Here is a 72089-nt window from a genome sequence, read left to right as displayed (position 1 = left end):
AACAGAACCAGCATTCAATGCAGTGCGCATCACATGGACAAGACTGACGGATGCTGTGGACACATACCATTACTGACCAAGCTGTTCTTCAATCAAAATCTTTCTGTTTAAAATAGCTTTTAATATCTAGCGGCATTGTGACATTTCATTTTTTTATGTCTTAACTTTTAGATGTATATTTTAGTGCTGTTTTATTGCTTTTATTGTTATCATTTTATTGTATATTTTACTGCTGTCCCTGTTTAAATTTAATGTATTGTTTTGAAGTGAGTCTCTTATTTTTACTGTTCAGCACCCTTTGGGCTGTTGTAAAGGGCTATATTAATAAACTCTGATTGAACTTTGATCTAAAGAAGCTGCTGCACAAACAGTTTTTTTTTTTTTTTTTTTTTTTTTTTTTTTTAAAGAGGCAGAATATGTCCTAAACCTCCTTATAGTTTATTTTGGGAGTGTGGATAAGAAAAAATAAACAACATAAACATGTGAGGATTTATAGCCTAAATGCTGTTCTGTTCTGCTGCAAACACACACACTTATTGTTGAATCTAAAAAAGGTTTATGTGTCTCCCTACGGGTGCTGGAGACCTTTAGAGCCCGGACACGATTAGTTGTTTTTAAATTGAAATGTCCCACATTATAATGCCTCTCCCCGGGTATGTAGCTTTTATTTGTTGTCAGGAGGGGAACTTAAGGGGCAAATGTCAGCTGATGAAAGCTATAGTGTACAAGTAATGCACTCTGTGTGTGCGTGCATATATAAATATATTAGGAAAAGATAATTAACGGATGAATTAAAATATAGATTTCAAGGAAAATCAATGTAATATGAATAGAATAACTAGGTTTAAGTGAACAAATTTAGAGGGTAAATAAATCATACCTGATTACAGTTTGGTTATTACAAAAATAAATACAACATTTTGAGGGTAATCCAACATCAAAAGTCCATTTAAGCAACACAAATGTGTTATTTATGCATACGTGCAAAACTGTATTACTGAATTTTGATGTTGCTCTTCCATTACGTAACATTGCTTATTGACAATTAATTTACCACTGAGGGGCCTGGAGGAAAAAGTTATATCTGATTATTTAAATTCATGACATAAAAATTATGTAAAATCCTGCAAGGATGTAAAACCAACAGGAGCAAAGAATGGTGCTACAGCAAGCTAATGTAGCACTACATCAATAGCTTTACCTAAAGTCAGCTGGTTTTTCAGTTCAGCAGAAAATAAAGTATTTGTTTACTGCTGGATTATGTTGCTGTATTAGATGATAATGTACATCATTTATCAGAAATTTAACATTAGCAGGGCTAAAGTTTGCCAAGTCATCGACACTAGGGGATGTCTTTCCTCAAAAGTTGGCTCTTACATTTTCACATATGACAGAAAATAGTTTATTTTATGGTCAAACTAGTGGCTAAACCTCCATATAACTCTCACATAAATAGTAAATAAAAGTTTATGTATTGTTATTAAAAACCACATAGGCTTTTGTTCTGTTAGAATATTACATCATATAATCTCGAACTATTCCTAAAATGTGTCCTCAGACCACTAAAATGATTTCAGTGCTATTTAAAGAGTAGTACAGCCACTGTCATCCAAGAAAAGACCTGTCATACTCAATTTAAACTCCAGTACTGAAAGATAAAATAAAAATTGCATCACGACAATCATCTATGGGCCTCTATAACTCTTCCAACCCACATCTCATACTTTGCGACATCTGGTTTGGGACTTGGGAATGAAAAACCCATTACTCTCATGTTGTATTCCCACCCCCATAGACATCCTAACAACCTTTACACCGGTTTAAAGCTCTGTGGTTTCTAGTAAACAAAAAAAAATTATGTTTAAAACCCGGTGCTACACAACAAATTACTGAGTGGATCCTTGAGGCATAACAAACAAGTAAAGGGAATCATCTTCTCCAGAAGAATAACATTTGCAAAACAATTGTTGAAAGTATTGCAAATCTAGCTCTGTGTACATCCACAACACAAGCTTGCAGTCTTCTTTTTGGGGGTCAAAAGTAAAAGAGTTCATGATGAGGATAGTGGCAGCCAACGAATGACAACTAAGCAAACACTTTCTCTTATTACTGGTGATGCACTTCTGCTGCTGCGTATAAATGTCAAGTCTCACAGGGTCCCGAGTCGCTGGCATCATTTAAACTCACAGAGAATATAATCCACTTAATAAGTGCCCGATTGAATGTGTCAAATGTTACCTTTCACGCTGCAGAATTCTACTGAGGCATGAGTCAATCATGAGACATGTGGACAGGAGCTAAATATAGAGGAGATTTGCACATCATCTCCAAGAACCACCGACGAGGTCTGATGTCAGCAAAATCCTCTTTAAGGAAAGGAACATAGTGTCGATGTCACTGTTAATCTCAGCAAGTTCTTCACTTTTTAAACTGTGAAGGTGCTTAAAGACAAAGAAAACTGTTGCTTTTGGTTCAATCCCCCCCAACAAAACTTTCTTTCAAAGGTATTTTTCCTCATTTCTGCAAACAAATTCCTCACAAGGATTACTTTTTGTCTCATCGTGCAAAATTGAAGCCAAAGTTTGCCATCGTTTGCAACCTGTTCAGCAGGGTTTGGGTGATTACTACACAACACAACACAACACAAGCAGGAGGACTCACAAGCAAAATGTCTCTGTGCCGAATCCAATTGGGATTCATTAACAAGCTGTCAACCTGCAGTTCCAGTCAAGAAGCAAGCAGGACAAAAATCAGGCAAGGACAAGGTCAGAAACAACCGGAGGAGGCTGAACGTGAAGACGAAAGACTGCACAGAGAATCTGGCAAATCAGGAGACACAATGGGTTTATACTGGATGGCTAATAAGGGAATGAACAGCAGGTGTGTAAGTGGGCGGAGTTATTAAGCGGCAGGAATACACAGGTAACTGCTCTACAGGTGGCAGACACTGAGTTAGAAAAGACAATGAATCCTGTGACGTGACAGGAGCAACAACCCATTTTCACCTAAAATTTAGCACCATTTACTATTAAGCCAACTATTTTTAATTAAAAGTCCACATAAAGAAATAAAAAAATATGTCTTCTGAGTTTGTCATAGCACAGAAAACTGTGTCAGGAAAATTTAAATGTTCGAGAAACACACCAAATATTGGAAATTATGTTTTGAAAGAAGGAAGAAACAGTATCCTGAAGGCTGAATGACAGTTTTGACAACATCCCAATGAACTGCACAAACTGTGCAAACAGTCTTGAGTTTGTTTAAACCAAACCAAAAATATTAGATGTAAAAATTCAAATATGCATGAAATATTTTCACCTCTTTGTAGACTGAGTTACCTACAATAATAAACTAAGTACTCAAGGCAACTTACGCTGATGTTTGCGAAACAGTTGGATGAAGACCGTAGAGGAAAACAGTCAGTTTTGTTTGCTTAACCATCAATCCATTGTTCATGAATTCCAGTTGTCTGACTTTGTGCTGCTTGTTAACAAATGGTCACTGCAGAGGTGGGTGTTACTGGTGTTTCACAGCTCTCTAGCAATACAAAATTAATCCAACTATTCTCATTATTCTTTGGAAATTTTAAACTGAAGAACAACTTTTGCAAATTCTTTCCTCCAGGGAAGATACATTTGCACAGCAAACCAGCAAACTGTAAGCTGTAGTAGGTGTAATAACTTGTAAATGACCCACTGATGGTAATGTGCTTTAGTTTTTCATCATAGAAATGATTAAAAAAAAAGGTTTACTAGTTTAACGGCTGCACGATTTAGCACTACATAGTTCAGTCTTCTTACATTTTCAGCAATTATGTCTTGATGTGTTCAGAAACAAATCTATAAATTTACTTAAGATATACAGTCGTGAGCAAAAGTTTACATACGCTCGTAAAGACTATGTATATTATTGTGCTGTTCAGTTTCCAATGACTCCCTCAACTCTTTTTCTCCTATGATGGAATGATTGTTTTTGTAAAAAAAAAAAAAAAAAAAAGCATGTATTTTCATAGATTTATTATAGGTTCTCTGGAAATATGACAAATTCTGCTGGGTCAAAAATATATATACAGCAACTTGAATTATCAGTTTTGTTGATACAGGAAGTTGCGTTAATCAAATTTTCTTAGGTTCATGGCCTCTTACCGTCTCCTGTTTGATCCCAATTGACTACAGCTGCTGACTCCTCTGAGTCAGTTTAAATAGAACCCATTAGATCCACTCATTAGACTCAAACACTACAGTAGGAAAGTCTGAGGTGCTCAGCAAAGATCTGGAAAAGCCAATTCTTGACTTGAACAAGGCAGAAAGTCACTTGGAGCCATTTCAAAGCAGCTTCAGATCCTAAAAATCATCTGTTTGTAAGTATAAAGTTCATGGTCCAGTTGTGTTTCTGCCACCATCAGGAAGAAAACACAAACTATCACCTGCTGCTGAGAGACAATTACTCAGGATGGTCAAGATTCAACCAGGAATCAGCAAAAAGGAGGTCTGAATGAATGAGAAGCTGCTGGAACACAGCAACAAATGGAATAATGAAGGAGGAGGATTACCTCCACATTCTTCAGGAACATTAGCAGAAAGTTGATCTTGGACACAGTAGGTTGTTTCAACAAGACAATGAGCCCAAACATATATCAGACGTGGTAAACAGGCTAGAAACCCCTCCTCGATCATCTTAGACAGTACATAATGTTAATTGTCTTTGCAGTCATTAGAAAGTGTTCGGTGTTCTGGCTTTTAAGAGGCTGTGTTTCGACAATATACTTTAATTTCATAAACAGATAGCTTGTTTTTCTGCTGAGTAATTACATCTGAGAACGTTTTTTAAAATGTTCCATGCTTGCATCATTTCTGCTGACCAAAGCCCAACTATCCAATTACCAGAAGCTCCAAAGCGCTAAGAAATACCATCAAGACCAGGATGCATATGCAGCCTTATGAGAAACAAAATACAGTAAATGTTTCAAAACAAACGGGCAAAAAATGATGCTTAATGTCCTTTGTGTGGGTGCCTAAAGATTAATTAAAGAAGGCAAATGTCTTGCTCTTATAATAAAAGTACAAATTTCCTAACTGGGATATAAGAGAGTAAAATAAAATCTGCAAGAAGAGCATTTCAGAAACCCCTCCGGAATTAAAAGAAAGATAATTATCAGAGATTATTACGTCAGCCTGTATAGGTCCATAATCCACCATCACACTCATTAGCTGCTAAAGCGTCATGCATGTTGGCCAGTCCTGCTTCCATTTCTTCTCCAGCGTGATGATGATACTGCTTCTTTTTTTCCCCTCCTTCCTGTCTCTGTTCTCGGTTATGAATTATTCACAGAATGAACTGTGGCTGATGTAAGCTCCATACTTCTGTCATGAATTAAAAATCACATTCAGTGTTCAATTAAACATGAGTGTGCATAAAAAAGAACGACACAGACCGTTTGTGATGTCGCTCTGCAAATAAACTGTGACTGGAAAAGGAGGCAGCCATGACGGAGAAAATAGAACCGGGGCTCAGCGTTTGTGAAGCGTAGATCCTGGTTACATAGATTCTGTGTCTCGCTGGTTATTTTAAGAGTCTTGCGGTGATTTATGTAACACTAAATTATGGCTCTGTTGTGATGAATCTGCCATTTTTGATGATATAACTGATTTAATTTCGTTGGTAACATTGATTTATGTTGATTTTGTTCATGTTTTAATGTATATAATGCAATAATTATGACATTTTAATCATAAATGCTCATTTTCCCCATTTTGTCACTAGAAATCAAAGCTTATATACTGTATCCATCCTATTCATAGATTTCTATCTCAGAAACTTCACATTTTCACTAACTCAATGATTGGTTTTTATAGAGCCGCCTTATAATCCATCCAAAGTTTCTCTTGCAGACAGCCAGACTGAGTTTTTGAGTGAGTAATGTTTATTAACCTTGGATTCTCTTGCCCTTTTCAGAATTAAAACTCTGTCATCACTCCCATGATGAATGATGACATTCACTTTTTGAGCTGAGGATATATGACGAGGCGTGTAATAATTTTTTTCCCCCTGTTTGCTCAGGAAAGAACTTCTGTCTCCTATTAATTCCTCAAGTGCAGACACAAACTGCAGCAACTTTTCCTGGCTTCAGTGTGTCAGAAAAATATACTTTACGTGTCAAACGGATGCTATTCACCCTGATAATGTAGACTTCAGGTTCCTGCTTTCATCATCTTATTGCTATGCAGATCTTATGACTTCAGTCATCTTCAAGGCATATTAATGTCCACAATCATGTTGCAGCTAAATAAGTCAGCAGAAAAACTGTCCTGCATCAGTTTAAATATAATTTTGAATTTTAGCATCCACTGTCGCTCTCTTTTTGATTAAAATGCAGGATTTGGCATAACAAACAACACTGATATGCTTCAAAGATTGACTGACTTGATGCTGGGAACGTTTTTTAAAGAACATCATCCTACTCTATAATAGCAAGAGTCTTGGAACAGTTAAAAAAGAGGACTTTCCTGTTAAAACATTTTTAAAAGCACCAAACATTGGTCGAATGTTTCTACAGATTTTCAACATTCCTTTGGGAGCATCATTCTGGGAACTAAAATAAAATAACAACTTCCAACTGAAAACATTTCCAAAGATTCTATCAAGATTTCAAGGACTTAAGATTTCCTGTTAAGTTTGCTGGTGGTCTCCTACAAAATAAAAGCATCCTGCAGGACATCAACATTTTTATTCTTTGTCAAAATTACCTGCTGACTCTCATTTAAATGGTTTGCAACTAAAGATGCTAATTTAATCTGAGGAATGAAGCTCACCTATAGAGCTGAAGGTTGCATCTCCAACAGTATCCACTAAAACATGATGTTGTTCTTGTATATCACCTGCTAACTGCCTTCCTGCACCGGGCGAATATAAAACACAGACTGATTTTAAGATTCCTCACTTTACTCATAAGGTTCTGCATGTTCAGACCATTACACTGTGAGATCACCAGGAGGCTCCTTAAATCTTCAGACAGAGGTTTTCTCATCGTCCCAAGAACCACATTACAGTCGAGTCTGATTTGTGAATTTGTCTCATGTCAGCCCTAAAATCTAAAACTTCACACAACTGCAACACATTTTCAGTGATATTATGTATTTTATGATTTTAAATATCTTTTACTGTTGCTTTGAGTGAGATTTTCTCACAGGTGCTTTACAAAATACAGTTGTAACAAGCTGGCAGGGAGCGCTCCCACAACAGTAGATCATTTTACGTATCAGCTCGAGTAATTAGATTGTCTTATAGAGGTGATGTTCCATGATGACAAAGGAAGAATGTTCTCAAAATCAACATTTAAAAAATGTTTTCCAGATGTTATCGAACTGCTAAAAGATTTTTATAAAAATGTTTCTGTGAGGTGAAACATTCTTTTTGCAATGTTCTGAGGATGTTTTTGGCATGTTTGTGAGGAGACACGTTCTAGAACCGTCCTCTATAAGACATTCTCACAACGTTCTAAGACAAAAACGGAAGAACGTTCTCAAACCGACATTAAATGTTTTCCAGATGCTATCAAGGCCTTGTTATGATGGTTTTCATGGCACATCCCTGTAATGTGATATGTTACCAAAGATGGAACATTCTGCCTGCACTGTTCTGGGAATGTAAAATTTTATAAGACATTCCTGTATTGTGATAAATTAACAAAGGTGGAACACTCTAGCTGTAATGTTCAGAGGTTTGGGGAATATTCTTGTTCTCTTCTACATTATAGAATGTTCCTCTGTAAAACCTTCTCGCAATGTTCTAGGATAACAAAGGAAAAAGGCCCTCAAACCAATATTCAAAAAATGTTTTCTAGATGTTTCTGAGGCCTCAAATGACAGAACGTTTTCATAAAGAACGTTTTATGATGTTCTTGTATTGTGAAATACTAAAGGTAGAACATTTTGCTTTCTTGTTGAGGGAACACATTTAAAATGTTCTTCCATAAGATATTGCAACAATGACAAAAAAGGAAGGACGTTTTCAATACAACATTCAAAGAACATTTTCAAGATATAATTGAGACCTCAGATGACAGAACTTTTTTTATAAGACGTTCTTGTACTGCAATATAGCAACACGGATGGAACATTTTGATTGCAATGTTTTGATGATATTTTGAGGATGTTGTTGAGGGAACATATCATAGAATCGATAAAACATTCTTATAATGTTCCACAATGCTGCATGATAACAAAGGAACATTTTCAGTGTGACAATCAGTTTTGAGAACGTTAGAGCTTAACAATAACAAACATGTTTGGACAACCTTTAAGAGGAACGTTCTAGTCATTGGCAGCATTTAGCAGAACCTCTCTCTGAAGAACATGAACCTTTACTCAGCTAAAACCCAAAACAGAGTCACTGCCTGACAATTTACTCCAAAGGACCAGCAGGTTTTAATGAGCCCAAGGTAAGAATAAATTGAAGATGGTCTCAGAGAAAAAAAGATTTCACAGTCTCTCTGAACCCACCAGTTAGTTCATCTTATGTTTATTAAAGAAAAACACTCGACAACAAAAGCAATCTGTTATCTCTAATGGGTTTAACATTATCCAAACAGTGCTTTATGCAGAAAACAGGAGCAGAGCTGCTGTGTTTTCAGTCAACGGCCTCTGTGGGCTGTGCGATGTCACCTTGGCCACATCTGGAAGCTGTTTGTTGTGATCTTAACATCTCTGGTGGATTTCTGAAGAGCCGAGTTTGGTTTGTGTGATGATGTTTGTTTACTTTGTGCCTCCAAGGCTTCATCTCACAGCCTCATAAACACCTGAACGCCCCGTTTGAGCTCCACTCTGAAGGTATGTCGTTCTATGACTACATATGTTGTATCTAGCAAACCGGGCTACATTTTCAAAGATATGCATTTTAAGAGACCCACATTTATCACAATTGTTAGCATTCAATTAATCTCACACATCCATTGTGTATTTCAGACTATTGTGAATTCTGTCACAGCAGCTCTATAGGCTGGAAATCAGGTTTTTGACTCAAATTGCAATAAAATTTCATTGTTTTCTCTGTCCTCATGGATTATGTTTAACACATATTAATCATCTGCACACACATATTGTCTTTGAATGTAATGTGAATGTGAAAAAATCCTCTTCATCAGAGTGCAGATTCTGGAGATAGTTTATAGCTGAAGCCTCCTATTGCTTCTTTTTTAGGCACTGAAATGTGTCTGTTTTTTCTAACCATTCAAGTCTTAAAGGCACCACTCATTACACATTTCAACCATTGCAGATCAGTTCCATTCCTGTTTTTGCATGTATTTCTACAAAAACGATCCACTGCCCAGGGATAACAGATGCAAATGAGCTGCTAGCTAACTCTGGTGCAATTAATTTTAATTGTGCGCTGTCCCTGCAAGAATAAACAGATAAACTAAACTAATTCAGTTCAGGTTTACTTACAAAGTGCCAATTCACATTATTCATCTCAAGTGACCATATACTTTACTATATTATGGAGAGAATCCCAACAAGCCTAAAGATTTCCTTTAAGAAAGCTATTTGGAGACAGAAAGAACTCCCCATTAAAACAAAGGAACATTCAGCAGAGCCAGGTTGGGGAAGGGAGGACGTCTGCCTTGACTGGTTAGGATTAGAGTGAAAAGTACCAAGAACAATATAGCAGACAGCAAACAGACCAATAAACATTGGGGAGGTTGGTGTGACCAGTAACTATAGATCAGAAAAATGTAGCTCCAGAGCTTCAGAAATCCAAAAATGTGCTATGCATGGAAAACTATCCGAACTTTACCACTGAAAATCACTAATCTCACAACTAACTTGAAAGCCATTCACAAATGTGGTCTTTCTGTTTTGCTTGAACCATTGAAATCTCAAAATGTAACTCATTATGTATTTCAAACACTGTAGATCCAGTTCCATTCTAGTTTATTGCATGTATTTCTACCAAAACAATCCAATGACCAGATACAACAGATGCAAGAATAAACTTGACTAATTCAGTTCAGGTGTACTTACAAAGTGTCAATTCACAACCCTAACGCATTCTCAGGTCACTATAAACTTCACCATATTATGGAGAGAAACCCAACAAATCCAAAGATTCCCTATTTGAAAGCTCTTTGGTGACAGCAAGAAGAAAAAAAATCCCATTTTGAAGGTAAAAACATCCAGCAGAACCAGGCTCAGAGAGGGAGGACGTCTGCCTCGATTGAAGGTTAAAGGGAAGAGAGAACAGAAAGGCAGAAAGAAAACAGACCAACAATGCATAGAAGAATAAACACTGGAGTCACTGCAGATCAGCAGATCAGAAGATTGCAGCTCCAGACTTTCAGAAACCAAACAAATGCAGTTTGTGTTGAAAATTATAGCAATTTTCCAAATGAAAATCATTAATCTCATATCTAATTTATCAGAAAAAACTGTGGACTATGCAAATAAAAATACTTCAATGCTATTTTTCTTGCTCCTACTAATCTTTGTCTGTGCTACGTCTATAATCTCCTCCTTCAGCTCTGTTGGACTAAAGTTGGGAAACAAGATGCAATAGTTCTCCAAGTAAAATGGAGGAGAGTTTCCAAGTTGGCACTGTTGGAAATGCAGTGACAGAGGTGCAGAAGCTGAACCTGGATATATTTGGATGATGTTCATTTTGTCATTGACTGTCATAGGATAACGTTATTTCTTTTACACCGACAAATCAAAGATAAGATGGTTTTACCTTAGCTGACATGTTTCAGCTGCAACTGCAGTCTTCTTCAGAGCGTCATCTGACGTGTCCTTTTTATCATGTGACCCATCTGACAGATCTGTCAGAATTTGTCAGACACACAAGAACTTACCGATCATCTGAACAACATGGACGACACAGGAAATATACAATTCACGCATGAAGAAGAAATAAAGCGGACCATTTCATTTTTGGACTTAAACATACACCACAGAGAAGACGGCAGCATTAAGATCACAGTTTACAGGAAACCCACACATACAGACCAGAACCTCCTCTGGACATCAGAACATCCCACAGAACACAAACTATCAGCAGTTAGAACACTTTATGAACGGACCAGAACCTCCTCTGGACATCAGAACATTCACAGAACACAAACTATCAGCAGTTAGAACACTTTATGAACAGACCAGCATCATAACAGACGATAAAAACAAACAGGAGGAGGAAAAACACATCAAGAACGCACTCACACTCTGCCAATACCTGATATGGGTCATCAACAAAGGAAAACAACAAGCTAGAAACAAAGTAAACAAACAAAAGGAAACACAAACAAAACGCACACAACAACCGGACAATAAAAACAAAGACACAATCAATCCGTGGGATAACAGAACCCATACAGCGCATAATGAAAAAACACAACATCAACACAGCAGTAAAACCACATACAAAACTCCAGCAGCTATTAGTCCATCCCAAAGACTAAATAGAACCGGACAAGAAATGCAACATCATTCATGAAATTCCGTGCAAATCTTGCGAGAAAACATACATTGGAAAAACAGGCAGTTGAAACATGTCAGCTAAGGTAAAACCATCTTATCTTTGATTTGTCGGTGTAAAAGAAATAACGTTATCCTATGAACCTGGACATTCATAGTTCCAACAGTAAGAAGAAGTTCCACCATTATGACAGTTAGAGGGGTGTTTTTCTCACTTTTTTTGATGCTTTTCCAAACTTTCAATTTTATTTTTTTGATCATGTCCTCATGAGCTTTCCACAGCTCAACAATGACGGTAGTTATGTGATGGTAAAGTTTAATACGAACGAGGAAAGGATGTCTGCAATCGAGCCAACCAGGGTTCAGCTAACTGCATCCAATTACTGTGACAACAATAGAAGACAGAACAGGAAAAAAGTGGCCATTTTTCTGCCTCGTCCGTACCTGTTGTGTAGTTCGACTTGCTTGATTTCGATCACTTTGGACGTTTTGTACAAGAAAACGAATGATCCTCTCCCTGGCGGATCATGCAGCAGCTTAATGGAAGCAGTAAAAACACCTCAAACTACATCTTCAAGTCATTTTCTCACTGAGTGCTGCAGCTCATTATCCATATTTGTCACTCGGTCGCACACAGACACACTCGGAAGCGAATCTTCTCCCTGTCAGCTGTTTGACATGTTTTGCACCAGTGGGATCACTGCTTTTTATTTCCATGGCGACGCTGCACCAAACAACATGTTCCCTGTATATTGCAGTGGCGTTAGGAGAGCGAAGGAGCTGATAAACACTACGTCGCTCCTTCACACGTTTACATGCAGGAGCATCTCGCCGCTTCCCACTCACATGTACATGCGCACACACACTCAGACATGTTTTTAATTGCCTCTAACAGGCGGCATGAACACGCTTCCCTTGCTAGCTGCTGCCTGCGTGGTGTGTGGGGAGCTGCTTAATGATCGGTACAAACAGAGGAGCAACAGCGAGGTGAACAGGGAGCCAAACCTGAGACTTTCTGCATCATGGTGGCGTATTGTACCAGAAGGAGGATGTAAGAATGGAAGGAAAAAAAAGGATAAAAAATGCACATGTATTAGCATTTATTTGTTTGAACACTGGCATGAAAACAACACGCGGGAATCCAGCGGGGAAAGGAGAGGAACTTGTAAAACCAAATGTGTGACCTTATACTGTACGCCTTGTTAGCCTTTCAGCACCCTAATCCCTTTGTAAGGCCGCTAATGATGCTCAATTGTGCAACAGTTTGTCTGTTTTGACTAAAACCTTTCAGAATAAACAGGGAATGATAATGATTTACCTCGACGGGAGCTTCACACGTTGCCAAGGACCACCCGGTGTGCTGTTTGTTGTCCATGACTCACAAAGGCCCCGTTGCCTCTGAAAAATGTGGCATAAGCAGACAAAATGAGCCAAAAACTTTAATTTCTCCAAGAGAAAAAAAGATCTAAACAAGAAAGTTACTCTGGAAATAAAACTGATGGCAGCACAGGGAGCTATTATTTTACTTACATAAGAGTTCATTAACAGGGCAGTTGTTGATTTATCTGTATCAGTTACACCTTTTGTTGTTTCCAGTGTAAACACAATAGAAGCCATCGATTTGTTTCAAACAATTGAACAGCGAATCGCACATTTACATGCTTTTAGACTCAATTGTATGATTTTACAGATTCTTATCGAGCCATCTCATCATGCCTGAAATTATTTGACTGTAAAAGTTTGATCTGTTAGCAAAAGTCTAAATATTTTCTTCCATATTCATTTTTTCCATTCCATAGCAGAATATGTGCAAGAGTTGCACATGTCGATGCTCAAAATAATAAAGCAGGTTAATAATCTAAATATGGAAAATAGAAATGAAAAGACATTTTGTTGCACCATAGCTTTGTTAGAAAACACATGCTACCTACCTGCCCACATGAAGATGAGTTGTGTACAGAGATGGACATGAATCACACAACATTTGGTTTACATTTACATTACATTTTTCTGGTCACTATATTTAGTTTTGCACCTCCAGTGGTTGCAGAGAGAATTCTTAAAGTCAAGTTTATGTGTCTGATTATAGCGAATAGCCTGTTAAAAAGACATTAACCTGTGAGAGTTTCTTCTTTGCAGCAGCCATCTTGTCCTGGAGTTGAAAGAGGAAACAGCTTCCAGAGCAGCTTTTTTATTGGTTGACTGAGTAGATGGGATTTCAGATATGATTGGATGATAGATGTGTCCTGATTGGCCAGTTTAAACTGGAAATACATGCCCTCCTCCCTATATATAAATGCACTGGGAAAGAAGGAAGGAATGGTTTGTTCAGAAGGCAGCACAATGCCACTATTTCACTTTCTTTTTTATTGATTTTGGAGATTCACTGATTGTATAAAATATACACATAAACAACTTCTGATTTTCAAGTACATCTGTTTTCTTGCCAGCATGATGATTTCCCTCCACAAGGCCACCTACAGCCCTCCTTGCAACAAACTTTTTGATAAATGATCACACATGGACAGAATTTTCAACATAAACCCTGGATGTGTCTTCTGTATGTGGGTATTTCTAACAATATCCCAACTTTATGTTGTTGTTAAGTGAACTTTTACCCCTTAAATAAACCACAACATCTATTCTCCTTTGCATATTTGAGCAGTGGTCACCCAAATGCACATCAGCTAATGAAATGAAATTACATGTAAAATCAGAAACCAAAGCATTTCAGCATGAGGTTCTCTTAACTCCCATACTGAACAGAATTACTGAAAATGAGCTCTTTTGGTTTATCAGTGTCCACACCTTGCCATAACTACTGAAAAAATTCTGTTTCTGCTCCATGTCAGCTCTCCTGATCAGGTTCGCTGCCTGTAGAAGCCTTAATTTGGTGTCTCCTCCATATATTTTTTTAACAATGTGAAACTGCAGACCCGCTGGAAAACACTTGAAAAGAATTGGGCCTTCTTTTCAAGTCTGTAAAAACAAAAAGAATGTGGTCTCCTTTTCCCAGACAGTTTATTTTCCTCTATGGAGGACTAAAATAAGAAATGATGTGGAAAATGACCAATCAAAGGGGTAGAAGCGCTTCCTTGTGAGGGTGTCTTTTCACTCGTGGATGCTCGTATCATGTGCACATGTCTGGGGTTTTGTTATGTGCACGAGTCCTGTGACTAATTAAACGCCAAACAGTCGAGGGAAGGAACAATGGCTGAGGACTGAAGTTCTCCTTAATCACGACACACACACACGTTTGTGACTCATTTACTGCTACAGACTGAGACGAGCTGCACTGCAGAAAAACCCTCCACACAGCTGCTCACTGTCTCTTCCCTTTACAAAGCTACAGCATTCATCATTTCTGCAAGCTCCCCTAAACAAGATATGTTTGTCTGAGTCACAAAGTCCTTTAGCTGCAGAAGAATTAAGGTATTTTTATAAAATAGATGCAATCTGAGTCATTCTCAGTGCAATTCACAGTATGTGTAGATGAGTAAGCTCTGGAATGCAGCCCGACTCTATATCGCCAAAGAAGACAGAGATAAAATGTCTTATCAAAATAAGCGGTGTTTATGTGAAAGAATGTCTAGAACTAGATATAAAATGTAATTTTCTTGGGAAAATCCAAGAAAATGTGCTGTTTAATGAGCTGTGTATATGTGCAACTGTTCGTGTCAACATCCAATGTCATTTTAATGTATCATGCTAGTGCAACAGTGGGCTTCATTTAACCCTCTGGCAGTTTATGGTTGCTGCTTTCACATGTTTCCTCACTGTGGCTTCATTTTTCACTGCAATGTGAAGTCCTGAAGTAGATAGAACTTGTTTTCTGTGCAATTTGACACAGTTGCAATGCCATAAATAACAACAAAAGAAAAAAAGTTGAAGATCTTTGATTATTCATTGTACAAAAATTTGAAAAAATAAAATGATCGACCTGCACAACATTTTAGTAAGTGTCTAAAGGGGTTGCCAATAGTGAATTAAGGCAAATTTTACATACTAGAGATATTTAAAATTTTTAATAAGCTCCCATACTTTTGTCTTATGTGCTTTGTGTAAACACAGCCTGCAGTTCAGCCTAGTCCTACCAAAAAGTCCTTGAATTTTTGTCATATGATTCTTGGTTACAGCTATGTCACTAACGATTTACCAGTTGTGGGGTTTTTTGTTTGTTTTTTTACGCAATGTAGTTACAGCTAAAAATTCTATATTTTTGCTGATTTTTAAAAAATGAGACATGTACAATGAGGTGATTTTAATAAAACTTCGGTTTGGTTATTTTCCAGATGGAATTGCACAGATGATTGATTCAAGAACTGTCAAAAAGCCAAAAAATCCCCTAATTCTTTCCCTTTTTTTTACAATTTCTGGCTCTGATAAATGGTTTAATTTTGGCAAATTTGGTCAAGACAACATGCCTTTCAATATTGTTGGTGGGTTTGGGGGCTTGAAAGATAAAAGCTACTGAATTGCAAAATTTTAGAAAGTGGACATCAGTAAAATCCTTTAGATGTTACAGTTGATCAGAAATGGGCTGAAAACTCTCTGAGTCAGGATGGACATTGATGTACATTTTAAAAAATGAATGCCCTCTTAGCTCATTTGTCTGCTACATCTATACTAAGCACTCTCAGTTGTCTGACATACTTTTACATGTTCTCTGCAGCATGTGATCCTCTGGGTATCTACATCTTGGTGATGTTATATTTATGTTAGTTTTGTCTCTGGAAGAAGAGTTGGTTTAAAATCTTTCAGTGGCAATTTGACCCCGTTTGAATGATGAAAATTCAACTGGGGCTCAGAACGCTGTCTGTTTAAATAAATTACTCTGTGGGTTGGAGTTGCTGTGCTGTAATCTTTTCATCATGCTGATTTTGAAGGCCATACATCCACGTCTACATAGAAAGCTTCGCGTGAGCAGCACATTTAGCAGAGCAGCAACCGCACATGCTCAGTCTGCAAGTCTGCACAGGAAACATTCAGTACAGTGTTGAAGGTGCTCAGATCATGATAACTGTAGATGGTAAAATAAAGAAAAACTGACTTGTAATCATGACCCAAAGTGTATTTTCAAGCTTTGTAAGTTTAGCATGCATGACATTGGAGCAGTTATGTTGGTGGTGTAGATTGTGCTGTATTGATTAGCATAGCTTTCACCTTGCAGCTAGAAGATCCGCAGTTTGCTTCCAAGCTTTCCCAGGGATCTTTCTACATGGAGTTTGCATGTACTCCCTGTGCATGCATGGGTTTTCTCTGGCTTCCTCTCATTGTCAACATGCTGAAGTTAACTGGTAACTCTAAATTGTCCGTATAGGTGTGAATGTGAGTGTGATAGTTTGTCTCTATGTGTAGCCCTGTGATGGACTGATCCATCCAGGGTGTCTCCGGCCTTCGCCCTAATAGTACACGTCCATCTGATCCGTTTATCCTGCATGTAAACGTGTCACATCTGAAAATCGCCTGCTTGGTGGGCGGGTCACTAGTGGGCCACGACGTGGTCACATGACAGCGCTTTCAGCTTGAGTCTGGCAGATGCAGATTTAATTAAGAAAATACCATAGCAACATGGCTTAAGTGTTTAACTGGAGGTTTATTTAAAAAAAAAAACAACTTGAACTGGAATAACTTAAAACAAACATGGGTATGTTCCTTTAATAGATATCAGCCACCTGCAAGAATTTTTATGTGTTTAATTAATTTTAAAAGTTTAAATATGATCGTCATTAAAAAACTGAAGTTACTAGATATTTTTAACAGCCTGTCTCTGTAAAATGTGTCTTTAAAATTACAGGATTCCTCTGTGCTGCATTAGTAATGAAAATTAAACCACAAATCTTAAGTAATCAATGTTTATGGCTTTCCAGAGTGATAGATACATAAGTTCTGCTCAGTTAGGTATATTAGAGGAGGAAGAATCTAAGAGCTGTATGGCATCACACTGTTTTTCTTTGTAGATTAGCTTCTACAGCTCCTTCACGCCGACGTGATGTATAACAGCGCTTGGAAAAGCCAGAATACGATCCATTATCGTGACCAGTGACATCTCATTATCAGATCCTCAGCTCATTGGTTGTAGCACAGCGCTAACACCTTCAGCTGCCACACCACTCAATTCCATTTCCACTGGGCCGAACCCCAACTCTGAATCTATTGCCTTCCCCATGCTGTGAGTCATTCTGGTTAATAGCATATGTCGGATAGCGTTAGGTTAATGTTGGTAAACAGCTTTAAATAAGAGCACAAAAACAGGTTTATTGTTTCCCTAAATGACCATGACTCCCACCTTTTCTTGAAGCAGTAAAGGAAGCAGTGCTGAGGCAGTCGGCTGACAGGCGTCGATTCAATAATTGTCTCTGACTGTAGAGGACGAGTTGAGGAGTCAGACAAAAATGTGCTCTTGACAAAAAAAAAAAAAAAAGAAGAAGAAGCTTGAATCTCTGTCTGGGAGCTCTCTCAACTCATCTGCCCACCCTGGAATCTCATAAACCCTGCAAAATCCAAAAGAGGCTCACTTGGCTCTGGTGCTAGTCGGCCAGACAGGAAGTGTGCGTGTGTTATGAGCATGCATGGGAGCCTCTACAATAGCACTTCCTTTAGTGTGGATGCCCAAAAGTTCTGAAGAGGATAAATGGAACGAATTACTGGTACTTCGGCGCTCGTCGTCGCTCTCGCCGGAGCCACGTGGCACGATGACAACCGCTACACACTGATGCTTAACACTTACACAGATCTGGAATTAGCTTCCCCTCCAAGAAACCATCTTCCTGCGAGGATCATCTTCATCCATCAGCTCACACTGATGCTCATGGCTACTCTCTGTTGTGTAGTTAATTGAAAAGTTATGAGAGGACGGGCCCTCTGGCGCAGACGCACAGAAGAAATGGCCAAGTACTGCTTCTACATAGCAGCAAAAACACTTTTTATGTTCCTTCGTGCTTGTTTTGTGTCCTTTTGTTGTCATTTTCTATCTCTTTGTGTTGTGTCTACTTGTAGTTACTGCGAGGCTCTTTGTGGTTGCTTTCAGTGTAATTTAGCGACATTCTGCAGGTGAAGCACAGTACTGGGTGAGCTGCAGCTGAACTTAAGAAGAAATGCTGTTTGCCTGCTTTCCAAAGCATCCTGCGACCATCCCTGTCTTCTATGTCAACTAAGTCACATCAGGAGATAACAAACAGAAGAAGTTTAGGGGAAGAAAGTTCAGAAAATAGACTGAAGCAGTGCAAATTTCTCTCCCCATTAGAATATATGCAGCTCTGAAGGATTTATAGAGATTGTGAAATGAGGAATCTCACCAGAATTGTTTTCTTTTTTCTTGAAAAAGTCCAAACATTTATCTCCTCTCTGTCACCAGAAAGAAGTGAGATGGAGAGAATAAAAAGAGAGATATTCCCACAGTCAATTACAAGTGTCCTGCCCTGCAGCCGCTCCTGATTATCGGCCGCCCATCTCAGCTCCATCTAAATGATTCCACAGGCCAAGTAAATAAAGACGTCTCTTATCAGGAGGGAGTCCCTGTCTGCAGTGCCGAGCCTGACCACTAGGGGTTGCTGTTTCAGTTATTGATAAGATGGTTCCTTAGGCCCTGATAATGCAGTGAATCCACATTTCTCTGCATAATCTGAGTGCATCTGTGGCATCCTTCTGTTGGTGCGACTTCCTGAGCATTTCTCAGGTTTGATATCGAATGCTGCTTGATCTTACACTGTTAGTTATAGACCAACCCCTAAACATGGACAAATTCATCTGAAGATTATGTCTTTCATGAAAATCTGTCTTTCAACAACCGGAAAAATTCACAGGTCTCAAGTTCATTCAGAAAAGCTACTTTGAATCAGTTTTAAAGCTGCACTACAATGAAACTCCATCCCAGAAAGACACACATGGTAACATATAATTTATTTAGAGCTAATTAAAGCAGTAATTAGTTAGTATTCAGCACTAAAACTCAAGTGCACCTTAGTTTCCTCAGTAGTTCTGTGCTGAATGTTCCTTCTTGTCTCTTATTGCTGTTGCCAATTTGCCACCACCAACTTGCATGCATGTCTTCTTGTGCTTTTAAAGTTTCTTTTTCAGCAAATTAAAGTCTCACGTCTCCAGAATGTGTTGTTCAATTTTTCATCTCAAAACATTGCAAATATGGTTAATTTCACCATGATTGCATCATTCCTGGTTTTAGTTCTGTTCTAAACAGGCTATTTCAGTGTCTGTAGCTTTAATTGTAGATGTGCTGCTGCTGGCCCCACCCCCTTCAGGAAGAAGACTCTCTCTGCATTGTGAATAACTGTCGAGACTGTTTCATCCTCGTTCTGCTTTCTGACAACCGAAACAGAAACATCTGTAAATAAAAGTAGTTTCATTGTGAGTTCAGCTGTATTAAAATGGAGTTTGAATGAGCACAGAGAGAAGCTAACAGATGCTAACATGAAAACACAGTAACCCGCCCAGTCCTGGTTTACTGGTTTTAATTAAAGTTTTCACCATCTCTGAATGTCCCTCAGTGTTAGTTGATACAGAGTTCTGAACCGTGGGTATACTAGCAAAGCTAATGTTAGCCTCATTAGCCATACAACATGCTAGCATCATTTTGTGCCATCCATACTCCCAGTTATCCACTGGGTGTTCAGTTCCTCAGATGCTGGCAGTGCATGGAGACTTTTGTGTTCACTCCTGCAGATAACAACAGAACATTTGGTGAGTTTTGAGACAGTTTAGCAGAAGCAGCTGCAGAAGGTAAATAAACCTGGTGGACTGTGAGGCAGTTGCTCATTCTGACTGGTTCACCTGGAAGCAGTGAGGGGGCAGAGCTACACAGAGTTAGAACTAGGTGATTGTTGGTTGGGTTATTGAGCTGAGAAGGTTCTAAGGAATGGCAGTATTCAGCGTCTTCATATTCTCACAGCTTATTTTTTACACCTCCAAGTTTTAAAGACAAACAAAACACGATGAAAATGGATTTCCACCATCTGGGACCATTAATCTGTCAGCAGATGTATGCAATTTATATACTGTGCATTCTTTATGTCTGTGCAGCTGCTTAGTATGTTTCCAGTGCTGTCTCAATATGCAGCACAACTTGTTCTTGTTTAGTCCATATTTCTCATTTAACGGTTTTTACATGTGATTTATTACAAGTGTGTTTTAAATTGTACCCGACAATGCAGCATAAGTGCGTCCTGAATGATGTTTTTATTAACATTAATGCTGTCTTTTCTTTGTGTTATTGCGCCGCCTGCTTATAAATGAGCCCAGTAACTTTGTCATTTCATTCTTATTTTCTGTTTTTTGGACTCTGTAACATCTGTCCAGGGACTGCCAGATGAAAAATAGCCTCTTGGCTGCGTCTGGCACATTTACAGCAACGTTTATTGATGTGCACCGTCCCTGTTAAATAAACCACCAAATGAGTAAATAAATAAAAATGGGCTGTCGATGAAACTGGCAGTGAGAACCACAAAGTGAACACCAACAATGGTTTCTTTAAATCATGAGGACAATGGAATACCTAATTATGTGGTTATTATTTTAACTATTTTAACAAAGATAACACTTTTCTTGCATCTAAATCAAGCCAAACCTCAATTGACGGATCAGAAGAAGCTTTTATTATTGCAACTGTAACTAGTAAAGGGTACTGACATCCTGTTGATAGAATCAGCACATCAGAAAACGTATATATGTACACATATGCTTCATTCTTTAGGGTTATTTCAGATTTGGGTAAGGCTGTTGGTGTATATCTGATGAAAAAGCTAGAACCCCTGGCTTAAAATATTAATATAAGGATCCAACTCAGATCTGTCATACTGGTTTTTGTGACATAATATAAATGCAACTAAATTTGGGACCTGCACTAAAATCCAACAGCAACCTCCAGATATAAAAAAATGAAGTGCCGAAACCTGCAGTTCCTCAAATGTCCACTTGAGGCTCCCTCAAAAAGTCAGTCCCCATAGACCCTCATGTTAAAATGCTCAGGTTTACAGCAGAAATAAATATGTTTACAGCCTTTCACAAAAACAGTTTTGGTCTCTAATGGAAGATGATCCCACAGTGAATGAAAATGTGACAGGAGCTAAAAGAAACTGCTTTAAAGAGAGACCAACACCAAAGAACAAGATATACTGTCTTTTTATGCTTTATTATAGATATTGATATTAATGTTTGTTTACAGCAGTAACACTGTCACTTAGTTTTATTTCTCATCCGCGAAGGAGCATAAAACACCATTATTTTCATCTGTAAGTCAAACCTTTTTTATTACTGTGATTATTTAAACACATGAATTCCACATCTGCCAGTTTTGTTAAATTCCAAACATCGATCAATGTCAAGATGCTTGTTTCTCAGCTGATAAGCAACAGTATATTTTTCTCCTCCACTTCTGTAATTAACAGAGAATAGTGAAAAGAAATGCCTTGTGTTTGGCGGTAATTGAATTATATTTAGTGGACGCCTATTAATAATGCATTTTCAAATAAATGATGACAAATTTCTGTCTGTTACATGATAGTATTTTATGTGAAATACTGATATTAGTGTAAGACTTTGTGATATTGTTTCCATCCTGCAGAGGCTGGTAATATTTCCAATGCAGTGTTGGTAATAAAATGCATTTTTACATTGTGATGGTGCTACTTTTACCAAAGTAGAGGATCTGAATACTTCTTCCACTGCTAAAAATATGCACTCCATATCAATAAAACTGCAAATAGAAGCAGCTTTCTGTATGAGTGTGTATAAATGACTGCTGGTAGGAAATGGTTCCTTTGTCTGCACAGAACCTCAAAAGCAAAACAAATTGTCACGGGATGAAGAATAAATTACAATAATAAAGACAGATGGGGAGAGAAGAAATAAAAGTACAGAGGTAAATTGGGATAAAAAAATAAAGGGAATGGAACAGAGAATAGAGGAGAGGATGACAACAGAGCTGCAGTAAGGTGGAGAAAATTGAAACGCAGATGGTTAAGTTCTCTGTTAAGCTCTTTCCATATTCTCAGTGTGTAATTTCAGCCGCTTCACACCTCTCTTTAATGTTTCTTTTTCATTTCCTTCCTCCCCTCCACTCCTCTCTTTTATCTCCCCCTTCAGTTCCTTTTTTATATTCTATCTGCTTCTCCAGTCGGTGTGCCCCCATCTTTATCTGCCCCACTCTTCCCTCCTTGTTCTTGTCTATCTCCGCGATCCAAACGACAAGTGGCAATGAATTCTCTCCCTGGCAATGAGCCGTCTGCCCCCAGGAGCAGCAGCAATCCTTGGCCAGGGGAAGGGAAGATATCTCTTTTCTTAGATCTTATTATACCTCCTGCCTCAGTTTATGACACTGCCGAGTAAGGCCCCTCCGACTGTACGAAAAAGCACAGATTTCTATATAACGCATACGCTCCCGTATTAATAACAATGTATAGGACGGCAGGTCTGTGTTGTAAAGTCAACGTGTGCTCTGCTTGGTACTAAAACTAGTATGAAGTCGCATTCTGTAGCCTACGCTGATAACAAATAGATAAACAAGTCTAGTGTACTAATAACTGCTGCATGTCTGTTTTTGAAAGACCCCTATATTGTAAGAATATAAATAACTAAATGTGATAACAACAGTAACAGATAATGTTACAGCAGAGAGACCACCAAAAATGTAATAAAAGTAACAGAAAATACCCATCTCATAAGAATACATACAGTATATACAGTGATTTTTTTTTTACAATTTAATTTTTTTGCCTGCATTTTACATGAGATTCTGTGTATTTTTAGTTTTTACATTTTTTAATCTTTAAAATATTATATTATTATTATTATTATTATTATTATTATTATTATTATTATTATTATTATTATTATTATTATTATTATTATTATTATTATTATTATTTTCATTGTTGTTCTTGTATTATATTTGTATTATTTTATTATTATTGTTTTATAATATGAAATTACAGTGACACCTTGAAAATGAATGGTTCATCTATTAAATTAAAAAATATATATTTGTAAAATAATAGTAAATGTGCAAATGTATTTAAAATTAATTACTGTGTAGTTTAGTTTTAATGATAAAAAAATGCAAAAAAAAAAATCTTATGCACTTATGTTTTCTTTTTTTATAAAAGGGAAATAAAGGGGCATTAATAGTTACTGTTTTACATGTTATTTTACATGTTTAATCATTCTATTTTTTTAAACATTTTTTTCTTGTGTTTTTGTAAATGTGCATTCCAAAAATGCAAGAAAATGAAAGAATATAAGATCAATCTGTTAAACTGCAGATTTTTGTTAACAGTGTTAAGACATAGACACACTGATAACATGAGCAACACATACTGCAGCTCTAAAGTGGATTTATGGGCTTTTTAAAGGGTTTATGTCTGAGCAAATGAGTCCTCCGTGTAGCCGTCATTTCAGTCGTGCCACCGCTTATTTAAAACATGGTGTCCCTTAATTTAAAGTGGATCTATCTGGCAATTAGTCACCTTTACAGCAGTGAGACAAAGCAAACCTCCCCATTGTTCCTTTATATCACAATTACAGAACACAAACAAGATTACCACACGAGATATCTGACCTGTAAATCAGTTTCTGTGGCACGTCGTGTGTTGAAACCTTGACACAGAGGCATAAATCCAGCTCAGGTCCGGCAATCAAATAAAAACTATTCATCATGATACATCTCCAGCGTGCTATTTATCACCGCAGGCTTTTCTGCTCACACGTATGAAGTCTTTGTACGCAGCTCTGCCATATAATCGATAGTAAACGCTAAATGGTAGTTCAGAATACTTTGTAATGCATCCTGAAATCCAATACTGACTGGCTGGAAATGGTGTTTAAATGTAGGTACAGTGGAATCAAGACTGTTGGAAAAAGTAGAGCAAAAATTGTGCATTTTAGAGGAACAGAAAAATAAATAGTACAAGAAGTAGTTCTGTAAATACAGGCAGCAGTAATGTCGGACAAAACTGGAAAACAGTCTGGTGCAACTGAAGAAAACAAATGGAGAACAACTACAGATTGTATTATTAGAGCTTTCAAATTGTCTGGAGGGTCTAAATTAACAGCTTGGTTGATGTCTGTCATCACATTTCTTATTTTTATAAAGTATGTTTCAAAAATAGTTGCTATTTTTAGATGTTTTGACCTGACAAAAATCTGACTGATTCCAAACCACACATTTAGACTGTGTTTCAGAGTGGAAGCATGACTTTTTTGTAGTGATTCTGATTAATTAATAATACAGTATCCTGAACTCTGACTCTTTGAAGAGCAGTTATTATTATGCCTCGTCGCCACTGACAGCTGTGGCTCCAGGCGTCATGTTTTCAGCTTGTCTGTCCCATTTTCATCAAGGCGACATCCCAGGATAGGCGTCATATTTGGCAAAAATGTTCACTTAGACCCTAGGAAGAGCTGATTAGAATCTGGTGAATGAATCAAGGATTTACACAACAACTATGCCAAATATCTAATAGGATTAGATGGTGATTTTTATTTCTAAAAGGGTAAAAGTCAAAACTACTTTTCTAGACAATATTCAACACCAGGTGGAGACTGTGATCATATTTTACATTTAGTGTGATACTAAATTGGTGAAACTGTTGGTTTAAGGTGTGTGAAGCTTCCTTGTTTTAGAATTCATAGCTTCTTTGCAGCAACATCTGCATTTGAAGCATTGTCTGCTGTCATGGCTACAACTTTGTGTTCTACCAGAATCAAGGAAACTGATTGTCTTTCATTTTCCCTTCATGAATTTGGACCCTTAACACTCATGTATTACATGAGCCTTGATGACAAATGGATGTATTTGGAAACTTGACTTGTTGTTGGAGGTTTTTCAATATTTTGTCTGCACCACCTGCCAAATCAACCCAGTCCCCACAAAATTATGTTCCTATACAACTAAATTCAAATCTCAAACATTTTTTGTTGTTGTTGTGAAATAATCAGGTTGCGACCTGTAATCTAGTGGGAAAGGTGCACTATTCAAATGAAATTCCAAAAACAAGCAATTGGCTTTCATCAAGAAGAAGAGTTTGCATCCTGTAACAGACAAATTAAATTTACATTTCACTCACTTTCTAGTTAGATTTAAGTACCAAACTATGTGCATAGGTTTAGGAAAATATCATGTTTTGTAAGCTGCAAAACCACCTGGTTATGGTTAAGAAAAATGTAATTGTTTGGGTTTAATTTCGACCTTTTCTCTACATGTTTGAAGAGCTTCCTTTATTTTCTGGGTTAGCAGGGTGACAAATCCCACCCTATCTCTGATTGGTTGACTGAAAAGCAGCAATAATGAATTAATAAAATCAATGGCAAATATTTGCTGATTAGAAATGTATTTGTGATATGTTACAAGCAAACATAATTCTACAGAAAATACATTTCCCTTAGTTGTATAGGAATCTAATTTTGTGGCGACTGATTTGACCAAATTGGCGGACCACTAAACTGCACCATTTATGGTTTAACAGGTTCATTCCACTCAACATACTACTTACAAAGGTTTGGTTCAACCAAAATACTGCTTTTTGACCAACTATTTGTGGTTTATTTCACCCAAATAGTACGTTTTAACTAAGAAGTTATGGGTTTACAGGTTTATTCCATCCAAAATACCACCTACAGAGGTTTGTTTCATCCCAAATACAGCTTTTGTCCAAGTACTTGTAGCTTTATAGGCTTTTCTCACCCAAGTAGTACTTTCTAACTAAGAAGTTATGGGTTTTACAATTATATTCTACCCAAAACATCCCTCACACAAGTTTGTTTCATCCGAAACACTGTTTTTTGTCCAAGTACTTGTAGTTTTATAGGATTTTTTCACTCAAATAGTACTTTCCAAGTAAGAAGTTATGGGTTTATTTCACCCTAAATACCGTGTATACAGGTTTGTTTCATCTCAAATACTGCTATTTGTCCAATCACTTGTAGTTTTAAGGATTTATTCACCCAAGTAGTACATTCCAACTAAGAAGTAATGTGTTTACATTTGTCTTATACCCCAAATACCATTTATAAAGGTTTGTTTCATCCCAAATACTGCTTTTTGTCCAAGTACTTGTAGTTTTAAAAGATTTTTTTTCACCCAAGTAGTACATTCCAACTGAGAAGTTATGGATTTACAATTTTGTTATACCCCAAATACAACTTATAAAGGTTTGTTTCATCCCAAATACTGCTTTTTGTCCAAGTATTTGTAGTTTTATAGGATTTTTTTCACTCAAATAGTCCTTTCCAAGTAAGAAGCTATGAGTTTCTGGGTTTATTCCACCCAAAATACCACTTATACAGGTTTGTTTCATCCCAAATAGTTTTGCTTTTTGTCCAAGGACTTGCAGTTAAAAAGGTTTACTCCAAGCCAAAGGTATTGTCTAACCTTTAAGGCTTATTCCAGCCAGAACTGTACATGATTCACTTTTTATCAGTGTCTGTGTGCTACTCAGGCATTCAACTACAAGTCAGTAACTGCATTTTGACCATTGTGCTGCTGACCTTCGATGTAGTGCAAGATGCTTATTGTACTTTAGCAATCATTGTGAGCAAATGCTTAATTAAATCTAACAATGTCCATTGTAATAACAGCCTCCAACTAATAACTCAATGGCCTGTCCTGTTGTTTTTCTTCTTCATGGTTCAACAAGTTCAATGTACACTATTATTTTTGAAACAAAGCAGGTGAAAAGACGCTCTGATGAGCTGGTGTGCTGAGGACATGACCAAAGCTCTGTGCAAATGGGATGTTGATAATTCTACACAAAAGAAGGACATGTTTCGACAGGTAGTTGTGTTTCGATCAGGCCGGTGGCAGTCCCATTGATCTGTATTGTAGGAAAGGTGCAACAGAATCCATATGCGGCTCAGCTGGACTATGCAGAAGCTGAAGATAAACCTCAAACGACAACATTACCAACAACTACTTATGAAACTGTGTTTATTCTGCAGAGGAATCCTCTTTGGCGTCTGAGATGGTTGTGTCTGACTCTCCCTGTCCTGCAGTTTCTCTGCTTGTCAATTATGTTGTCTGTGATTCAGTGCGCCTCTGATTATTCCTCCACTCGTGTGCTCTCTGTGTACTTCTTTGTCTTTGCGGAGACAGAAAGAAGGATCCCTTATTCCCTCCTCATGCATGAACGCCAGCTCTTTATAAGTCACCCCTGTGGAGACGGACGTGGAGGAGGATGGAAAGTTTTATTGTCTGCACTGGATAAAAAAAAAGCAACAACAGCAAGAAAAAAATAGTGGAAACACTAAAGCTCCAAGCAATACATAATTACAATATCTGACAAGAAAATGAAATGGGAGACATGTTGGGGGATGTTTCCTTTCAAAACAAACTTCACGGGAACATTTTTTATTTTACATCTCGGTTAAACGTAGAAATACTCACTGGGATTTGGTCAGTGGCTTTGAGCTAAATGTTTTTGTTAAAGGGTAAACTCCTAAACCCACCTGGGATTCCCAGGTAATACCAGCGCCCAGAGAATAAGGCTTTAGAGGATTCTTTAGATAAGTCAGCATTACACTCCAAGTAATACACAAGGAGTCACAAATTGCAACACTTGAGCTTCTTGAAATTCTCTTTCATTACTTCCCTCCCACTCCAGTTTAGTCTGTCTGCCTGCTGCAGATCAGTATGAATGTATTCATCCTGCTGCTGGTGCGAGGAGCTTCAGAGGGAGCAGCGACCTCAGACGCCGAGCTCACGACTCAGCAACAGCGAACAGAGTTTCACTTTTCTTTGCCTGGCGACGACTTTCCTTGGTCACCTCTCTGCACAACTTGACTCTCCGTGCTTCCAAAGGGTACAAGGACTTCAAGTTGCTGACTCTTTTGGTAAAAGTAGGATTGAAAAGTCATATCAGTTGTCCCTTGGTTTTCTTTTTGTGAATTCAGAGTCACATCCAGGAATCAAGAGGTCATCAGGCCAAATCCATAAAAAAAAGAACAATAAAAATCTTTCAATAAGAGTGCAAGAGAAAAAAATCAGTTAAAAGCATTGGATAGTAATGGCAAATATCTGTAAAATTATGACATTTTAGATAATCTAAATACAATATATTAGTGTCATTTAATGGTCACGGAATAGTAAAAGTACTGTTTGTAAAAATATCAAATTTTCAGTGAATATTATGTGAAGCTTTAGTCGAGTTTTTTTGTGTTTTTCAATGCAATTAAAATGCAGATTCTTTTTTCTGTGATTTTATTTGATACTATCTGTAATTTAACCCCTTGATGCCTATTGTCGGGAATTTGCATCATACCACTTTCATTTGGACTGCAGTTAAGATAGCATATCCATTCCCCCAATGCCATTGTGTACATATTCAATATGCACCTCGGAACCTTTTGCAAGCAATGGTTTCTCGTAGGACCTGTCGGAGTGGGACCTAATTATTATGTATCTATTATTATTATCATATGTCATCAAATGAACAGTCTCTATTTATTTTAGCATCAGTTGGAAAGCAAAAACACACTTTAAAAAAAAAATTCATTGTGAAAGAATTCAGGCATCAAGGGGTTAATGAAACATGGAAAATCTGTAATATAATGCCTTACCATTTTTCATTCAATTCACATAACAAACAGATGTCCCCCCCCAAATAGCAGCAAATATCTGCATTAACAGCATGTTTGATAGTTGAAATACAGTAAAATTCCATCGTCTAATGTTGTATAACAACAAATTACGATTTTTAAAAATACACATATTTTATGTGGACATTCTTCACAGATTTTTATATGGTTAACATGTAAATAATATCTATTTTGGTGATTTTGTTAGTTATTATTTATAATTTAACTAAAATGAGAAACTCTGTAGAATAACAGTAAATCATTACAAATAAAATACAGTATTTTTTTCTGTATTCCTTAGTTTCTTTTTGTTGCCTGAAGTTATTCAAATTTAAATGACCAAAGACCAAACTATTTGTATCAAACTCATACAACATATGAAAAAGTTGTGCATGACTGTAGAATTTATGAGCGTCATGACTCTGGTGTAGTTAATGGTATCTGTGGCGCTGAGCGAGTCTCTCCTCACTGAATCATGTTCACTATCATCCTCCACTTACCGATACTTTCTGCATCACTGCTTTGGTCTCTTCATGGCTTTTTCCTTTGCACTTCTGTCTGACATGATCTTTCCAGGTTCATTGAGACTCCAGCTGTGACCCTTTAGGTCTCTATTGCTGGCCATTCACAAAGCCGGAACTTTATTCTAACAGTCCAGGTATCCCATCTGGACGACTTTATCTGCTGATATTTACAAACCAGAGTGTTGTTCAGTCTATAATTGTTACAATTCAGCTGGGCCCATTACTGTTTGGACTGCTTCCATAATTTAGCCTCCATCACAATGGGTGTGAAATGAAGCAATCAAGCAATTTTCAGGTTTAATTCAAGAGGTTTTAGCAAAATTGGGTTAACCGTTATGGAATTGCCGCCGCTTTTTGCAAAGTCCCTCCAATTTCAGAGTCCCAGAAGTAATTTGAACAGAGTCAGACATGTTTTCTGGTGGGTGCTGGACTCTGCCATGGCTGTCCTTCATCTCTCATCCTGTTTGTAATATTCATGGATGTGCTCATAAGTTGCAGCCAGGGTGAGCTTTCTGAACTTTAGAGGTGTGTCTCGGCTTTTTTGCAGATGATGTGGTTTTGTTGGCTTCAGACCATGACCTTTAGCGCTCACTGAGCTGAGCATGAAGCAGTCAGTCCACGGATTGATCCTTCTCGGTTGGGTTTCAGTTGTTTCCCCGAGTGAAGGAGATTAAGTATCTTGGGATCTTGTTCATGAATGATGGGAAAAGAGAGCAACAAACTCTGTGCTTCTTGGCATAAACCAGGGACTTCACTTTCATCAAAATGACCAGAGCTCCGTGATCAATTAAAGATCATCTGCCTCAGAATTTACTTTGGATTTTTGTTGTTATTTAGCTTTGGTTTTCACTTGTTTTACAAAGACTACCTGGTTAGGTTTAGTAAAATGTCATGCTTTGTTAGACACTTTAACATGTCAGAAACTTGGTTAAGGTTAGGCAACAGGTTACTACAGTAACTTAGGTTTTGGAGAAATGCCTGTTTTGGTTTAAAATACAAGCTCTCATTACATGTTTGAAGCTTCTCCTCCATTTCATGGGTTACCAGAGTGACAGATGCTACTCCATCTAATATATCACTGGCTGGCTGAAAAGGAGCAGCAGGGAAACTGTATAATACTGTTACAGACAAACATAATCTGGCAGAAGGTATTGTCCTTGGTACTTGGCCATGGCTTCTTTCTGGAAACCTGAAGTGATCCCTCCGAGTTGTGGATGAACCGTTGCCTCAAATAAAGGAATTTAAGTATCTCAAGATCTTGTCCACCTCTCTGTTATACCAGAAAGTTGCGGTGCATGTTTACCCAGACTCATATCATATCTTACAATAGTCTTAACTATCAAGGAAAAACTAAACACATATTCCATTTCCTAGGATGTAAAGTGTTTGGCAAATTCAAAAAACACAACTGCAGTCCGAAAGCATAACCGTCATTTACTAACTGATCTATGTTCCAACCATCATTTATGGTCACCAGTCCTAGATAGTAACTGAAGGAATGGTATCCCAGATACAAGCAGCCGAAATGGGTTTCCTTCGTGGGGTTGCTTGGAGTAGAACTGGTGTTTCTTCATGCTGAAAGGAAGCCAACTGAAGTGGTTCCACATCTGTTTGGGATTCCTTTTAGGCACCTTTCTTCTGAGGTTTTATAAGTAACGTGGAGGAGACCTGGAACTCTCTGAAGGGACTATATATCTCATCTGGCCTGGGAACACCTAACCATCTTTTCGTTCTAACCCATTTTAAGGCACAAAGAGACCACCTTCATTAAAAAAAAATCTTCGAAATATGCAACCCCGGTTGATTTTTCGGGGAATTCCTGGATATTCTGCTTGTCCTGCTGCCATCGAGGCCTATTCAACACCAACTGAACAACTGACTGATAAACAGTTTTATCACTAATTGTGGCTGGTTTCATATGCAGTTTGACAAAAAATGAAGAAGATAAAACATCTGGAGTTGATTCCACATGTCAGTTTTGTATTTTGTAGCTTTCAGTACAAAAATTGTGTCACTGTTTAAATAATTCTGGATGCAGATAGTTCAGATTTCATATTTACTATTTAACAGACCAACTCCTCATGGTTTGACCTTCACATTGCCCAGTCCTAGCTTCCAGAGACACGTTTTTTGTTGTATCAAGCAAGTAAGAAAGACATGAGTGTAGTTATTGACAGATAAGAAGAGACTGACATGGCTGACTGGTTTGCTCTGCTGCCTGTGTGGGAGGCGGCACATGTTCCCAGCCAAGACTGTCTTGGAACAGAATTAATAAAAAAGAAACCCTCCTGTGTTCAGTCGTCCTAATCAAATTATTTCCATGATCAAGAAAGAGCAATAATTTGATCATTTTGAACCTTCATTGTCTGTAAACTGAGCCATTTTGGACAGTCGCTGTTGGTTTTTAAATGATACGTTGGTTTTTTTGTCATGTTCCAAAATGAATTCTCTCTCTTTTTTTAACTGTCTGTCCTTCACACATTTTCCCTTTCTTTGTCTCACAGGAGCTTTTAGTGCGCTTTTGGAGTTTGCGAATAGTAAAACCGCAGCTCCTGGTAAGCTGGATGACTGAGTGTGTGGTTTTTTGTTTTTTTTTTTGGGTTGGAGAGGATGCATTGGGAACACTTGAGAGAGACAGACAGAGAGCGAGCGAGAGAGAAAAGGCTGATTGAGGCAAAGAGAATGGAAGGGAGAGCTGGCATTTGGCTGAGATATTCTCTGCAGTGAGCTCCCTTTCCATCCGTGGAGGCCAGCCCTTTATCTGCTGCCTCTGTGGGCAGACAGAGACATGGAGATGGTGGGATGAGGGGGAAGGTGGTGGGCGGTGTTACCTGAAACGACCTGAAAAAAGAAAAGGATAAAGAAAGAAAGAAAGAAAGAAAGAAAGAAAGAAGGAAAGAAGTGGGAGAATAAAACTTCAAAAGAAAATGGAAGGTTTTATCTCGTAGAAAATGTGAGAACAAAAGTATAGGTTTATTGATATGTTTACAGTGCATTACGAGACAAACTGCTGACTTCCTTGGAGCAAGACGATGTAACTTTTAAAAGGAATAACACAACATTTCTTTTAGAAAAGGAAAATTCACTGATTCTGTTTCATTTTGGCTTTTTTTTTCAAATATGATTTTTTTCAAACATACTGCAGTGTCTTAAAGGCAAAAGAGAAAATAAAAATACACAAAACAAAACACGAAAACAACCAAACTAAATCGAGAACCTAAAATCCGTAGGAACAGAATTCGACTGATGTAAGTCCAGGACACCCTGTATGCAACTACTATATCGCAGTAAACAAATAATGTTATCATCTATGCACTGTCTTTAGCAACAATAACACTGATGATAAACCTCTACTTCAGTACAGAAAACAGCTTAATAACATGTAATTACAAGAAAAGCACTCAGAGAGCTCAGTACCCCACCAAGGCTGCTCAGTCGTATCATTTCCAACGGATGAAATCTTGAAAAAATTTGTGGTAGAAATCGCGGCACCATAGAATGTGGCCATTTAATATAGATATACCTACAAACAAAATGACTTTGTGCTGAGCACAGGTGTGTGCTATGCATGTGTACATTATGTACAGATACCGAATCACGTGACCTAAATATGTAGTGGGTGGCGGGAACTGAAGGGACTCAGAATGACCCCCACAATTTAATCAATTGTTCCTTGTATCAGTTCCAACGGATAAGCCCACAGCGGTCGATTTGTAGTAGGATTGCAATCATGTGATCATCAGCAGGCAGCTGAGATAGTGTGCACTTGTCATAGTTACAGTGACACCATGCCGCTATCTCGCAATGATACAGAAAACTTTAACAAACCCGTGGATCCAGACTATAAGCCGCATCACTGCCAAAATCTAATATGTTGGTCCTTGTGTCATTTCTGACATTCCCTGCAAATTTCATCCAAATCCATTTGTCCGTTTTTGCATAATGTTGCTAACGGCCAGACAAACAGGCGGACAAATGTATGCTGATCGTCACATAAGTGTGCCATTCCTTGGCAGAGTGATAATAAAAACCAGTGATGTCCACTGATTAAATACAGTCTTTCTGTGTGTGACGCATGACAGGTTGTTTCTTTGTGTAAAATAGATTTTGGGTTGAAAATTCAATCAAGCTGCTTTATTATAGAGATTCAGTGGAGATGGGTCATTTTTGACCCTTCAGACAAGGGCAGTGTACAGGATGTTAAGACCACACGAGGGTTAAATTGTTTTATAGTTGTACTCATTGTGAGATCATTGTCCAGACTTCCATAAACATATCCTACACACTGATAGACATCTACTCTTCATGGTGGTACGAGCAAATCTTGTTATTAGTTTTTTATAAACTAATTATTGTTATTTTTCAATTGTCTGTAATGAATGTAGCGTAACTACAGTTAAGTTGCACTTGTTAATTTAATGACACCATCTCAGTGCACTGAGAATATTTCTGTGTTAGGTGGGGTGATCAGAAGGTCACTGAACAATGCAAATCTTCCTCTGCAGAGGTGTGGTTTTCCTCACACAAGTCTTTTTTTAAAATTTATTTGTCACAAATACATTTTTACAGCACTGTGAAATGCTGTTTTCAAATATCCCAATTGGAGTCAGAGCACAGGGTCAGCCATGGTACAGCAGGAAGGATTGAGGGCCTTGCTTAAGGGCCCAACAGTGGCCACATTGGGGTTTGAACCTCTAGCTTTCTGATTGTTATGACCCTTATTGGATTCTGCTGGAGGTAGGAAGCGTCCTGTTGTCTCCAAGAGGTTTGCTAGTGATCCTTTATTGGTAAACATCCAATCAGTAGATGTTCCATTTGGAGGTGAGTTTTGGGTTAGCTGTCTTCTGAAATGGTGTCTTACCAAATTTAGAAAGAGTCTCTGGATTATTTGTTTGTTGTTCTGGAATGTTCTACTCTTCAGCCTGCTACATGTTCAAACAGGTGAACACAGAAGAAATGGGACTGTTTTAAAAGCTCTAAAATATACGTACGCAAAAAATAAAAGTCCTCCCTATATACATACTTAATTTGAGCCCAGACAGACATGGATGTAAAATGAAGCTTCACTGGCTGGCAGAGATGGTAATTCTAGTTAAGATATGCATAGTCTTGGCAAGTTCTTTGATAATTTCAAGACCCCATCCTGTGAAAATTAAGTTTCTGACCTTGCTAATATGCCCTTATGGGGTTTTTATATGCTGGAAGACATATCATGAGTGAAATAAGCAGCTAACATCATGGCTGAGTATTTTCACCTTGAAAATTATTATTATTGTTATTCAGAATTGGTCTCTAAGTCAAGCATGTGCAGCTGAATTACTCATATATTACAACGCGGTCATGTAGCAGAAAAACAGTAGCTTTACAGTGTTTGAGCAGAGTCACATATAAGCCATTTTAAGGCATGAAGGGATTATTTTCTTTAAAAACAACCTCTTAATAAGTAACTTTGATGCACAAAGATGAGTAGGGGTTACATCAATGATTGGAGGGGAGGAAGGGAAGGACTAGGGAAGAACTATTATTTGTCATATTATCTACAATGTTGTCCAACTTGTTCAAAAGTTCAACTTGAAGTTTAAACTCTAACCGACACCAGTTGGAAGAATCCTCACTAAGTACTGTAAAAGGCACTTTATTGTTCTACTCTATTCCACTTGCTGTTGCTGCTTTTGTCTTTTACTCATAATCTTTTAACATTTCAAATCTTTTAATCCACTATCATGTAGTTACCACTTGTGGCCACAAAGGCAGGTTTTTAGTGAGAGGTTTTCTTTTTTCTTGCTTTTGTTCTTTTGAACTTTATGTACCAGGAGATAAGTGAAACACAGACAATGAGAAATTACAATTAGCTTCTGCTGTGATGCTTGAACTGCGCGTATAATAGAAAACGAATAATGAAAACACGTTTAGCGAAACCTATATTGGATAAAACTGTTACCGGCCTTGAAGATCAGAAGACGACGCATGCATCGGCTTCTCCTCTCGCTCCTCGTCTTTCATCCAAACACACTCTATTCTTCCTCTCTCTGAGTCACTGTGTAGCGAGGAAAACAGTTTTGTACTTGGCACTTTGTCGGGAGATAATTACCTAGACCTCTGTAGTCTGCTCGCCGAGCCTGTCTAAAGAAGATATAGTCGCACACACACACACACACACACACACACACACACACACACACACACTCAGAATTAGTGATGCTGTAACGATGGCAGATCTGTTGTGTTTCTGAATGTGTGTGATTCATAGTCGCACACACACACCAGCGTTGCCAGCGTTGCCAGCGTCCTCGTGTCTTGTAGACTGTGACAGAATCTATTCGCCCACCTGCTTCTCTTCATTATCCAAAAATGGAGAGCTGTAGATGTAGGGCAGAATATCAGGCTGGTTTCATTCCTCTCCTGTCCCTCATCCTTTCGTTTCCCTTCTCTTTGTTCCTTCTCTCTCCCTTTTGTTGCGTCTCCATCTGTTTTCCCTCCTGTTCCTCTCGCCTCCTGATCTGCATCTACCTTTTTCTCCCCTCGTCTTTATCTTTTCCTCTCCTTGTTTCCTCCCTCGTGTCCTTCAGTGTTTCTTCGCTTGTCTCCTCTTTTCTCTCCTTTCATCTCTTCTTCCTGTCTGGCTTTTATTTTATTTTTCTGTCATCTTTAGTCAACCTTGTTCCCTCATTTCTGATCTTCTTCCCTCTGATCTGCTCACCGGTCCTCAATTCCAGGTGTTTTTTTCTATAACTGATATCTGGAACCAATATACTTTAGATTCTATATATTAACAGCACACTACAGTACCAAACAATTTGCCTGATAAAGGTCCAGCACCTGAGATAAAACAGATATTTGCAATTTAAACAGTATTCAAGAGTCTGATTGAAACTTTTGTAATGTATTGTCTCTCTCCAATGCACCTGCTTCATGAAATACATGCACAAAGAGTTCCTTTATTTTAATCACAGCAGCAAATCTAGGATGTCAATAGCTGTATATGTACAATAGAAATAGGAAGGAAAATGTCATATTGTCACATTAAAATAGGGCATTTTCCTCTGTATTGAGATTGAAGAGTTCGTCCACTGCAGTTACGTCTGTGATACGTTTGGTTGATCTTTCACTGTTTTACCACTTTTCTTGCACATTAAACATCCATATCTTAAAGCAAAACTCATTATCATTTTCCAGACACTGCTTTGAGAATGAAAATAGAACTTTGTGCTCTATTTATTAAAGGCTTTTAGCTTATTTAATTATTTATCATAGGTCTGTCTTATTTTACTGCATGAATGTTGTTTATTCTGTATGTCATGTTCATGCCACCATTTCTTTCTTTTACCACATCAGTTGTCTCTTCTCAACTCTCTGCATGGTCTTTCCTTATTTTTCCTGTTCGCCAGAGTCTTATTTTCCCATTGTCATGCCAACCCTTCTTTTATTTCCCCCCTCGGTTGTCTCTTGGCGTCTTCTCTCAGCGGTCTTTCCTCACTTTCTCCTTCTTACCGTCTACTTTTGTTTCCCCATCCCCGTGTCTCCACTGCTTCCCTTTCATCTCCTCTCCCCTCATTCACACCTTGGCATGCTCGCCACGTATTCAATTACTCCGGGCTTGATTACACGCTTAAAATGCGACATTGAAGGGCGAACGGCTACTTACTCTCCAAAGGAAATCTATCGGCGTCCTGCTTGCGATGCTGCGAGGTTTTCTCCCGGCTCTGGTTTTGTTTACATGCTCTCAGAAGCAGCTGTCCTACTTTGGTTGTGTCAGGTGTGTGTTGCAGGAAGAGGTGGAGGGAGGTGAGGTTTTCTGATGCAGCTTTCTCAATCAGCCCTCCTTTTTTCCCCCCTCACACACAAAGATTTGCTTTTAAATCTGTTCATTACAGATAACACATTAGTTCTCAGTTGGTTAAACTGAGCTATTTAAGGCGGATAGTAGGAATCACTGCACGTTACCATTTGATTGACGTAAACAGTCCCAAGTGACCTCTCCTTCTGCTCTCTTCTGTGCTTTTTCAGCATTTTCAGCTTTATAGACGAGCACAAAGATCTATTATGGAGTGTTTTTTTAGTTATAAATAAAGATGAATTGAGATTACTTTGGAATTCTGCCACAGATGCAGAATGGAAACTCTCAGACCATTTGACTGGCATGGTTGGATATCTCAAATGAAACTGATAAAGCAGAATTAAAGATCCAGAATAACAAAAACCCTCAAGGTGTAAGTTCCACCTTTATGATAAAAGGTTCAACAGTAGAATCAAGAGGTTGTCAAACAAGCTCTCAAAGCAGTCCTGAGCTGATATCTATCAGATAATCAGATGAAAACAGCTCAGTGAGTGGATCATGGGAGGGTTAAATAAAAATCATTTGACCTTTAAAGAATCAGATTACCTTGTTTCAGTGCCACTCATTAATTTATTTCCATTTTCTTTTGCTAATTTGTGGTGAGGTCGCAGAGGCAGCAGATAAAGCAGGTCATCCCAGACGTCCCTCTCCCCAGCCAGGCTTTTCAAGTGTGAGGTTGATTTTCTCAACATTTTTTTGACTTTTTATGGACTAAAACACAAACTGCAACAAGAAAACGTAAGAAAATGAACCAATATTTGCAGCGCTACTGCTATGTTGTGTTTAAAGCTGCAGCCAGTGATGTTTTAACTGTTCTTTAGCTTGTTTGATCCATTTTTTTTGCTTTATCATTTAACTATTAGGTGTGAAAATAAAAGAATAACTTACACTATTTTATGTTGAATTCATTCTTCAGCCAAATTTAAAGCTCTCCAGCTTTTCCAGTGTGAATCTGTTTCTGTTTCATGTCACTGCTGACAAAATATCTTTGGTCTTACACGTCAGGATAATTTTCTCACCATCAAAACTCAAAAAACGACAAGAAAATGTAAGAAAATAAACCAATTGTTGCACCCCTACTTCTACATTCTGTTTTGAAGATGCAAGTGATATCCAGAGGTGTTCCCAGGCCAGATGAGATATGTAATCCCTTAAGTAAATTCTGGGTCTACCCAGGAAAAACCTCCAAAGGAAGTTTCCCAGGAGGCATCTTAATCATATGCCTGAACCACCTTAACTGGCTCCTTTTGACGACTGTACTGTTCCCCCCCATGTCCCTGAAGAATTGGCACCTTGTCGCGATGGAGGGGTTTGTGAGTCCCTGTGGTCCTGGGAGTCGTGTTATTGGGGCCACAGCTCCAGAGCGATTCAAAGAACCCCAGTGAATTAAGCGACAAGCAGAATAAAGGAGCCTGGGGTTCCTTTCAGGAGCCAGAAGAGAGGGGAGTGAGCCAGGGAGTGTCTGGTGGCCAAGCCTTGGGCTGTGATGCTCAGTTGGGCACCGCCCCAAAGGACTACTGGGGGCCAAGTCAGGTGTTAGGTGTGCTGAACCCTGGTGGTTCAGACTGGATGTGTGGGCACAGAACGTGACCTTACTCATTAATTTAGTCTCTTTAGAATAGCTTAAAGGGACAGTTCAAGTATAAAAAACAAATAACAGAGAAACAGATCGCGATGTGTAAAGCTAAAGATGTGTATATATATATATATATATATATATATATATATATATCTTCTATCTACCTCATGTTACATCACATTTAATGTTGATCTTAATTAAACATTAAAAAGACAAAAAAAAAATCCCAAAACAAACAAAAAACAAACAAAACACATTGTAAAGATGTAGGTATTTATTTGAATTATTGGACTTAGATTTTCACAACTTTATTAATCCCTAGAGGGAAATTAAGTTGTTGAAGCAGCATGGATATTCCATAAACGAGTAAACAATATTAGAGTATAAAGTGAAGGTAAAATAAAATAAGACTTCAAAAATTACGAAATATAACATAGAAATAAACAGAATATACAATATTTTTCTGATACAGAAATGGGATGAAACATTAATATATTTTCTATTTTCCAGTATTTTTTGGCACTCCTGCTGCCAGAATATTATCTGTAATTTAAAGGTTTTCTCTTACAGCATAGGTGACAAAGCTCTGACTAGCTGTCAGTTATGACATAAATTGACCAAATGAATCTCAGCTCTTACAGCTCACTGTAGGTTACCAGTCATACAGGTACTAGTCTTAGAGAATGTGTGAATGAGGGAGTAATTTCAGATACTGCAGCCAATCTGCACCCATTGGCTACTTGGAATTTGAAATTGCCTGCCAAATGGATGTAAAGTACAACTACGAAAGTGACTCCGAACTCATGATCAACCTCAGCTTATGGTGGCTATTTAGGGAGTCCTGCTATCATCCAGGCATGCGTGAGTAAACCATTACTCAGAATTTGGGGTGCAGGTCAGACAGAAAGTTCCAGTGTGTCATGTGTTGGCGATGACGGAGTCTGATGTGACGGCTGCAGCAGTGGGAGGACGATACAGAGGCAGGGAGCGACTCCATCACTGTACAGTTATTAGTTGTGAACTGATTCCAGCCTCAGGTTCAGGGTGACACCTTCAGGAGCTCCAGGAGTTTGAGGACTCGTCCTTGGTTGGAGGTGAGCTGGGCTCAGTGTGCTGGTTTATTCATCCGCCCCACTGGTGTGACGGAGAGCCATGGCATGAATTATTCTCATTTTCATTTCATGACATTGAGAACATCCCTTGTGAACCTTCAACTGGGACTTTTAGTGAAACTGCTGTGGCGACGGGAATGACACCGTATCATCAATAATGTTGAGAATTATTCAAAGTCAAAGTCAAGAACATCCTGAACGAAACTGACTAATCCTGTCTGAAAATGTAGCCAGTTGCCTCTTTGGGATTCGGTGATGATTTCATAAATAGATCTCACAGTGATGTGCGTAGGCAGGTGTTGCTGAAAATAAACACTCATATGAGCTGGGTTTTTTCATAAAATGTGTGTATTATCTTTTTTTCCTCTCTTAATTACTTGTTGTCTGTGAGCCACAGTTATTTTTAGGCAACTCAAAAATGCCAAACCAATTATCCGTTTTGCTTGCAAAGCGAATCTCCATATGAAATGCTATTTGAAAAAGAAAAAAAAGATGATGTGTCACTTTATGCAATTTTCCCCACCTAGTGAATGTGATTTTGGAAAAGTAGACTATTTTTATTATGTATTTTGAGGCAGATTGCATAATATACAGTATGTACTAGAGAGAAGAATGTTTTCTCAAGAACACAACGAGGAAAAACTGAACTAGAGATGATTTTAAATGTGTTATATACAATATACAACACCTTACAGTAATCAGATTACTTCTAAGTTGACAGTAATGTAATTCCTCTGATGTCAACTTAAAACTAACGGCTTATATTTACGATATTAACAATACAGGCCCTGCAGCTGGAACTCAGTGCCACAAAAATCAGTTACTGAAATTCAAATATTATTTTATACATAGTTCAGATATCCACCTTTATATCTGATAACAGGCTGAATTGTTTTCCACATAGAGGAAATCAAATTTCCATTCTTCTGAGACTATTTGGCTTTTTTTTTTTTGGAGGTTGTTCTTTGCTGGAGGGGTTGTGTTGCTCAAACCTTTTTCCTTCCCAGAGGAGTTCTTTCAGATTTGAGTCAGGCTGCATATGTTGCCAGGTCAGAGTTTTCACTTTTCACATCACATGAGAAGCTTTTTGTGATTTTGACAGTGTGTTTTGGATCGTTATCATGCTGGAAAATTCCTCCTTTTCTATCTTCTGCAGACTGGGAGTCATCTAGTCAGCCAGCATTTTGGTTTATCCTTAGATATTCATCTATAAATGTCATCTCCTCAAAACCTTCTGTACTCATGCAGCCCCATATCATCACAGTCCCACCTCTGTGCTTCACCATCATGACTATGGATTCACTATGGTAGTCCTCGTCAGGAGTGACACAGTTAAAAGCAATAGAAAAATAGATGTAAAATGATGGCAAAGAAACACAAAATGACCACCAAGAGACTCAAAATACCTATGTTCTTCACTGTCAGGACTATGCATTCATTGTGGTAGTCCTGGTCAGGTTACACCAAACATGCTGGACTCCCTCTCAGCCCAACAAATTTATATGTTCTCCAGAATTCATCAGGCTTCCTTTAATGTTCTTTAGCAAAGTTTGATTTTGTACTTTTGAAATAAATAGTAAGCTAGCCATTACTTTTAACTATTTATTGCTTTTAGCTATCCACTTTATGTCACTTTCAACATCATTTTTGACCCTTTGGACAAGGGGAGTGTACAGAATGCTCAGACCACACTTATTTGTGCAAAAATGCCCTAAAAAAAAAATTTTTTTTTTAAATGAAGACAAAAAGCCCACAAAATGACCACAAAAATATTCAAAATACCTTAACCAAACTTTAGCTAAATTTCCTCCTTGCCACCTCAGAAATGTCCCATTGTCATATTACACAGTGAGGAAATCCCCCAGCGGATTCAGTCCCAGCATGGCATCCAAACATCTTGCAAATTAATTTCACAACCTTCTTTATATATGGCAGCAGAAAGAGGACCGATGATGACAAAGTGAGCACCAGGATGAATCGTCCTTTAATTAGATGAGGTGAAGGCAATAAGGTGTGTCGGTGGCTCTCTCTCTCTCTCTCTCTCTCTCTCTCTCACACACACACACACACATTCATGCCTACACACTAGATATTTGCACACACAGCTGGCCTACACACTGCTCAGCTCCTGACAGGCTCACATGTCTGAGAAGCACGATGCTAACGGGACGCAAAGCCTGACTCACACTGTGCATTGAGCCTTGGGCCCACTCAAACATACAACTCATCATCACACCTCAGCAAACACACACACACACACACACACACACGCACACACACACAACAAACATCTCTCAGGAGTGTTATGGAGGCTCAGCAGGCTAAAGCAAATAGCAGGTACTCAACAATGTCAGAGGATGATGGGATGAATCTGGCTCACGACCCTTCTTGCGTGTCATCCTCGCACTCCCTTCTCCCCGTCGACGCTATCCCATAAATCTGAACTAGCATAAGAAAATAATCTCAAATCCCTAAGAAGCTCTTCGTTTTCACACGAGTAAACTCAGATTAGAGCGTTTTCGCCGCCGCTCTGCAGCAAGCATTTCTATTCTGACACAAAAAAAAGCAAATTGAGCTGTTGGTATTTTTGTATATCCATTACATTTGCACAATCTTGAGCTATGGGAAGTATCTGAGCACACAAAGTGAAACTATTAGAGCCTGTTCTGCTGGAGGGAAGTCAGAAACATCATCTACTACCATTTTCATTCTTTGTTTCCACTCTTCTTATCGTTCTCTTGCAGTGTGTTGCTATATGTTGTGATGTGTGCACGTAAGCTTAATGGAGCAGTAACTGGCTGCTTTAACCGAGACTTCCTTGCAGTGCGGCGAACATCTGCAGACCCTCAGACCCTCGCACTTCCTGCAGAGTAATTGATTAAGTGTCAGGGGTGTGAGTGAATTCACATCTTTATACTTGGTATTGTGTGCCTGTGTGGGGCCAGTCTCTCTCTTTTTTCCTCATATCTCCAACACTCTGATGCTATTTTGGTGCATCATTTTAAAGCCTGCACGTTTGTCGTCTTTGTCAGCAAATGAAAAAAGAATCAGTTTAAATTTTAAGTTCTAAATCTGTGCAAAAAGGCAGAATGTTAAGCATTTAAGTGCATTTTGACTCATGCTGATATTAAGCCTGTGCAGCAAATATGAAAACAAACAGATGGTGATGAATTGAAGTTAAACCTGAACCTCTGAGTGGTCTGTTACGGTGCACTGGAGGCATTTTACTGACATGGTTTGGGTCCAGTTGTGCCCTCAGAGGAAAGGTTCACTGCAAATCAATACAAAGTAGTAGCATAATGAAGTATTGCTCTCATGATGGGAGTGGTCTCCTCCATCCACAGGGAAACGGTTTGATGGAAATTATGTGAATTACATGCTACGGTCTAATCTGTAAAAAGCATAATTTCAAGATAAAATTCTAATTTACTGATTCAGACATACCTTCTAAGTTGCAGACATTAATTTGATTATAATAATGCTGCGCCAACTTAATATTATGCAGAATTTAAACTCAAAGTTCTGTGTTAATTGACTTAAACTAAATTCAACTTCAGGTAACTTAATGAAATTGACTTAACAATGTAAGTGTCTTCACCTAGTACACTACCTGTCCAAAAAAAAGCCGCACACTAATATTTCATTGGACCACCTTTAGCTTTGAGAACGACACACATTCGCTGTGACATCATTTCGATAAGCTTCTGCAATATCATGGCATTTATTTCTGTCCAGAGCTGCATTAATCTTCTTTTCCAGAACATCCCAAAGATTCTCAGTGGGGCTGAGGTCTGGACTCTGTGGAGGTCAATCCATCTCATGCTCCCTGATCCACTCATTCTCAATGTGACCCCATGAATCCTGGCATCATCATCTTGGAACATGTCCATGCTATCAGGGAAGAAAAACTCCATTGATGTAAAGACCTGATCATTCAGTATCTTCAGGTATCAGCTGACCTCATTCTTTGGGAACATAACGTTGCTGAACCTGACCAACCCCAGATCATAACCCTAAACCCCACAGGCTGGTAGACACTAGCCATGATGAGGGCATCACTTCATCTGCCTCTCTTCTTACACTGATGCCCCCATCACTCTGGAACAGGGTAAATCTGGACTCATCAGACCACATGACCTTCTCTCATTGCTCCAGAGTCCAATCTTTATGCTACCTACCAAACTGAAGCCTTTTGTTTCTGATTATCCTCACTGATCAGTGGTTTTCTTAGAGCTACAGCTGTTTCCTCCCAATCCTTTGAGTTCCCTTCATATTGTTCATGTGGAAATGCTCTTACTTTCACTATTACACATAGCTGTGAGTTCTACTGTTGGTTTCCTACAATCATCTAATAGTTAGTTTCAACCACATTTGTTCCTCAAAGATGATGGTTCACCACTATCATTCAGGTTTTAATAATGCGTTGGACGGTTCTTAACCTGATTTTAGTAGTTTCAACAATCTCCTCAGTTGTTTTCTTTGCTTGATGCAGGACAATAACTTGATTCTTCTGAAACAGATTAACATCCTTTCCATGACCACAGGATATGTCTTCCAACATGGTGGTTTAAGAAATGAGAAGCTCCTCACAGCATCAGTTAGGGTTAAATAAGTTGTTGCAGCTGAAACGTATTCAGCACTGCAGTAATTATCCAATGGAATGCTCTTATTTGTTTAATTAAATCCAAGTGGCGACTTTTTTTGGACAAGCAGTGTATCTTAACGCACCTTGACAGCTTCAAACAATTAAGATAGTGTGTTGAAGGACCTGTAAGCTGAACAAAATACACAAATTTTAATGATGAATTAACAATAACTGTGGATGAATTCATTAAAAGCTGCTACAGGAACAAATCTGTTTCTGTTTTTGAATAATGTTGTGAACAGACAGACAAACAGACAAACTAATGCTGATTGTCACATAACTCCACCGCATAAGGTGGATCACGAACGTATCACGAATCACTTGGTCCTTGTGTCATTTCTGACCTTCCCTTAAAATGTAATTGAAATCCATTTTTCCGTTTTTTGGGTAATGTCGCTAACAGACAGACAGACAAGTGTACGCTGATCGTCACATAACTCCACCGTTCCTTGGCGGATTAAACATTATATAAATCATATCCGTGCAAAGCAAACAAACAATACCTGTATTGAACTATTCAAAAAAGAAGCCACAAAGTGCTTCACATGAGAAAGTTTGGATGTAAAGGCCTTGAAAGTCTCTCTTCTCTGAGCCTGAGACAATTTGCAGAATAATTTGACAGCGGCTCACATACATATTTACAAGCCTTTTGTTTGATTCTGACACAGTCCAAAGCCCACAGAACCATTTTCTCCAGTAATTGGTAAACAAGTCTTGCAGGATAGTTTGGTTACATGTAATATTATGTGTGTGTTGCACATGCAGAATTGAGTTCAAATATCTTTTTTCCCACCGACATGATAGCAGAAGAAAACCACCCAGAGGGGTTTAAAAAAAACCTACTGAGCGTATGTGTGAATATATATGATGGAGGCACTCAAGCCTTTGGGGAAATGGCATGTTTATATTGAAGCATTTACCACTGCAGGGCCCCATAAGATGATAGCTTTGAGATGCGGGGATGCTTATCTTAATGTTCAATATGTGGGAGACATTATGACAAGTGCCTTAATAACACGCTGCTGACTGTTTTCTGAATTTATAAACACATTCACAAAAAGGAGACGTTTCACATGAAGTGTTCGTTATCGCTGCAAACACAGAAGCATGAAAAGGTGGCTGGAAGGAGACCAGCGCTCCCGGAGGAAACCTGCAGGGAACATGTGCAACCTCCAGACAACACAATGGCAGCTTTGTTTTTTTAAACCTACACGTGCCACAGGAAAAATGAAATAGAATTCACGAGTTTAGCGGCGAAGCAGCGAGCGATTTTTGCAGGAAATTTCTGCCGCTCTGCTAAACCACATGCAACTCAGGAAGCGTGATTTTTACTCACACGTCCACAAGATGGCATTTAGCAGCTGTCCTGTGGCTCCCAGTCCTGTATTTAGGAGGCTAAGCAGCCCGTTTGATCCTGACTTGTTACTTTTCCAGGTGGTCTGGGGGGGTTTTCATTACACGAAACCATTTTTTAAACCTTCATGCTTCTGTCTGTCCCCAGTTGTTTGACAGGAAGTGCAATATCTGGCTTCTTGAATTCAGACTGAAAATTTTGTTCCTTGTCGCAGAGTTTTTTGTGAAGGGTCAAAGACAATGAGTGTTTGTTTGTGTCGGTACTGTACCTATCAGAGGACGGTGTGGGAAGACAATCCAGAGCACAGAGTAATGTTCTGTCGCTCTTATGTAACTCCAACAGAAAGCCATGAGGCGGCTGTCATTTTGCCACAATTGTTTTTGTGAATATACAAGTGAGTGAGAGAAATGTCATCTGTCAGCGGGAGAGCAGAGGGACTAAAACACATCCAAGATTCAGGATTAAAGACCTTTATTTATCACAAACACAATTATGCATAGTGTAATGCACAGTGAAATGCATTGTGCACCTGTTCCAGACCGAAACAATAAGAAAAATAAGAACACAGAATAAAAAGACACAAGACATCATTCCATATATTCAGACTTTCAATATATGTATTCAGACTTTCATTATATATATTCAGACTTTCATTCCATATATTCAGATTTTCATTCCATATATTCAGAAATGAAAGTCTGAATATATGGAATGAAAGTCTGAATATATATATAATGTTCAGACTTTCTATATATATATGTGTGTGTGTGTGTGTGTTTGTAATGTGTGTGCATCTTGAGGTTGAAATTATTTTCTCTTTGATCTGCTACATCACCATGGTAACCGATGCTGTACCACTAACTTTTCCTGGGGGAGATTCTGCCCAGATTTTGGGAATTAAATCGACTATAAGAAGCCTTTTCTCTCTGAACTGTATGTTAGTAATCCCACTGAATAAAGCCGTGCAGTTGCCTCAGACAAACGAAATGCATCATGTTGCCATGGTAACCTGCATGCATTCAGCTGATGATGCAGTAAACTCAGAAATATGTTTTTGTGTCTGGCCCTGATTTGCTGCACTATTTGTTTACAAATATTGCTGATGCTGCAGCAAATAGAGTTCTGATTAGAAATGTTGTCAATCTGTTGGTCTTTATTACAGAGAATATTCAATCAATAGCATTAATTTCACTTTGATTTGGGCAAAAACTAAAGGGTTGTTCCACCTCAATTCACCAATTTTTTTTTTACAGTGAGTAAAAGGTGAAATTTTGGGTCATAGATAACATTAGTTGATGAGTTTAAAATTCTCAAAGAAGGTCGTAGCTTGTCAGTTTTTGCATATTTTTCTTCCACTAATCGGTGAATCAATGGATTCTTCATAGCTCTTTATTCCAACAACATTTTCCTATTGACTGAAGCAGGCATTGCTCTATCGGTCCATTTTGAGTCAACGCTTCGTTTACGACAGTGTGCACAGATCCTGAAGACAACCTGGTTAATAAGTAAAGCTGATAACCATCATTGTCATTCCTGTTGCCTCTGACTGTTACTTGATTGTGTTGGATTTGCTGTCGTGATCAGGCCAACTAACAATCACACACACAACAGTCTGACTTTATTTTGCACTCTACTTTCCACACAAATAAAACGTAACAGAAAGTGTTTCACAGAACAAAAGGAATACAAAGGTGTGCTCTCCCTCTGATCTTAGTAGTCACTCGTGCTGCTGAGGTTTAAAGCAGTTGTGGAGAAAACATCAGTTGTTTTTGGTTGAGAACAGACGGCAGATCATTACAGTCCTGCAGGTATTAACAGCACGTAGTCGTGTCTTTCTGCTGGCGTAAGAAAGAACCACTCGCACTCTGTTCTTTAAATATTAAAATGCAGTCTTTGTTATGCTACTAATTAGAGACTTACAACTGAGATTTGAGAAGGTTACATTTAGGTTCTTGTGCTGATATGATATTAATGCTGCAGTGTCACATTAAGTTTCTGTCTTCAAGTGGCACCATCAGTGACCAAGACAAAATTTCTGACATCCATGATTTAATATCTAAATGACATTTTATAAAGGACATTGATTGGTCATCAGGAGACACAGCCTTAAGTATGTTTTTTTATGGTTTATTGATAAAATAAATGTGATTTTGCAAGATATTAGTTTTAAGCAATATAATGGGAAAAATATGTGAAACAACAGTAACCAAAGCCCAATTTTTCAGTAATTTGTACATAGTTTTCTTTAAACATTGATTATTATTTAGCTGATCTAAATTCAGTAAAACAGTGTAAATAATAATAATAATAATAATTGGCCCAACACTGTAAAAGAACAATTTACTCTTTGTAAAAATACAGATGTATGATTATGTACAGTTTTGGGCTTTTTCTTTTCACCAACTAATGAATTTGAATATTTTCTTATTGGTTTTACAAATTTGAGAAAATCTGTCCAAAATCAGTTTATTATTATTATTATTATTATTTATTTATTTACTTATTTATGTAACCATTTTTCAGCCCTCTGTACATAATTTTTTTTGTTTCAAATAATGGCAGATAGCTGTAAAATAATTATATTTTGAATTGCTTTAAATACAGTAAAACAGTGGAGTTTAATAGTCACAGATTACAAAATAGCAGATTGATATAAGTAAAAAAATACATATATATATATTACAAATATTAATGGTTGCATGCAAGTACAATTTTATCCTGTTGTTGCAATGTTATTTAATAAATTAAGATATTTTTGCTGTAATTAGTATTAAATAATATAACAGGGATTTGTACATATTTTTCTTTGAAATAACAGCAAATATTTGTATAATTTTTATATTCTTCAGCAGATATAAATTCAGTGAAACAGTGTAAAATTTTATGGCCAAACATTGTAAAATAACAATAATGTACAGCAGTGTGTCATCAGCGTAGCTATGGAAGTTGATACCTCCTAATGGTGTTTCCAAGTGACAACATGTACAACATAGGACCTAAAAATGAACCCTGAGGAATCCCATCATCCATTTTTATAGTTTTTAGACCAAAATCTACCAATATTTACAATAGATTCTCTCATCAGTGAGATCAGATTTGAACCAGAGAGGCTGATCGAACTGCATTTGATTCACGTAGTACAAAGACAGATTGTTCTTTTCATGTCAATATTGAACCTCAGGCCATTTATAAACTGCACCATTGTCTCAGTAATATGATTGGTCCAAAAAACTGATCGATTTGTCTCAAAATAGTGATGACATGTATATCTTGTTTTGTAGATCAACAGACACTAAAAAACACAAAAATGATCACAAAAATCAACATGTAACACCAAAGAAATTCTATGAGAAATGCTGTTGGTTATTATTAGGTTTAAAATAACATACAGGTTGAATAAAATTCATGCAATTTGTCACATTGAGTCTGATAGTCCACATGCAAGTTTAAAAAAAAATCACCTAAAATAACAATTCTGTTGTTGTTCTTGTGGATGATGGAGAGCAGTTTTGAAAAATGTTAATTAAAACCAGGGCATCATTTGGCTAAAAAGAGCTGCTAAAACAAAATAGTAATATGCAAAAGATGCATAATTATCCAATTCAGTGTCTTTAAAATCAAGTCATAATGAGGATGGGTGTTGTAAAAATTGTAATTTGGAGGTGAAGCTTTAAAAAGAGCTGCTGGTCCTTGTGTGTTAGCCCAGTTGAAACATGTAATTATAGAAAATCAGCTCATTAGTAGGACATTGGTTTTGTTGAAAAGAGATCTCACATTCAGAAGTGCTATATTCAGTTACTAGTAAGGACATTACAGTGTTATTTTTACACTCCATTCAATTAAAAGAAACAAACATGTTAACTAGTGAGTTTAGAAGTGCTAGTAGGTGGATTTTCTTGTCTTTATGGTAAGCAAAGCTAAGCTACAAAGCTGCAGGATGTAGCATCAAATATGTATGGTGTCAATTTTCTCTCAATGAGAATTTGAAAAAGGCTGTTTCCAAAAAGATTTAAATAATACTTCTCTCATGAATGTTTTTCCTTTCAAAAGCAGAGTAAAGTTTGATGGAAAAGTTACGAACAATGGGGACTTTGGAGTCGATTATTGCGCTAAATAAAAACTCCAAAGTTATTAAAACTCAACCTGATGGGAAAACAAGTCTGTATTAAATGTAACGCTTCAGCGGTGACATAATTAAAAAGATTTTACTTTAAATTAGAGCAACATCTAAGAGCAGCAGTCAGATATTAACAGAGTTGGCAGGATTTATGGAGTTTCTATGCAACATTTTAAACATACTTTGAGATATTTCCCCTTCAATCAAACTGGTGGACTCAAAAACAAAGAGAAAATGCAAACAAATGCCACAATAACTGCAAATAAAGATGAGATTGCTTTCTGTTTTCATAAAACAGAGTAAGAAGAGGCGAACAGAAGATCAATCTATGTATCATTTATTGGTCAGCTCCACTTGCAGCAAAGCCTGAGGGTAATATCGGATTCTTTAGCACATTTCCAACACTGCTTTGCTTTATTCTCTTTACAGCGAAGGCATATGAGCTCGGGAATCTGTCCTTCAAGCTTTCTATCTGCTTCAGACAATCTAATCATCACTGCTCCATTATTAACTCCTCACCTCTTCGGCCTTCTGTCTTCTGTAACTTGAGGCGTCTTTGTACATCATTCAAATTCCAAGCCTCTGATTGGCTCATTTTGCAAATCCAATGACACTGTTTGATGCCAGCCACGAAAGTTCAGTGCGACTTCAGTAAGTGGCATCATTTCAGCTCTCAGAGGCGAGGACACTTATCCTGTCTTCTAGGTGGAAGGTGAAAGATGTCCTGCATCTCGCCGTCACATGATTTGGTGCCTTTTTCACTGACAAGGACGCTTAAAACACTCAGAGTAATTGAAGGGTTGCCAAAGGTCCCTTTTCAATGAAATCTTTATAGATGACAATCATTTGCAGAGGATGAGAGTGACGGTAAATACACTTTTGGCACAGCAGTGCTGCTATCAGGCCTGCAGCCAGACAGTTCAGCTTCTTTGTGGTCCCTGCCAAGAGACCTCACAGGCTGATTGAGATGTACTATATGCCATATAAATCACATTTTTAAAAAACCTGTATATACACTATATTGCCAAAAGTATTCGCTCACCTGCCTTGACTGGCATATGAACATAAGTGACATCCCATTCCTAATCCATAGGGTTCAATATGACGTGGGTCCACCCTTTGCAGCTAGAACAGCTTCAACTCTTCTGGGAAGGCTGTCCACAAGGTTTAGGAGTGTGTTTATGGGAATTTTTGACCATTCTTCCAGAAGCACATTTGTGAGGTCACACACTGATGTTGGACCAGAAGGTCTGGCTCTCAGTCTCTGCTTTAATTCATCCCAAAGGTGTTCTATGGGGTTGAGGTCAGGACTCTGTGCAGGCCAGTCAAGTTCATCCACACCAGACTCTGTCATCCATGTCTTTATGGACCTTGCTTTGTGCACTGGTGCACAGTCATGTTGGAAGAGGAAGGACCAGCTCCAAACTGTTCCCACAAAGTTGGGAGCATGGAATTGTCCAAAATGTCTTGGTATGTTGAAGCATTCAGAGTTCCTTTCACTGGAACTAAGGGTCCAAGCCCAGCTCCTGAAAAACAAGCCCACACCATAATCCCCCCTCCACCAAACTTTACACTTGACACAATGCAGTCTGACAAGTATGGTTGTCCTGGCAACCGCCAAACCCAGACTGGTCCATCAGATTGCCAGATGGAGAAGCGTGATTGGTCACTCCAGAGAAGGCGTCTCCACTGCTCTAGAGTCCAGTGGTGGCTGCTTTACACCACTGCATCCCACGCTTTGCATTGCACTTGGTGATGTATGGCTTGGATGCAGCTGCTCGGCCATGGAAACCCATTCCATGAAGCTCTCTGCTGAAGCACTGTTCTTGAGCTAATCTGAAGGCCACATGAAGTTTGAAGGTCTGTAGCGATTGACTCTGCAGAAAGTTGGTGACCTCTTGGCACTATGCTCCTCAGCATCCACTGACCCCGCTCCATCAGTTTACGTGTCCTACCACTTGGTGGCAGAGTTGCTGTCGTTCCCACACACTTCCACTTTCTTATAATACAGCTGACAGTTGACTGTGGAATATTTAGGAGGGAGGAAATGTCACGACTGGATTTGTTGCACAGGTGGCATCCTATCACAGTTCCACGCTGGAATTCACTGAGCTCCTCAGAGCGAGCCATTCTTTCACAAATGTTTGTAAAAGCAGTCTGCAGGCCTAGGTGCTTGATTTTATACACCTGTGGCCATGGAAGTGATTGGAACACCTGATTCTGATTTTTTGGATGGGTGAGCCAATACTTTTGGCAATATAGTGTATTTAAAGAAGAACTAGAAGTCAGTATTTAAATTGTTGAATAATATTCCTATAAATATGCTGCATTTAGACACCAACAAAAGACTTGCACAGCTTCGGACAAAATTTTAACTGACTGAAATAAGATTTTATTGAATAAGTGATGGTTCTGGTCACATTTAAAGGGAACACTAATTTTGTGACACTAAGTTTAGAAAGTACTGATGCATAAATGGAGTAAAATATTAAATTTACCCCCCACCCCCCAAAAAATGAGCCAAAATCACAAAAAAGCTGTTGATACATTTACATATAACAATGAAAGACATTTACTGACAGAGATTAAGCCATTGGTATTTTCAAATTAAAAGTCAACTTTATCGTCAATAACTCTACAAGTGCAGTACAGACAGAGAAATTTGTCCCACAGTGTACAAAAAAGAAAAATATGAATATGTACACGTCCATATAAGATAGAAAAAATGCCAAAAAATATAAATACGAAATATAAATACAGTACCAATAAGTACAGGACATTTTGGAACATTAACTAGCTTTTTTATAATGGCCATGGTAATTATTCCAAAAATCCGTAGCGCTGTCAGATTTATTTATCATGGATGACAGCTATGTTCAATATTTCCAGACCCTGAAGTTTGTTTTTACTTCTCTCCACTGAAGAGGGAAAAAAAGCAGTGTTGGCATGACTACACATCAACATCGACTCGGATACGTCGGTCTGTAGCGATCGGTTTGGGAAATTCAAGTCCTCCTCCTCCATAAAAATCGGTTAGCGGAGGCAGTTCAGTCTCACATCGGGCATGTCGGGAGGAAACTTCAACACCTAATCAGGCTTTAAGTGCAAATAAGAGGTGAGAGAATACAACAATAACAGAAGCAAATGAAGGAGGAAGCCATGCACGTCTCCATTGTTCACTGAGCAGCCGAATCTTCTTCATGCCTATTCATCTCCTTTATTGTTTGAAAGTTATTCCAAGCAGTGACAGAGGGAAGCATAAAGCTCTCTCTGTGTTTCTCTGCAGCACTGTGGCCTTGTGAGCTTCACTGGTCCACTCCATCAAGGTAATGTGATTAGTTTACTGGGCCCGGGACCCGGACAGGTTTCCTCTGGCTGCCAGCGTTGTGTCGACTGTTTGTGTGCATGCATGTGTTTGGAAGTGTGTGCTTCGAGGCCTGCGTGGACACCGTGATGGACGATGAAGATGAACAAATCAATACAAAGGGCCTGTCATTGCGGCTACATCCCAATTTACCTCGGCATGTCTGCGCTGTCAGTCAGCGGGCCGAAGACAGAAGACGGCAGAGAAGGAGTGGAAATAATGATAAGGCGATGGGGAGCTGCAGAGGAGAGGACGGAGAATAGAAAGTAAGGAGACAAATGAAGAGAGGAAGAGGAGCAGAGGGACTGATTTGCAGCAGGAGATCGATCGGAGGAGTGAATGTATGAGCTGGGGATGAGGAAGGAAAGTGAAATGAATGATAAATAAAGATATTTTTCCAGGCGTGATATCACTCATGTTTGGCGCATTGCTTGATACCTCGAGTGATTCGGTCGTACACCAGCAGGAACAAGACCGGAGAAAGTCTGAGCTCACTCTGTGGCGGAGGAACGTTCAAACATCCGTTCAGTCCCAGAAGAGTTGCTCTCGCCGGAGATAAGGACGCTAACCATTGACAGTTCAAAATGGATTAGGAGCGTCTTGATTGTGAGTCAATTTTCTCTGAGCTGTAAGCCTTAATGTGTGTTTTCAGCACCAGTGCTTTGCTTTTAATGGTTCCTGGCTGCTTTTTGAATTTAAGGATGGAATTAAGTTATCTAAAGAGAAATAACTGAATGGAAACATCACCTCGCTGTCGGCAGCTACAGCCGGTCCGTGTTCATGTGTATAAATGTGCATATATGCGTGTCAATGTGTGCACTAAGCCTCGGTACAGAGGGAGCAAAATAATGCAGTTGCATTAAAGCACCAGTATTGTAAGTATTTCCACAATCCCAGCCCCTGACAGCCTTCGCTTCTGTCTATTTAACTGTCACGGCTGACAAGTCAACAAGTGACTTTTTGTATTTCTTCGGGTTCAAACTTTACGTAAATGTCTCAGGACTGCTTATGAAAGATTATGACTGCATGGCAGCAACACTTTGACAATTTGATAAGTGAAGGCTTGCATTAAAACTATTTAAATATCTCACTGCTGACTTTTTACTTGGCACTGTGGTCATGAGATGTTTAAAATTACAGATCAGAAGATATAATTATCCTATTTCAAGTATTTTAATGCTTGGTTTTGAAGGAATTGCAATGGTTTCTATTTTTTCTAAGCATCTATTTTGACCTAAAAGTTAAAAAATAAAAATCTTTTGATACATTGAGACTGACAGTTAACTCTTGACCTTAAACAGCACTTGACAAAATTGTCACCTCAAGGTTCCTTCAGCACTCTGGAGCTTTCGATCTTCTTCAAGGTTTCATATTTTGCCCCTTTTCCAGCGAATGCCACCAGAATGTCTTTCAATCTTCAGCTCAAAATACTACAAAGATGGTTCATTTCTACATGACTGTACAACTTCTGGTTGTAGTCCAGTTCTAAACGGGAGGTTTCAGTGTCTGTAGCTTTAAATTCAGCTGAACTGCTGCTGTTCCTCTGCTACTGCAATTGACAATGTGAAATAAAATAGTTGACCTCCAGGAAATTCTGTTGCTTCTTTCTTTGTCTCCAAGCAATTGTTTGACATGCAAAATCTTAATTATTATTTTTCAACTCGTGTGTTTGGTAAGTTTAGATTTCAACATTTGATACCTTTAAAATTGAGACTGACTCTTAATTTCCACCAAATATATTGTTGAAATTCTGAAAAAAAACACACTAATTTCAGCTATCTCTGCTAAAAATTCCATTCATTTATCACCAATTTGCCACACTACATATGTTTTAAAAGAACAAAATGCTGCACAGCAAGAAAAAAACCTTCACTGGAAGCATTCAACAAGATAATAGCGACCAAAGTGTGACTGATGCATTTATGCTAATGCACCTCCAGGGCTTTGTTAGGGAGTGGTAAAGATTGCAGTGGTTAAATATTTAAAAAATGCAGCAGTGGCATGAGGCAGCTTGTGTTTAATTTCCATATGTTTAATTGGCATCAGGATGATTCCCTGGATGACGCAGTAGTTCAGTGGTTCATATTGTTGCCTCATAGTGAGAAGGTTGTGGGTTTGAACCAGCTGGTCACACTGGGGATGTTCCTCAAATGTTCTCGTTGTGCCTGTGTGGGTTTTCTCCAGCTGCTTTGGCTTCTTCTTAATGTAAGTAGGTCATTGGGTGGTAGACTCCGGCCCCCTACGAGATCCTCTGCAGGGTAAAGATGGTATATAGCTGGTGGATAGAGGAGTTCCCTGTCTTTTCATAGGTTAAAGGAAGGTAACGAATGTGATTATGGTAGAAATATGTCAACAACTGAACCATAATCCTTAGTTTTACCCCAACCAGATGTATTTTTATAGGCAAAAACCTAACCACACTAGCTGCTGAGTAAGTCCTGGAGATGGAAAAGAAAAGAAAAAAGAAAAAAACATTGCCAATGAACATAATCTAGACATAATTTATTTTTTCCTTTGAAAAAGACCTGCCAAGAAAAACATGGAATTAATTGGATTTAACTGGATTTTGTCATGACAGTTGCCAGCAACATGCATTCACCAAAACAGAAGAGGATGAACTGTGTTGAATTCTTAACGGTGTGGATGTCACTAAAAGACAAGTGAATGTAGTATTAAATTTCACATTTTTGTTAGTTTTTCACCAATATATTCATCTATAAACAATTCCATGATGATAACCTATTGTGACTGTTGTCCAACTTAATATTTTGCTGCTTTTTTTTTTTTAAACAAAATGAGACAGATTGATGGTGAGATCTGTTTCTATTCCCACAGCATCAGATACTGTTGTTTTGTCAAGCTGCTAGTTAATGTATAGACAAAACATATGGATATTTTCACTTTTAAAGAGCCTCATAAAGAGGTTTGATGAGTTGCTAGTGATCACTAAGGAGGCTGAGCTTTGTGTCGGACCTTTATTTCACTTAATTTCATTAAATTTTGTGACTAAAGTCTTGTTTTCACTTGCACAATCAGTCAAGTTTAAGAAAAGACTGTGGTTTGGGTTAAAATCCACCTCAATCATGTTGAAAGGCAGATCAGTGATGACACCAGCTCAAAGAACTCCGCTCAAGTCTCATTTATTTCTGAGATTCACTGGTTTTATTGATGTTTTCTACCCTGTGCATCAAAAAATGACGCTAAAAGCTCCTGACAAAGAAGCACCTACATCTACACCTTATTGCTTCACCACGGAACGCAGTGGAGTTATGTGACAATCTGCGTTGGTTTGTCTGTTTGTCTGTTAGCAACATTACTCAAAAACGGACTAACAGATTTCAGTGACATTTCAAGGGAAGGTCAGAAATGACACAAGGACCAAGTGATTAGATTTTGGCAGTGATGCAGCTTATAGTCTGGATCCATGGATTTGTTAAAGATTTCTGTATCATTGCAAGATAGCAGCACGGCGTCACTGTAACTATGACAACAAGTGAACACTACATCAGCTGCCTGCTGACGATCACATTATTGTGATCCTACTACAAATCAACCGCTGCAGACTTATCGGGACTTATCCATCACAAATGATACAAGGAACAATTGATTAAATTGTGGGGGTGTTTCTGAGTTCCATCAATTCCCGCCGCCTGCTACATATTTAGGTCACGTGATTCGGTATCCGTACATAACATACATATGCAGAACACACGCCTGTGCTCAACGCCAGGTCATTTTGTTTGTGGGTACATCTATATTAAATGGCCATATTCTATGTTGCTATGATTGCTGATCAATAACTAATCAACAAATGCTGCATTTCTAAAAGAAAAGGCTGCATTTCTGACAATGCCATATGGGGGAATGAATAGCCTTAGCGGAGTACTACACTCTTTTCTAGCTTTTCTAGTTCTAGATGTTACAGAACCTTCAAAACCCAGTTCTGTGTTCTCATGTCATACACCAAACATATGTTCCCCATGTAGCCACAGCTTTAGCAGCATGTAGCTGCAAAGCCCATCATTACTGCTCTATTTTATACATGGATCCAAGCTGTTCTCAGCACGCCATGATTGCAGATCAGCCATGTAAAAACCACTTCAACGAGAGATAACACGGCCTACCTGCGCATTAAAGTGCCATCACTCATGTTCCACATGTTCCACCTGGCAGCTTGTGGGCCACTTTAAGGTAAAATTGGAGAGTGTAATGGCACATCGCGCCACATGTTAGCCACACGAGGCGCGAGTCATATTGCTTAGAGGACATGCGACTGCTATGCTTTACTGCAGCAGTGCATTTACCTTGCTTTGCTCCATTCGACAGCTGTTTGATCTAATTAAGAGGCTATTTCAAACCTGTTACCAGCCTTGTTCAAACTCAACCTACAGAGCCACAAATCCCAAACAGCACTCGTGTCCTTGTCCGTCCTGCCGCATCTCAAAACTCTGTCTCCTGTTTTTTTACTCGAGGACAAACTAATTTTTTCTTCTGTATGCCACTCTGCTCCTCCCACCTTCCTCTGCCTTGTCATTTAATTGCAGGACGTTCTCCTTTAATTGGGGTTGCGGCTTTTCCCTCCAAGTTGCAGCAGTAATGAGGCCATTTCTCACTCCCCCATTCTGCATGTTGATGTCACCTCCTGGGTGAGAAATTCTGGGTTAAATCTGTCATTGGTGCTTAGATGAGAAGAAAACTGTAGAATCTCCATAGATGCATGGGGACTATATACATTCTCACGGTGTTTCCACTTGTCTGTGTGCATTTATGGAGATTTGTGAATGAATATATGTGAGGAGGACGCTGGAGAGTTGGTTTGCCAGCTGCTATGAGGGAATCACTCCTGCATTCCTCAGGCCGGTTAATAACCCCACCAACTGTCCTGGCTGAAGGTATGTTTCAGAAATTCAACTTCTATTGACTAAACAAATGTGAACGGCATAAAAACCTGCACCTCGATGTACCTGCTGCTCCTTCTAATGAGACCTCCTACTCTATAAATCATGGTTAAATCCAGTTATTCTGCATTTGAGATTTATTTTTCAACACTTACCACCATATCTGGGTGTTATGTAACATTAAGTGTTTCATATAAATGATCAGCATCAGTGTTTTTTCTATTTATCCATCCTGCAAGTGTTGCATGTTAACAAGAAAGTTGTGAACCCAAACAGTGAACCCCGACAAGCAGAGAGAGGCTGATTTAACAGGTTTATTAGAGCAATAATAAACCTTGAGAATGTGCAGAGGCTCGGAGCTGATTTCCAGAGAGAGCAGGTTGGAATGGAGGACGAAGCAGGAGGTTTGGATCAAGGCTGAGAATCTGACAGAAGGTGAGAATGAACCTAAAGCAGTGAAACAATTGAGGAGAAAACAACTGGAGCCATGAGTTGGCAGCTTCATCTGTGTGAGTGAAGAGGAGATTCCGTGTTGATAAACTGCTTGTCCTGATTGGAGGATGAATCTCAGGTGTGCAGATAATCAGGAAGTAAGATCCCTTCACAGACACACTGATCCTGCTTACTTCTTCTTTTCTTACATATTATAGTTGCCCTTATGAAGTGCAAACTGTTACATGCAGTCTGCACACAACTGCTTCATCATAACTGTAGCTTAACTACACATTAAAGTGATAATTGCACTCGTTTACAAGGACACCACCAGATATAAGCAGGAGAATGTAGTAATTCTTAGCACATAATAGCTATGAAAGCAAGAAAAGTACTCCACCAAGGCTGCTCAGTCATTGTATCATTTCCAACAGCTGAACTCTTGAAAAAAATTGTGGCAGAAATTATGCCACTGTACAATTGTTCCTTATATAATTTTCGATGGTTAAGTCCCAATAAGTTTGCAGCAATCGATTTGAAGTAGGATCAAAATCATGTGATGTATATATGTAAAACAAACAACAACAACAACAACAAAACCCACAAAACAATCCACATAAAATATAAAATAAAACCAAAGTTTGCCTATAGTGGATCCAATGAATCCTTTTTGGGGATTTTATATATGTTGTTGTAGGTTTGCAAGTTTAGCTTAAAATTACTCTGGTTAATCTCTGTAATTATTAATGCTATAGGGTCGTAGCTTTATTATTTCAAATAGTTTAAACTTCACAATCAATCCTGAAAAATCTTAGCTTTAATCTTTAATTAGTTAGGTTAATTGCCATAATTAATAACACTCTAGGGTCTCAACGTTGATATTTTGAATGACAAAGTCATACTTTGTTTTTTCAGGGTTTTAATAAGTAAATTAATACTTTTGTTGGTGTGATTTTACTTTTTTACTTTTTATCTGTAATTTAATTAGACAGGGAAATCTGCAGTTTAGTAATCGTAAACCGTAACAGGAAATTCTTCAATAAGTTCATTATTAAAGTGTGTTATATTCAGGTAAGTATTTCATGTCATTTCTATAGGGTTTAAATATCAAGTATGTAAATTACTCCAGTAAAATTACACCTTAGATACCACTATAAAGTCTTAATTTGTAATGCTAAACAATTTCTTATTTTTTTAAGGCATTTTAGCACATGGGCTGTTTTGAACATGCTTTGTAAAGCAACGCTGACTATTATTTCTAGTGGTTGGTTGGCTGCACAGCTAACCTGCTGAATTATTTTCAGTGTTGCAGGCTGGTGTAGGCCTTCAGACTTCACTTGTTGATTTCCAGCAGTATCATTTGTTTCTTGTTTCACATGCGGTAGTTTGAATGTTTATTTTGTATGTAGTTTTAATCCCAGCTAGCACAGCATCAGTGCATCTGCCTGAAGCAAAACCCTTGAATTTTTATTTATTTATTCTTTTACAGCTAATATTACGCTGATTTTTAATAAACTCAGTAAAACATTTGTGTCTTAGTTATTGCCCCTAGAAAGACTCCTGCTTGCTGCTTTGTGACCTTTTCGGACGGATCTTACTGTACAATAATTTACTATAAATGGTCAATTATGAATTGTCACAGTCAATTGAGGGTCAGAAGGGACAGAAAAATATTCTGGCTTTTACGCTGCAAAATCCAGCTGGGTTTAATAGAAGATCCAGATATTTCTGGCATGTAACATGTACTGGGATATACTAATTCCTTTTATGATGTACGATATAGTATGGTACATGTGAAAATTGAATTTGGAGGTCTTCAGTCATGCATTTTTTTGTGTTAGGATAACTATTTTATATTAGTGGTTTCAACTAGCTCAGCGTTTTGTGTCAAAGCTGCATAAGAGGTTAGAAATCGGAGGCCTTAAGTCTACCTACGAAGATATATTTACATCCCCAAAAGGCTTTTTGTGTTTGGAAAGTTGGACTCAGCATTTCTTATGGAAAACTGATAGGAGGGTAAAACTATTTATTCCGTCCAAAAAAAAAAAAAAAAAAAAAAGAAAAAGGAATTTTTGACTTTCTGTTCTACTATAAAAGGTTTTACAATTGTGCCTCTCCTTTGAGAATCCGGAGGAACTCAGTTGGCAAATCTGCAATTTTCCATTTTGCATAGAATAATAAATCCACCAACGACACAGGAAAGTTCAACAATTGCAGCAATTTTCTACAACACCTGATGTGTCTTTGTATGTTGGATGCAGGTGTCAGGTGTTGAAATTATACATAAAAAGGCCTCAGCTGGCTGGTGGATTCAATCCCAGGACGCTCTTTCTGTAAGAAAACAGTGCTATTAAGTGTCATATTGCATCTTGCTAAAACAAAACCGTTTTATGCAGACATTTGTAGACAATTATCCATGAACTCCCAGTTGACAGTTTCTTTCTGTGTCTGCAGGTTTCATGAACGCATGGTATGATTACTCAGCATGTAAACAAGCTGATACTGGCCATGAAGTTCCACTAAAAGTTCCAGTAACTTTAATTTCCGATATCCTAATGTCCACAAACTGTCCCAGGGGAAGAAAAAAGCCCACCAACACATTGTTATTTGCATTTCTACGGCAGGGACAAAGCCCCCAAGAAGCAACCCAGTGAGTCCCTGAACCATCAGAGAGAAAAAAAGATTTTTACAATAATATGTGCAGCAAACACTTACGAGCAGGTAAAAGATTAATGGGCTTATCAAGAGCTGACATTCACAGCTACTTGTGGAATATATTTCATTTATCCAGGGCCTTGTATGCCTGTGCAAGCAGAAGGACAGGACATAAATGGTTACAGTGCAGTATGAACACTCCCTTTTCAGCCTTTAATTTGAGGCAGGTAGTGGGTTTTCTGAGTGAAATTATGTGCACCTTAAACAAAGTGGGAACCTTGATTAAATCTCGTGAAAGCAGCACCAGAGCTTGCAGAAAATAAATGTGTGCTTTTTGAGCTGGCAAACTAAATGCTCGTATTTCAGCCTCTAAATACACACATGGCAATTCATCAGGAGCACAAGCGCGCAGAGGAGTGGCATTATGAAAATGTATTGGACAGGGTTTTACCTGCCGAGATCCAAGTTCTCCTCTATTCTCTCACGTTTGGTTTAAAGTTTAAGGAAGTTACCCCTAAAGCCTTACAATTTGTCATGTTGTAAAGGTTTCAGCATACTTCCAAAAGTCCTTGGCTGTACCCAGAAACAACGGGCCTAGCTCCAATTTTGCGGCATAACTGTGTACTTTAAAGCCTTATATCAGTGTCTACAAAAAGTCAAATGTTTGCCATCATGTCCTTGCAAGAAATGGAAAGCTTTAAGTTACTGTTCTTGCACCAAGACAACACAGACTACAAATATCATTTTAAACTGTTGCTTCATGCACCTTACTTATCTGACCTGCACCAACTGACTTCTATCAGAGTTGATTATAAGGTTGTGCATGTTGCTGAGTAGTAGAGGGTCAAGATGCGACCTTCTTCTGCAAAGTTTAATCATCGGTGAACCAAATGCATTGAAGTAAAAGGAGACAGTGTTGAAAAATAATGCAAGAACAATCTTTCTTCTGTGACCTTTTTTTGCTAAAGTTTCATTGAATGCCTACAGTTACGGTAAAATAATCAGAATCACTCTTGTGGCTACTGCAAAATAATCTGTTCTAGTGATTCTAATCTACAACATGTTCTTAATAAGTTGTCCTGATTTGATTTCAAAGATCAGGAGTCATTTTTTAACCGATTGGTATCGGCACAAACCTAAACCTGAACCTTTGTGTGCCTCTGCAGCCACACTGGTGTCGCTAAAAGACAACATGATCTGTGGCAGGACATCTGAGATGTAAATCTTTAATAATTTTCCTAATAAATAATCAACAGCATTAGCAATCAATAATCAATTGATAACACAAAATGAGCACAATGAATATTTCCTGTCCTGACATTACTGTTTTAATCCACAGGAAAATGAAAAGTTATGCTTCTAGGACAGACAAATGCTGTCATAGACAGTCCCAAAACATATGAACATAAGAGCTCTGGCAACTCTGTCATTACTCATCAAGAAGTTTTTGTCATGGTGTCCGTTGCTAGCTAAACCCCCAAAATGCTTTCTGCTCTCCACGAACTCTCCATGGTCCGAGGGACAGGTTTTCTTTCATATGTCAGTGTGATACAGAAACTCTGTCCTAGTTGATCCCAGTTTGTTTAAAAGTCATGAGCTCTTGCTGGAGGTCATTAAGCATCACATAATTCATTGTCATGGTGCCTGTTGCTATCTAAACTCCCACAAAGCTCTCTGCTTGCCGACAGGAGCTTTCTGTAGACAAGTTTTGCTAGATATGTCACAGTGATGTGGGAACTCTGTCCTATTTGATCCCAGTTTGTCTAAGAGTCATGAACTCTGGTCGGAGGTCGTTAATCATCCCTTAAGTCTTTGCCATGGTGCCCCTCTAATAGCTAAACTCCCATAATGATCTCTACTTGCCAACATGAACTACTTGCAGTTTGAGTGACGCCTCGTCTTGTATCAACAGTATTAAACAGTAAGAGGCTCCACCTGGTGAAACAACTACGTACTGCAGCTGATCTATGATACATTTTCAGACATACGTACAGAATACAAGTTTACTCCACCTTTTGAAGCTTGTGGACTCACAGTATAGCCTACCCTCTAACACTACAACTTTAAAGTACCAAAAATGTGCACTATCTTAAAAAATGGGATCAGATTGGGATTCAGCATCAGCAGACACAACTTATTAAATGGGTGACCAATTTCTAAACTTCACATTGTGATCAAAGAAACTTAGTAGCAGGGCAGTTAGAATTAATTTTCATAGCAGGTAATGGTTTCTGTGATTGATTCCAGTCTGGTTTTAAAACAGGTCATAGTGCAGAAGCTTGATTATGTTGTAAATAATAGCTTTTGGGTTTTAAATGATTGGTCCAGTATAATATATGTTGCTTCAGATAAATATGAGTTATCATCTTTTGCAGCCCATCTCCAAAAAAACTTGCTTTTTTCAGACGATCTGTTCATTAAATTTCTGTGCCTTTAGCAACATATTGAAAATTATCAACATATAGATATCAGATATGTTTTATTACTTTCAAAAACTATGATAGCGCATTTTGCTAACATGTCAACTAGATCATTTGGATGTATAAACTCAACCTTTTCCTATTATTTTCTCAGCTCTTTGAGTATAGCTGAAAGAGGTACCTAAAACATTGTGATATAATGGGATTGTGTAAAAATAGCACATCACTGCAGGCACATTTTCCATGCAGTATCATTTGCATTTTAGGCTTTTTGCATAAGAATGACGTGCAAAATGGTTAAGTTTCATGTTAAGGTCAATGGGAGGGTGCTACTCATCGAGACTACATGGCATGAAACGACAAGCAAAGAGCAAAAAAAGCGTGTTGTAGTCACACACAAAGTGTTATTTATACTCTATTTGATGGCTCCAGGCTGACCTAAATCATCCAAACATAATTATTATGGGGAGTGGTCAGTTTATACAGTCGCCCAAGTCCTGCCAATACTGTGATTAAGACCAGTGCTGGCATCGGTTGCGTTACTGTCCTCCTGTGTCGGAATCACAGGCAGAAAAATGTATTTAAAAGTCGGGAAACACAATAAATTATGTGAAGCAACGACACACACGCCAACAAACATCAACACCTGTGGGGACTCACAAACACGTATAATCTCTATGGCTGAAATAAATCTGTTGTTTGATTAAATGATCACAATCACAGCTGCAGGGAGAAGGTAACAGATGAACAGAGTAGTAATTAATTTCTTGGTTTTTCCCACTCCGACTCTATCTCCCTCCCTCCCTATCTGCTGATCTTTCCTCAGGTGGCCTTCCTCGTTGGTTTCATTACTTTCAGCTGGTCATATTCTCTCTCGCCGCCACCTTTCTGGCCCACAGGCCCTCCCTGCACTGCTCAACTCAGAGCTCATAACTGCCTTAATTGAAACCGCCATTGCCTTAATTGCTTTAATTAATCACCTTTCCTTTGGTAAAACCTTAGTGGGATTCTGTAATAGGTGCTGACATTGGCTGTTCGTCGAGGGCGACAGAAGAGAATAAATATCTTTTGCTTTAATGGGAGAATGGAAAGCCGGACTGAGGGGGTGAAAGGACACGGGGCTAATGTTTCCCTCTGATATTTGCCGTCACATTGAATTGCGATGGAGAATTTCTCCATGCATGGATCTGTTTGACTCCAGCTGTGAAACCTCTGAACGGAGAATCATGCAAACACGTTTCTTTGCACATACAAATCCCCGTGTTTGAAGAACTGGATGCTGTTTGCAGTTTGTTCAGCCTTTAGAGAGTCAGTTTGGTTAACTTTGGCAACACAGATCGGAGCGACAACTGAACACAGTTTCATTTTAAATCAAAAAATGGTGTCGCATGACATGAGACTGCAGTTACAGGACCAGCATGTTGGATTTAGAAGTATCTAAAAGCAGAAATTGAAGATAATAACAATAAATCTGTTTTCTTTAATGTATAATCAGCTGTAACCACGAATCATTGTGATTTCTTTAGCTGAAAATGAGTCCTTTATGTCTACATATGAAGCATGACGTGCTATGTTGTGCTGCTACAATAGCCTAGAACAGACAAACCAATTGCTGGCTTTAGAGTGGCCATTTTGCATTGTTACACTGTAGCACACCGTAGGTTCTCCAACACACTTTGGGATCTGAAAACCTCACCGCCAGATGCCACTGAATCCTACACACCTCCCAATTATAGGTTCCACATTATACAGTTTATTATAAGAAGTTAATTTAAGTGCATTTTATTTTGGTGATCTCTCCGTCGATTACAGCTGGTTCAGAATGCAGCTGTCCATCTTCTAACCCACACATCTAGACACAGTCACATCACCCCCATCCTCTCCATCATCGCATAGAGTTTAAAGTTTTAACATTTGTTTTTAAAGCTCTTCATGGCCTCACTCCATCATATTTATCTGAGCTTTCAACCATCTACTGCCCCAGCAGAGCCCTCTGCTCGTCCACTCAGATGGTGCTGGATGTGCCCAGGTCTCGGTACAAGCAGTGAGGTGATCATTCTGTTGCTGTTGCTGCTCCGAGACTCTGGAACCCTGCACTCCCAGTAGAACTTCATGTTCTCACCGACCTGTCGCTATTCAAGTCCAGACTAAAAACTCACCTATTCAGACGTGCCTTTGACTCCTAGCGCTGTTTTATTTTTATGTCATCCTAAAATGCCTTGTTTAAATGTTACTGATTCATCTGTGCTGCATTTTGGTTTTATGGTTTTATGGTTTTCATGGTTTTATGGTTTTATAGTAGCCAAATTGTATTGTTTTATCATACCGATGAAAAGCACTTTGGTCTTCTTTTCTGTTGTTGTAAAGTGCTCTATAAATACATTTTGATTGATTGGTCACATGTCTCCAGTGTGTGTATTTCCAATTTCAGCTCAAAAAACTATATTACTCTTGGTTTTAGCCCTGTTCCAAATGGCCTGTTTTGATGTCTGCAGCTCTAAAGGTCACACATTGTGCCCTTTTCAGCAATTCCACATGTCTACAGAATGTGTATTTTAATTTCCCCTAGCTCTGCACACCTTTAAGATTGTTAATTTCACTTTGACTGTATGACTCCTGGTTTTAGTCCTGCTCTAAACAAACCATTTTAGTATCTGTAGCTCTGACAACTGCTGACCTCCTGATGTCCCTGCCCCCTTCAGGAAGAAGACTCTCTCTGTGTCTGTTCTTGGCAGCGCATAGCAAAACAGTTGACCACGTAGTTTGGGTTAGATTAAAGTTACTTTACATGGATATATTGCTGAATTCACAGCACAGTGTTTGTCAGATGACATTGAACTTCGCATCATATGAAACTTTTTAATAGATATACATGCACATCATGGTGATTGAACGCCAACCTCCTGACTTGCAGATGGGTTTACGTACATCAAGATATACACATCATTCAGTCTTCTTTCCTTTCCTGCATGCAGCAGTGAAAGGAAAGTTAAATGTCAGCAGTTAAAAATATAAAAATGCAGTTAAAGTTGAACCTTGGTAGATACTGAAGTAGTAATAAAATCAGATAGGTGAAGGACTTGAAGTGGAGTTTAACTGTCAGCTGAAGAGAAAATTCTGAAATTAGTTAAAGTAGAAGTAATATAATAACATGGTGAGGCCTTGACCTGAAATTAATTATAAATAAAACCAAACTGCATGAAGTGTGAATTGAAATAAAAGTACTGAAAGAAGTCGGCATAGATGAAATGTCAGTAGTTTAAAAGTCCACTACAGTATAAAAAATAGAGATTTTTATTTATTTCTTCAATGTAGGACTGCAAAATCTGCATTTTAAAATATTTTTCAAGGCAAAACTATTGCTACAGAGCTCAACATAAAGTCAGAACAAAGAAAAAACTTCAAAAATAAGCGACACCAATCAGAATTTCAAGTTGTTTATCAGAGTATGATGGACATTAACAGTATGTGGATCATTCCAGAATTGGAGGACATTTGGGCTTCAAAATTTTTGAAAAATAGACCTTCTCTTTTACAATTTTCTGCTCCATATTCATCAATAATAGGTAATAAACTATTAAAGGCTTGATTGGCTCAGCTTCCACATCAATGGTAGCATTTTTATTCCATGTTTTCTGTGTTGTTTGCTAACCCTACTCTAATCACAGTAACAGGGTTGCTAATCCATGCTAATGTGATCTTTTTCTCAGCAGTAGAAGCTAGATATTTAGCTGCTGTTACTGCTGACCAAGAGGACAAACTGACTGATGGAAAACAGTCCAAAGAATTAGTCTGATCCTGATAATATGAGGTAGAGGGAGACATTCAATCAAGGCTGACAATGGGATGAAAAACAGAAGAGAGGACATAGCTTTGTTCTACTCATTCTATTGGAAAACTGATGATGATTCCAGCATTTCAAGCGATTCACTGTTTTCTTCTTCTAAAAGGTTCTGCTAACAGGGTTGTTGTGGGACACATGTTCAATCCATAATAATAATTTAAAATATTATCTTGATTTAAAAAAAAATCCCACAATTACAAGAGACATCATTGAAAAAAAAATGGGAAAAACTTCATTTAAACTATTTTATTTGAGATTCAATTTGGTCATCGGGGGGTGGGACAAGAGAAAATGTTATTTTAGAGGGAACTCCAGACTTATTTGGTATTTTAAAAAATATTTTCAAGCATTCTTTTCACCTAGTTTTTTTAGATTTGGTTTCTGGACAAGTAAATTTACACAGCTGCATGTTTTAGTATTTTGTACATTAATTATTTGAAATTTGATGGGAGAAACATAAAATGTCTCCAATTCTGGAATGACCCATGTCGGATATAATTAGTGTAAATACTACAGAGAGTTAATAGCTCCGCATTCATTCATTCCCATATTGTCTTTGCATGTGTAATTATTGTGCTGTTTTGTCATTTTTGTGGTATTGTTTAAGTAGCAGCAGTTAATAAATGTTTTCAATGTGATTATTATCAGTGTATGTCTTTGGGAACTTTAGTTCAAAGAATCAGAAATCATGACTTCTGATGATGAGACTGATCAACATAAGTACATTACATTAATATTCAATCTGAAATATACATTTCCCCCAATGAGATTGTTTCATTTTAAGTCTACTTTCAGCCTTTAAGTGTAGTTAGCCACTTAGCTAGTGAAGTTAAAACACCACTGCTCTTCGAGTGAGGTTTACTATGCTTTAGTTATTTCAAAGCTGCTTACCTTTCCCTTAATTAATTGGCTCTTTTATAAAAATGTGTTTGTGTTTGTGCTTCCTCTCTGTAGGGGATTTAGCTGCTGTATGAGATCCTTCACCACATGTGTACAAACTCCCACCTACTGAGTATCGATTGCTCTCTGAGAAACACCACGTCGGGCAATTTTTATTCAAATGACTATGCGCTGAAAAAAAATAAATAAAAAAACCTTATTAAAACTATTGACAGCCAGGTCCATGTGTTGTTATTATTATGCATAACCAGGGCATTGTCTTTGGGAAGGAAAGGGCAGCTTTTATTGTGTTTTTCTGGTCATGCAGCTGTACAGGGACGTGGACATGTAGAAGAAGAAGAAGAAGATTCGTGCTGACATCCCAGGTAGCCTTGCAGTTAATTGCATTGCCCCCTTTCCACTGTTGCAGCAACACCTTTGAGTCTCTGGATCGATTCCTCTATTTTGATGTCTCCTGCTATTTTGGTCGCTGCTGTCCCTCCATATATTGGAGATGCTTATAGAGCTCCATGAGGCTAAAAAAAGAAACCCTTATACAGGGAAAAAAAACTCCAGAATCAGCAGAGAAAAGCTGTTTAAAATGGAATCTGAGATGCAATCAGGAAATCTGGCAAAAGTAGACACCGGGTACTTCTAGGTATAATCTTTGAGAGTGTTTTTAATGGCACGCTTGTGATCCTAACGTTGACTCACTGATGTACGGTTCCTTCAAAACGAGCGTTCTGGGGAGACGAATGGTCATTAAGGGAGCAGATTACAGGTATCCAAACAGACAAACGAGAACAGAAATAGCAGTGAGTGGGCTGCAAATACATACAGGAGATGTTAGCAAACATGGATGAAAGACACGACTCTTAACCCCGTAAAGACGCTGAACTGTGATGATGTTCTACTAGCATCCTTCTGCTTTTAGCTCTAAATTAGTCAGATTAACCCTATGATTAACAAGGCTGTAGGGTCTGAGCCCAAATATGCTATTAGTTGGTTATTAGATTAGTTAGAGTATTTTCTATAATCAATAACTCTGTAGGATCTCAACCTTAAAATGCACACTGCAACCAAATAAATCAGTAAAAAAAAAGGAAAAACAAGCAGCATGTCACAAAAAATCCAATTGAAATAGTGAAGTAATATATCATTCAAAAACTTCAAAAAATTAAAACAAAACAAGAATAAAAACTGTAAAAAATAAATAAATTAAAAAATTTAAAAGTCAACTAGGTATTGTCTGAACTGTGTGTGAGAATCAGTGAAATAATTCAGTTTTTGTTGATTTATATACGATAAAAGAGTGTCATCATTGTATGGCAAAATGTGGAAAAGGAAAGAGAAAAGATTATTGATTTTTTTTAGAGTTTTTTGCCAGTTTTTTATGATTAAAATGTAAATTAATACTTTTTTGTGTGATTTGACTAGGTATTATCTGTAATATAACAAAACCGATTTTTTTGTGCCATATTTCAATTGTTAAGATGCATAGTTTTCCTCCTAATTAATGTGAAATATCTGTAAATAATGGTTTAAATGTTGTAAATTTTTTGGGGGGTCATACACTTATCATTATTTATGGTCAGTATGTAAATTCTTTTTTTTCTGAGTGATTTTATTCAATATTGTCTACAATATAATAAAACTGAAGAAATCTGTAAAATAACAATAAAAAATTACATAAAAAACTGTTAAAAAGGCTTTGGCAATCTTGTTAGGTAAAATAGATGTGGACATCATTTACAGTTTTGGCCTCTTTTTTTAGAGTTAAGATTTAAATTAATATATAAACCTCATAAACTGTAAAAGACCTAATTACTTATTGCAAAAACACAGATTTCTGATACACTCTTATATGCAATTTTGGACTGATTTCTATGATTAATATATATATTAAAATTGGAATTCAACAAAACAGGGAATATCTGTAAAATAACAGTAAAAAAATTGTCAAAAACTGTTTGAAAGGCTTTCATCTTTAGTATATTATTGTCGGCCAAAGTAGTATTTTATGTCATTTTTGTAGGTTTTTAATCTCTAACATGTAAATTATTCAGGCAAAAACACATTAGAATTACCATGACGGTGTCTTAACCCCAGTATTTATGCTTGTTGGGTTAATATTGTAACGCCAGTCATCATTTTTTCCCCTTGAAATCAGTTGCCTTAAATGTTCTGTATAGAAAACAGACTTGATGTGACTTTTTTCCACTTTTGGAAGGAACCTCTGGCTGCATTGAAGACACCCAAGGGAAAAAAACAGAGCTGCAGGAAACCAAACAAACGTGACTTTTAATCTCATGTGGGAGGAAGCGAATCGATGCGGTGAAAAGAGGGCAAATGGCTTTTTTTCTGTTTTTGAATGAAACTGTGAGAAGCTGTTATTACTGGGCTTAAGAATGTGTGTATGAATGAATTGTATTTACTAATTTGTGTTGGCTAGTCTGGTGTGTAGGCTGCACTTCTAGCAAATCTAAAAACAAACACACTTGCAGAAACAAGATGATGGCCTCCTATTCTATGGAGAAAATGGCTGTCAATCACTGTGACAGTCATTATCTGGGAAAGTCTGCTGTGATCAGTGAAACTGTGCAGATCTGTTTATGTGGGGCTACGGTATAGTCGACTATGGGGATCTTCCTTAAAAACCAATCAGCAGTAAACATTTGGAGACGGAGTTGTTTCAAACTTTTAGGCTCTGCGAGTGTCTTAATTACAGTCTGGGGAGAAAAGTGTCATGCATTTGAGCTATTTAAGCTATTTATTGAACCATTTAAACTGCCAAGCTGCCTCGGAACTGAGACCAATTCAGGGACACAATGCAACGAAATGAAGTTGTAATGGCTGAAGAAAACTTTAAACCATAAATGTCGGGCACATGCTAAACACTAAAGAGTGACCCGCAAAAACACAACGGAGAATTAAACTGAAATGGAAATAGATGGAATATAATGAAAAAGTACTTTTTTCCATAATTACCCAAACAGCAAACTAGCTTTCTAACTGAAGTTGCAAATGAGGGAAACAAATGCTGCACAGAGTCATCGGAATGATGATTAAAGTAATTTTGTAGTGTCAATAAAACCTTGTTTAAACAAAACTTCCCATTTTCAAGCTGGTTCATCGTTAAGACAAACTCTCTCACACTTGAAGATTTCTTTTAACGCTTTACACTTTAGAAATCAAGTTTCATCACATTTGTTATGGTAATGATGTCAAACACAGAGAATATTGTATATGCATTTTTTATTTTCTGGGATTACATTTTAAAAATAAATTCATAATTTCTAAAAAGAAATGGTTTAAATTTGTTTGTCATGTTCAAAAGACATATTTTTACATGGATCTCCTTATAGGGAATAAATATATCTGTGTTCT

This window comes from Amphiprion ocellaris, chromosome 16, assembly GCF_022539595.1.
Source record: "Amphiprion ocellaris isolate individual 3 ecotype Okinawa chromosome 16, ASM2253959v1, whole genome shotgun sequence".
NCBI lineage: Eukaryota > Metazoa > Chordata > Actinopteri > Pomacentridae > Amphiprion > Amphiprion ocellaris.
Note: the sequence above shows the minus strand (reverse complement) of the source record.